Source organism: Taudactylus pleione, unplaced genomic scaffold (assembly GCF_031769625.1).
Source record: "Taudactylus pleione unplaced genomic scaffold, aTauple2 ptg000188l, whole genome shotgun sequence".
Taxonomy (NCBI): domain Eukaryota; kingdom Metazoa; phylum Chordata; class Amphibia; order Anura; family Myobatrachidae; genus Taudactylus; species Taudactylus pleione.
Genome location: NW_028284590.1, coordinates 5,029,176 through 5,101,264, shown reverse-complemented (window position 1 = coordinate 5,101,264; position 72,089 = coordinate 5,029,176). Strand labels below are relative to the sequence as shown.

At 44.1% G+C, this 72,089-nt stretch overlaps 1 long non-coding RNA gene across 1 annotated transcript; it reads left to right on the top strand.

Moving 5' to 3' along the window:
• The first annotated feature begins 46,166 nt into the window (after positions 1-46,166).
• On the top strand, positions 46,167-56,104 carry LOC148519594 (uncharacterized). Its single transcript, XR_015878921.1, has 4 exons — positions 46,167-46,332; positions 49,406-49,441; positions 50,907-51,160; positions 55,936-56,104. It is a non-coding gene; the product is annotated as an uncharacterized LOC148519594 (long non-coding RNA).
• The last annotated feature ends 15,985 nt before the right edge of the window (positions 56,105-72,089 follow it).

Sequence of the window (72,089 nt, the reverse complement as noted above, 5' to 3'; positions counted from 1 at the left end):
CTCAAGTCAAGACATTACAAGGCACTGAATTTGAGGTGGAGAAGATCCTGGATTCCCGTCACAGATTCAACACCCTTCAATATCTCATCGATTGGAAGGGCTACGGCCCCGAGGAAAGGGCCTGGATCAGAGCCTTTGATGTACACGCTCTGCGACTAATCCAGAGTTTTCATAGGAGATTTCCAGATAAGCCTGATAGGTGTTCAGTGCCCACCCTTAAAGGAGGGGGTACTGTCAGGGCTCAGCCGGGGATCGGCTCCCGCTTACCCTGTCATCCTGGGTGGTCGGGGAGCTTGCGCGACGGCGGGGGAGAAGCTGCGTATTCTCCCCGCATTCAGTGGCTTCCTGGTGGGCTGGTGTCCGGCATCGCAACTCCGGACATGGGCGCCGCCATGACAGTCGGCCCATGTGACTGTATCCTTCTCCCTGATAGGTCCGTGATCAGCTGATGCTGTGCACCTGTCTAAGGGTTCCCCTGGGTATAAAACTGTTCCACAGGTTCCAGGAATTGCCTGAACAACGGTTGTCTCCTAGCGTGCTTTAGTGAGTTCCCGGTCCAGGTTCCTATTTACCTTACAGCAGCAGTGTTACCATCTTTACCTGTGTGCCTTAAACGTCTCTGGTGAATACCCATGCAGCAGCGTTACCATCTTTACCTGTGTGCCTTAAACATCTCTGGTGAATACCCGTGTGGCAGCGTTACCACCTTTACCTGTGTGCCTTAAATGTCTCTGGTGAATACCCGTGCAGCAGCTTTACCATCTTTACCTGTGTGCTTTAAACATCTCTGGTGAATACCCGTGCGGCAGCATTACCACCTTTACCTGTGTGCCGTAAACGTCTCTGGTGAATACCCGTGCAGCAGCGTTACCATCTTTACCTGTGTGCCTTTACGTCTCTGGTGAATACCCGTGCAGCAGTGTTATCCTCTCCACCTGTGTGCCTTCTATCTCTGGTGAATTCTCAAGTAAACGTGAGTCGCTCCCCACTTGTAATCCTAATTATTGATCCTCGTGTCAAGGTGTATTACCGTACAGTGTTTTAAGGAATTGCTTTGTGCCTAAGCAGGCATAACCTATCTGGGCCACGGGTGTAGTGTCTCTATCCCTGCAGGGCTTGGGTACCTGGTCAAAGGACCGCGACCTGCTCACGGGGTGCAGCTAAGCCCAAATCCCAATTGGGGGGGTCACTGGCGAACACCATCCTGTGGGTTAGACTCCGCACCTTTGCCCAGGTCTAGCCAACACTCTAGACCTGTGGATGAGGAGAACTTATATCCAGGCCCCTCGTCTCCGCTTCCTTCCCCAACTTAGGCCCACCACGTCCTCTCCTCCAGTCTCAGACGTGACAGTTCTCAGCGGTATGCCCCTTTTAGTGAAACCAGAGATACAACAGAATAGCCTACCTCTGAATGAGCTGGCATTTGTTAGATGCTGCTGCTGTTGCTGTTTGCACTGTTGGAGGTAATACACTTACCCAGTGGGCTGTTACAGTCATGTAAACTTTAGTTTGCGCTGTCCTACATGTCCACATATCTGTTGTTAAGTGGACAGTAGGTACAACGGCATTTCAGAGGACATTAATAAGGTTTGTTTTAATGTTCTTGTACAGATTGGGAATTGCTATTCTAGAGAAGTGTAATCTAGAAGGGACATGGTAGCGGGGACACAGGACCTCCATTTACTGTCATTAACCCTTCTGCTCCACGGGAGGTTTCTGTCCTCCCTGATGCTCGCCACTGCATTAATGGCGGATACTGGATGCACATCTAATACCAGCATAGCTGTTATGCTGTCAGTAATCCGCTGTGCAACTGGGTGTCTGCTGTCATACTAGTTCCCCATTGCAAAGGATTGTTTGACAGTCAATTGTTTTGTTAAACTACTAAAAGTAGTCTTCTGGGACTTCCGGCTCCGCCCCCGTGAGAGATGGCTGCAGTCTGAAACAGCTCCCTTACAGCTGCAGCTTTTACACTGCTCCCAGAGCTCCTGAGGGTCTAAAAAGTTGGGACTTTGCCACCGCTATTCTAAGGAACATTTTGGCTGTGCATGAAGAAGTATTTTACACCTCTCATGCCCCCTAAACAGCAGCGCCAGAAGCAAGAAAAGGTGAGGGGTGAATCAAAGATGGCCACAACTCACACACAGTCACCACACCCAGCCAACTCTGCCTCTCCCTCTTCCTCACAGACTGCTTCTAAGGGCCTGGAAACCCCTCCTCATGCTTTAGCCACTTATGCTGACATAGTTCAAGCTATTAAAGCAACCATGGCTCCTCTGATGCAGGAACAAGCTGAGTCTTTTAAGCAAGCACTCCAGGAAGCTAATCACAATATACTGCAGCTTACACAGAGGGTGCAATCTAATGAAACTAAGGTGGGGGAGGTTTTCCATGATGTTTTTCTACTGAAGCAACAACATGATGCCTTACAGAAAGAACATTATCAAATTCTTAACAAACTCGATGATTTAGAAACCGCTCAAGGAGAAACAATTTGCGCATAGTCGGCCTCCCAGAGTCACTTAAAGGTGACGTACTTACTCGTTCTCTCACCACCTCTCTGTTGGATATGCTTGATATACGGGACTCCTGCGACATTGTGATAGAACATGCTCACCGTATCGGACCACTGCGAGACAACCCGGAGGTTCGCCCTCGAGTGACCATCTTTCGCTGTCTGAATTTTCTCCACCGTGAGGCAATATGGCAAGCTTCCAGAAAGCATCGCACGCATACATGGTATGGTCGCAAGATCTTCATATTCCAGGACTATTCGGCAGAGGTCACGAGAGCCCGCAATACTTTTAATCTGGTGTGTGATAACCTGGTTAAGGATAACCGCCGCTTTGCCCTGCTGTTCCCGGCTCGTCTACGTATATTTACTGGGGACTCCTCCGTGGACTTTTCTTCTGCAGAGGACGCTGCTGCATTTCTTCGTAAGGAGACTGAAACGGCTGCTGACGATTCTTGTTCCCATATGGACTCTCAGGGCTGACATATAGGTTCTATAAGTTTCATTATCCTCTACCTTTTTTTATTTTCTATTATTGCGGAGGTTTAGATCTCTCTATATAGATTGTTCCCGATTTTTTTGATCTATGTATGTGATTATTTTTTGCTGTTTATTGATGTTTCAATTACTTGAATTATTTATGCCTTATAATTTGTTGTGTTATATTATTGTCGCTGGCGGTGGCAACTGTCCTGACAATATGTTTGCACATTGTTCCACCCACATTGTTTATGTTGATGGCTGGTCTATGTTTATGCATATGGGTGGACTGCTCAGATTTAGCTGCAGCTTACTGGAGCCTTATTCACTGCTCTCCTATTTGTGTTTACTGATATATTCCATATATATACCGGGAAGTCCTGATTTCTGGCCTGATGGCGGGCAAGGTTGCAAGGACTCATGTTCCTTGCCCTGGTTTGTTTTATTTTTTATTTTTTTTCTCCATGAATGTTTTTTTTTCTCTATTTTTTTTCTCATTATTACTTTGTACCCCATTTCCCTATCCCAGCAGCGTCGCAGAGTCTCTAGAGCTTTTATTATTTCCAAGTGGTTATCTTATCAGCAATATGTCATGTTTCATAACCTGTAGCTGTATGAACCTTGGGTACATATTTATATATTTTCATGTATTATTTTCATTGTCCCTGGTCTTTTTCTATGCTTAAAATTGCATTATGACTAATCTCAAATTTTGTTCCTGGAATGTGGGGGGCATTAATTCCCCCATAAAACGTAAACGTCTATTGGCATATATTTGTAAATTGCATATTGATGTGGTAATGTTACAAGAAACTCATTTACTGTCTCCTGAAATTTGAAAACTTAACACCATGGGATTTTCTGTATTAGCCTCGGCCTCTTATAACTCTAAGAAACGTGGTGTGGTTACCCTGATTAGGAAACAATTGGCCCCACAAATTCACTTCTCCTACTCACACCCATCGGGGAGATATACAATCACTGACGTTAGTATAGCAGGTGAAAGGTTTGGAATATGTAATTTGTACGCTCCCAATCAGTACTCCAGATGTTTTTTTCAGGTTCTATTGGGTCAATTATCCCCTTATATGGACTCCTCACTTGTTTTTAGTGGAGACTTTAACATGGTTTTCTCCCCTTACATGGATAGACAACAGCCTCCTTCCAGACACCGTGCTGCCCCGTCCCTAGGCCTCCGTTCCCTGGCATCGAAATTACGCCTGATAGACGTGTGGCGAGTACTCCACCCTACCGATAGAGAATTCACTTGTTTATCCGCTGCCCACGCCATACTGTCCCGTATAGACTACACATTACTTTCAGACTCTTTGCTTTCCAGAGTGGATGATGCAGGTATAGAGCCCATCGGATTATCCGATCATGCACTGATTTGGTTCACGCTGACTCCTTTGGTAGATACGGGATCCTATAAACCTTGGAGATTTCCATCTTACCTAGCCAACTCAGTTACATTTCGTAATATGCTGGAAGCAAAATGGTGTGAATATGCAACGAATAATGCCGAACATATAGATAACCCGGCTTTATACTGGAAAACTGCCAAATCTGTTCTTAGGGGATAAATAATCACCTACATGTCTAAATATAGGAAAGATTATTCCAAATTGTACTTAAAGGCCCAGGCAGAACTGACCGAATCATTCAGAGTATTCAAACTTGATTCTAACCCCACCTCTCGTGAGGCTTACACACAGGCTAGGGCGCACTTCAGTGGGGTTCTGGATCAGGCTGCTGCTCGCCAGACCTTTCGGAATCGCTGCCACTTTTATAAACATGGCAATAAGTCAGCTGTCTAATCTGCTGCATACCCATTCCACCCCCTCTTCTATTACCTCACTCAGGACACCCTCTGGATCATGCTCAGAAGCAGGACTTCTGGGATAAACTGGTCTTGCCGACCCTCTCTACTGAGCAAGCAGAATCCCTTACTGTTCCCATCAGCCAGGATGAGGTTTCCAATGGTATTAAGGGTTTAAAGGCACTTAAAGCTCCCGGCCCAGATGGATACTCAGGGGAATTCTTTAAAATCCTTTCCTCCCATGTATGCTCTCCTTTGGTATCATTTTATAATGCTATTCTTTCTGAAGCCTCTATACCTTTACATTTTAACTCTGCTATACTTAGGGTTCTGCCAAAGCCCATTAGAGATGTCACACTGCCTGCTTCCTATAGGCCTATATCCTTGTGGACTATAAACTATTCATGAAAATTATCTCTAATAGGATGAAACTTTTATTACCTGATGCTATTGGTTCAGATCAGACTGGATTTATCTGGGGTCGCCACTCCACTGTAAATATTCGCAAAGTGGTTTCTGTGCTGCAGTCGACTGTGGTCTTGTCTTGCCCACAAGTTATTATTTCCATGGATGTGGAGAAAGCATTTGACTTAGTCACCTGGGATCACCTGTACTATACTTTGATGAAATTTGGTTTTCCTCCTAAATTTATTTCCTTATTGAAAGCTTTAAACACTGCCCCTTCCACCCAGGTATCCAGCAATGGCTTCCTATCTGCTCCCTTCTATGTACAAAGAGGCACTCATCAGGGTTGTCCTATGTCTCCCCTTTTATTTGCGATAGCCCTGGAACCCTTGGCTGTAGAGCTACGTCAGTCACATAGCTTTACAGGCATACGTATTGGTTCGGCTGAGCTTAAATTGTCAATATTTGCAGACGACATGCTCCTGTTTCTTTCCAACCCCGTTTCGTCTATACCAAGTATTATTTCTCTGTTAGCCCAGTTTGGATCATTTGCAGGGTATAAAATCAATTTACACAAATCAGAATTGATGCCTCTTGTGAATATCACAGCAGCGGATTTGAGGGATCCTGCCTATCAACATTTTTGTGTTACAGCCTCCCATTTCAAATACTTAGGTATTAATATTCCTGTGGTTACCTCCTCCCTATATCATCTTAATTATACGCCTATTATTGCCCAACTGACTAAATTGCTGGATGCCTGGAAGATGCTTCCCCTGTCCCTACTTGGTAGAATCGCTTTACTTAAAAGTGTAGCTTTTCCTAACTTATCTTACTCTATACAAATGCTCCCGATTAGCATATCACTAGCAGACATAAAAACCTGCACCAAGCTGTTTATCAAATTTCTGTGGAGAGATGGCAGACCCCGATTGGCAGTGAACAAGTTACTACTTCCTAGGTCTCATGGAGGGCTGGGGCTCCCAGATATTCTCACATTTACTAGGGCGGTGCATTTTAGGTATATTGGTGATTGGTTGTTGAACAGGGAAACGTATACCCATGCGCCTACTGAGGTAGCTATGTTTTCACCTTACTCAGCTGCTGCTTTGTTGCATACACCTAGAAAATCTATCCCAACTCACATATTTCATAATGTCTTATTTCATGATACCTATTTGGCCTGGAGAGCTATTTGCACCAAACTATCTAGACCAGGCTTGTCCAACCTGCGGCCCGCGGGCCGCATGCGGCCCAGGTCGGCTCGTAATGCGGCCCGCATACCTCTCAAGTGTCCCGGATTCAGCGGGACATTCACGATATGTCCCGCTGTTCCGGGATTGCTCACTGTAGTCCCGGCGCCCCCAGACCACGCCCCCACGCTCTCCTTCATTCACTGTGCCGCCAGCGTAATCACCAGTGGCGGGCTGGGCCGGGGGGCAGGGTGCCATGTGCCCCCCGGGCCGCAGCGTCATGCGGGCCGCGGGCCGGTGCAGTCTGTGTCACTGTGACACAGACTGCACCGCGTGTGTAGCACTGACCGGACGGAGTCCGGTCAGCGCTACACAGCACAAACACACAGCCGCCGGAGCCGGCAGCTTTGTGTTTGCTGTAATCAGCAGCCGCTGAGAGTCTGTCAGACTCTCAGCGGCTGCCGCTGCTCCCACTGCGGGAGCCATCTTCCGGCTCCCGCAGTGGGTAATGGGAGAGCCGTCGTCATGACGACGTCTCTCCCATAATGCAAAGTGGCCAGAGGAGCCGGTGGAAGCGTCGGGACCAGGAGTGGGAGTTTCAGGTAAGTGTTTTTTTTTTTTTTTTTAATGAAGTCTCTCTCTACTAGGGGGGGGATTACTATGGGGGCACTACCAAGGGGGGGGATTACTATGGGGGCACTACCAAGGGGGGGATTACTATGGGGGCACTACCAAGGGGGGGATTACTGTGGGGGCACTACCAAGGGGGGGGTTACTGTGAGGGCACTACCAAGGGGGGGGATTACTATGGGGGCACTACCAAGGGGGGGGTTACTATGGGAGCACTACCAAGGGGGGGATTACTATGGGGGAACTACCAAGGGGGGATTACTATGGGGGCACTACCAAGGGGGGGTTTACTATGGGGGCACTACCAAGGGGGGGATTACTATGGGGGCACTACCAAGGGGGGGGATTACTATGGGGGCACTACCAAGGGGGGGATTACTATGGGGGCACTACCAGGGGGGATTACTATGGGGGCACTACCAGGGGGGGGATTACTATTGGGGCACTACCAGGGGGGGGATTTCTATGGTGGCACTACTAGGGGGGATTACTACTGGGGCCACTACCAGGGGGGTGGATTACTATGGGGGCACTACAAGGGGGGGACTACTACTACTGGGGGCACTACAAGGGGGGGGCTACTACTACGTTACTGTTATTTTATTTTATGTGCGTCCCAAACCAAGTTTTCATCTTCTAATGTGGCCCAGGGAAGGTGAAAGGTTGGACACCCCAGATCTAGACCCTATACCACCTCAAAGTATATCCCTTTTACTGGTAACCCTATGTTCCCAGCAGGACTAGATAACTCTGGCTTTTGCCAGTGGAAACAGAAGGGTACTGCCTTAATTAAAGACATTTTCTACCCAGGTGGGGTTATTCTCCCTTTCTCTACCCTCCATACTGATGCCCATATTCCACACAGACAATTCTATATGTACCTTCAAGCCACTCATTATGCTCGTTCTCTTCAATTCCCGGTTCATTCCTCTAATTCGCCTGATCCTCTGCACAGTCTCCTATCCTTTCTTCTGCTACACCTCTATAAGACTAAGGGCTCTATTTATTAACATTATTTTTACTAAAATAAAGTGAAAAAGGGTGTTTTCACACCCTTTTCACATTATTTTAGTTTCACCTGTAGTTATTACAGGGCAATTGGAGTAGAATTAGTAAAATTCTACTCCAACCCCCAGTATCACTTATTTTTAGTAAAGCAGATCACATTTCCCATAATTGTAATGGGAAATGTGATCCGATCATAGTTACTAAAAATAAATTGTAACAAAATACCGGGGGAAGCCCTGTGATAATAACGCCACCTGGAGGTGGCGTTATCCAGGGTCTCCCCCGGTTACCGGCTCCCACTCTGCTCTAACGGGGAGAGCAGAGGCGGGAGCCGGTACCAGTAATCAGCTGTGTGGTCTAAGCAGACCGCAAGCTGATTGCTGTAAAAAAAAGAAAAAAAAAAAAGAAACAATTTTTTTTTACTTACCTGAATCCAGGGACCGGTGATCGGGCCTCCGGTGATGGCTCCTCTCCGGTCAGCTGGTCTCCCATAGTACACTGGGGCCCGGTCATCAGGTGATCGGGCCCCAGTGCAGTATGGGAGGTCACCTGATCGGGTAGCCCGGAGAAGATCACCGGAGGCCAGGAGGTACAGGTAAGTGTAATGAAGGGAGGGGGGTGGTCGTGGGGGGGAGGGGGGTCGCGGGGGTCCGTGATCGCGGGGGGTGGGGCTTAGCAGCAGGGGGCGGGGCTTAGCGTCGGTGGGGGGGTAGTAGCGGTGGTCGGTCGGCGCATGCGCGGGCTCTTAGTCGCGGTATTTTTTCTGAAAATACCACGACTACAGTGCGGATGGGATCCGCAGGGACAGAGCTTTATCACAAGCTCTGTTCCTGCAAGGGATTTATAGTAAATCCCTGTGATATTGCCTGAATTCGCAATGCGAATTCACTCGGTAATAACACACTACAATCCGCATTCAATGGGCTCTATTTATTAACATTATTTTTACTAAAATAAAGTGAAAAAGGGTGTTTTCACACCCTTTTCACATTATTTTAGTTTCACCTGTAGTTATTACAGGGCAATTGGAGTAGAATTAGTAAAATTCTACTCCAACCCCCAGTATCACTTATTTTTAGTAAAGCAGATCGCATTTCCCATAATTGTAATGGGAAATGTGATCTGTGTGCAAGTTACTAAAAATAAATTGTAAAAAAATACCGGGGGAAGCCCTGTGATAATAACGCCACCTGGAGGTGGCGTTATCCAGGGTCTCCTCCGGTTACCGGCTCCCACTCTGCTCTAACGGGGAGAGCAGAGCCGGGAGCCGGTACCAGTAATCAGCTATGTGGTCTAATCAGACCGCAAGCTGATTGCTGTAAAAAAAAGAAAAAAAAAATTAAATATTTTTTTTTTACTTACCTGAATCCAGGGACCGGTGATCGGGCCTCCGGTGATGGCTCCTCTCCGGTCAGCTGGTCTCCCACAGTGCACTGGGGCCCGGTCATCAGGTGATCGGGCCCCAGTGCAGTATGGGAGATCACCTGATCGGGAAGCCCGGAGAAGACCACCGGAGGCCAGGATGATGCAGGTAAGTGTAATGAAGGGAGGGGGGGTCGCGGGGGTCCGCGATCGCGGGGGGCAAGGCTTAGCGCCGGGGGGCGGGGCTTAGCGTCGGTGGGGGGGTAGTAGCGGTGGTCGGTCAGCGCATGCGCGGGCTCTTAGTTGCGGTATTTTTTCCGAAAATACCGCGACTAGAGTGCGGATGGGATCCGCAGGGACAGAGCTTTATCGCAAGCTCTGTCCCTGCAAGGGATTTATAGTAAATCCCTGTGATATTGCCTGAATTCGCAATGCGAATTCAGTCGGTAATATCACACTACAATCTGCATTACCAATGCGGATTGTAGTAAATAGAGCCCAAGGTATGGAAACATACATTTTTATCATGGAGCAGAGACCTGGCTACTGTCACTTGCATACTTACGATGCTACTCTTAAATTTTTGCGCTATTCCTGGCTACAAGAGGTTCATATCAAAACTATTAATAGAGCATATATCTCGCAGGCTCGCAGGAGCTTTATGGTGCAAGGGGAGACGGGTGATTGCTTAAAGTGCAGGCGCCTGAATGCTACGTTTTTGCATAATTTCTGGACATGCCCTAAGATCGCAAAGCTCTGGGGTAAGGTAATGATCTTTATTAACTCTATTTTTCACCTAAAACTTTTTAGTGATCCGTTGGCCTTATTATGTGCTAATTTCACAAACTGGGTTTTGGGCCCTGATAAATCTCGCATAGTCCCATTACTGACTGTCATTGTCACCGTAGCTAAAAAAGTCATTTTATGCGCTTGGACCTCCCCTTCCCCTCCCTTTTTGGGAACGGTTAAGTCTATTATGCTCCAGACCCTATATTATGATAGACAAGCAGTTTTCCCTGCGCTGGAAGGAGGGGTTACATCCTTTTATAAAAAATGGGGCGCATATATTGAATCACTCGACTCCCCTACAGAAGCTCAGATTTTGAAGGTGTTTGAGACTACCTCATCGTATTTACTAAGACAGTTATCTTGAATGAAAAGGAAATTCTTATGTATTTCTATTTACTTTTGATCAATTGTAAACCTGGATGTTCCTATATATAGTATGTATGCTCAGGGGGCATGCTCTGTACATCACCCTGATATTGACCACGTATTCTCTCTTCATTGATTCTACTGCAATGCTGCCTTTCTTTCTTCCTCCACCTCCCCCCCTCCTCCTTTTTCCTAATATTTGTATTTTTTGCTGTTATTTTTGTGTTGTTTTACTTTTCTTTGGATATTATATTGTTCATGGGCTATTTTTGTACTGTTATACAATTATTATTCAAACTGGGACTATATTTCTACTTCCCTAATGTATGTTTAGCGTCTGAATCCACACACCAGTTTGCTTTTCCCATGTTACCTTTGTATAACTATTGCACATTGTTATTTACTGTTATTGATATCTGCCGGTAACATTTTCTATTTTTTCTGTCACTTGATTTTTGAAAATCCAAAATAAACAGATCTTTAAAAGAAAAAGAAGTCTTCTTCCTGGTCCCCTTCTGGGGCGAAGATCCACTCACAGCAGCAGCAACAGGTGTAGCACTCAAGAATAATTCTGAGGAATCACGGATAGGAGAGGAGTCATTCTTATGAAATTGGATGCAGGACTACTTCCGAGCACGAATGAGGATGTTGATGATGATGCAAGTGTTGGTGGTGGAGATTGCAGGTGCTTGGATCTGACAGAGAAGAGGGAGCAGCTAGGTGACACTGGACTGATTGTTAATTTTTTTTAACAAAAGTTTCTGAATTTGAAAAACACTTTTCAATTTGATGAATGCGCTACAAGTGACGTAACAGGGAGGAGGTTCCTAGATGGTTAAGGTCCTTACCTCTACTCACTCTTGCTTGGCAAATGTTACAGATGGCTTGACAACTGTTGTCTGGATTTGGGTGGAAATTATTCCACACTGAGAAGTGGATTTTTTTGTCTTTTGCCCAGGCATGACAACAATGGGCTTTTTCCTACCATGGGCAACAACTGTTGCCTGATTTACACAAACATCCTTATCAACATCAACATCCTCATCATCCTTGTTAGCGCCAACTACAGAAATATACGCCTCATTCTCCTGGTGCAATTCCACAGAAGCATCCTCGATTTCTACATCAGCATGTTGACTTGTGCTGCTCATCCCCACATTTGCAGAGTGCACACAAATGGTGGAAGGAGGATCCTCTTCAAGTACAGTAGAAAGGTCAGTCTCACACATGGCAACCGCGGACACACTTGGACTCTCCTCGGGGATCTGTGACTTTTCTGAGCACACAGTTGGTTCATGTGTCTTAGCAATTTTGTGTACAGCACTCACGTCAATTTGTACCAATTTTAAATATTACACTGCTGTATCAATGACCTACAGTGTCATAAGATATTTTATGAATAAGAAAAGAATAACACATTGCGTTTTCCACTTACAGTATGACAATATTTTTTTAATCAATACACTGCGTTCCACTAACAGTGTAACAATATTTTTTACGAATACACTGCATTTCCACTAACAGTGTGACAATATTTTTTACGAATACACTGCGTTTCCACTAACAGTGTGATAATATTTTTTACGAATACACTGCGTTTCCACTAACAGTTGGACAATATTTTTTACGAATAGACTGCATTTTCCACTAACAGTGTGACAATATTTTTTACGAATACACTGCGTTTTCCACTTACAGTGTGACAATATTTTTTACGAATACACTGTGTTTCCACTAACAGTGTGACAATATTTTTTACGAATACACTGCATTTTCCACTTACAGTGTGACAATAGTTTTTACGAATACACTGCATTTTCCACTTACAGTGTGACAATATTTTTTACGAATACACTGCGTTTTCTACTTACAGTGTGACAATATTTTTTACGAATACACTGCGTTTCCACTAACAGTGTGAAAATACTTTTTGCGAATACACTGCAGTTTCCACTAACAGTGTGACAATATTTTTTACGAATACACTGCATTTTCCACTTACAGTGTGACAATGGGAGTCATTCAGACCAACTCGCGAGCGGCAGTATGCTCGCAAGTGGGTCGATGGTCCCCACTGCGCATGCGCACAACGGAGGGAGCTCCGTCGTGCGCATGCGCGAGACCCGGCGAGCGAAGGACTTTCCATCGCTCCGGGTCTCGCACCAAAGGGGGCGTGCTTTCGATGTTGATTGACAGCACGCCCCCTTTGGTGGGCGTGCCGGGGGCGTGCCTGCCAGACAGAGGCGTTCCCATGGGAACGCCTACCGTCTGAAGCCGGCCCCACTGACATCACTAGTGATGTCAGTGGGAGTGATTTTGGCTCTGATAGAGCCAAAATCACTCCAGGGCTTGTGGTTGAGAAACCCGACCACAGGGTTTCACTCGCAAGTCCGATGGTCGCGATGGTCAAGACCATCGCGACCATCTTGTTGCACGCTCGTATATGCTGTGGGTGGTGACCCACAGCTATACGAGCGTCCAGGAGGACGCTCCATATTAATGGAGGAGGGCCCTGATTCAGAGCGAGCGCTCTGGTCAGAGCGTCCGGCTCTGAATCAGGGCCAATATTTTTTACGAATACACTGCGTTTCCACTAACAGTGTGACAATATTTTTACAAATACACTGCGTTTCCACTAACAGTGTGACAATATTTTTTATGAATACAATGCGTTTTCCACTTACAGCTTGACAATATTTTTTACGAATACACTGTTTCCACTAACAGTGTGAAAATATTTTTTACGAATACACTGCGTTTCCACTAACAGTGTGACAATATTTTTTACGAATACACTGCTTTTTTCTACTTACAGTGTGACAAAAATTTTTACGAATACACTGCGTTTCCACTAACAGTGTGACAATATTTTTTACAAATACACTGCGTTTCCACTAACAGTGTGACAATATTTTTTACAAATACACTGCGTTTCCACTAACAGCGTGACAATATTTTTTACGAATACACTGCGTTTTCCACTTACAGTGTGACAATATTTTTTATGAATACACTGCGTTTCCACTAACAGTGTGAAAATATTTATTATACACTGCGCTACAATTTACAGTGTCACAAACAATACGTGTATGAATGTTACACTGCGGTCTGACAGGCAGAGTCACAGTAACAAATAATAATAATAATATAGTACACTGGGGTACAGCACAAAATATATATATATATTTTTTTATTAATTATATTGTTATTAGCTTTCATTTTTTCAACACTGGGCATACTTGGATGGACAGAGCACCCCTGGTTGGACACAGCAGCCCCTGCCCCTGGATGGAAACAGAAACCCCTGGATGGACACAGCAGCCCCTGCCCTGGGTGGACACAGCAGCCCCTGGATGGACACAGCAGTCCCTACCCTAGATGGACGCAATAACCCCTGGATGGACACAGCAGCCCTTGCCCTGGACAGTCAGATACAGCAGCTCATGGATGGACACAGCACATCCGTTCACTACACTCTCCACAGCCAGAGTGACATGGCGCCTTTGACCGGGTACCTTTTATAGTATTCCAAAACCCGCGAGAATCTGACAGCGTGAGGATGATGTTTTGCCTATATTTGATATGGATTATTCTTAAACACTGCATATGGGGCTATGGGTTATGTGTTGTGCACATAGAGATGTTATTCATGGAACTGAGCTGTATGGAGTGGGATTTGGACTTTTCCATGTAGAGCATTGTCGGAATATACACACCAACATATTATATATGAGTCAAAAATTATCCTCACCCTGATTGTAGAATTTATTTTAATCAACTTTCAGAAAAGACAACATAATCTCCATGCTTTTCAATACACTTTGTCCATCCGTCAACAAGTTTTCGTATACACTTATTAAAAAATGTTTTAGGTTAATCTGCGACCCACGAATGCACTGCCGTCTTTACCTCTTCATCTGACGTGAATCTCCATCCTCTTAGAGCTTCTTTCAGGGGTCCAAACAGGTAATAGTCCGATGGGGCAAGATCAGAACCTATAGGGAGGATGCTTTAACACCTCAAAACAAAGTTTTTGGAGAGTGTCGACAGTATGAACAGCGGTGTGCAGACATGCTCCTTCTTCATGGCTGACACTTGTGCGACCTTCTTGGAACTTCTCTATCCATTCATACTCACTTCTTCGCGACAAACCCCTTTCTCCATACTGTGCACAAAGTCTACGATAAATATCAGCACCAGACACACCCTCAGACCACAAAAACCAATCACTGCACGCTGCTCTTCTTTCGTGCAAATCACAAGTGGGGCAACCATTTTTTCTTGCACTGCAGCCATAAATGAACTGACGCAACACGTTCACACCTGCACAGCAGTGACTGGGGAGACAGCGACTTAATACGGAAAGCGTTGATAAGACAGTGCAGCCAAAATAATTTTTTATATAACTGGAGTGCAGATAGTTTTTGACCCATCTTTGTATATAATGACACAAAACACAAACAAGGGCGCCACCTAGTGCTATAGCATAATAATACATCTCTGCATAAAACCCCCAAATATTGGGCCCATACCAAAAGTGCATAAATAATTTGGCTTATCGGATATCTCATATGAATCCTAAAAAAAAAAGGCAGAACACGGTTATCACTGCTTCGTCATATTTATGGAGAGGGATATCACTGATTTCTGCCCTGGCTGTGGCATTACCCCCCAGCTAGAAAGGGTCCGGTGATAGTTCTTTTTTCCCCCTGTATTTCCAGAACCAGGACTGGCTCAGAGTCTAGTGCTGGTTGTGCTGGATACGGGGGACCCCTACATCATTTGTCCCCCATATTTTGGCAACCAGGACTGGTTCTGAAAAGCCCGGTGCTGGTTGTGCTTAATACGGGGGCCCCCTACATTATTTGTCCCCTGTATTCAGCACAAACAGTACTGGTCTCCAAAGCCTGGTGCTGGTTGTATTTTTTTTGGGGGGAAGGGGCCACTCCATTTTTTTTTTACACAGCTTTTTTTTTTAAAACACAGAAGCACAGATGGGTCTCACTGATCCTGTCCCTGCTTCTGTGTTTGTTTATTTATACACAGGTATCACGGATTTTCCTGATCCAAGCCTGCATCTGTCTGCTGCTACCTCCCGGTGGGTCCTGCAGCCGGCACCACCAACGCCCAAACCACCACAGCTAATACCCGCTACCTTCCCTGGGTCCCGGCCACAGCTAACTCCCGCTTCCTTCCCCCGAGTCCACCGTCACTACCGCCCACACTGGCCAGCCATCTTTGTGCACTCTATTGAAGCCACAGTGAGTACACCTGCTGAAGGCACAACTGAGGCTGCACAACAAGTTGAAGCTTCCTATCTGTATAATGGTGCATTTGTGAGGTAATGATTTAAAAACTGTAACTTTCTAATTTATCTGAACCCCAAAAGCACCTACACTGGGATAATATTGTAGCTACCTAATAAAACAAACCCCAAGTCTAAATTCGCCCTGTACCCAGACTCATGCCATCCCAAAAATTCCCCATAGAGAACAGTAGAAATGTGGTCCTAACTGATAGTGTCAGAAAAAACTGACAGTTGGAACTTCAGATCACTCCCATATATATATATAAAATGTATATATATATATATATATATATAAATACACACACATATACATATATATACATATACACACTGTATATATATATATATATATATATATATATATGTACTGTATGTATATATATATATATATATATATATATACACACCACATACAGCATATAGCATTTAGAAAAGAAGGCACTCAAAAGGTCCTTTAAAATAACACTTATCTTATGGAAAATACATTTTGACCCAGTACAGTGAGCCACAGTGAATGAGATGTTTAGGAACTGACTTCCTGCTGAATAATAGCCCTGGATAAATGTTTTTGCACCAAGATTTATAGTACCAATTTTTTTAAAGACAAAACCAGGCCTCTGTTCAAGGAAAGTAGTCTGCTGCTGTAGTTTTGCTGCTTCTATTACGGACTGATGCAGGCAAGCGCTAAAATGTAGAATTCTGACCTGATCCATTGTATGAATATAGCAGAAAAACAGGCACAGAGTAGACTTTGATTCCTAAAAGGCCCCTATATGCAGGGCCGTCTCTTCCATTGGGCTTTTTGGGCAATTGCCCAAGGGTCCGAAGCTCCAAGGGGCCCGCCTGCCCCCTGCACAGTGCAGCCGCAGCCAGTTGGTTAATGGTTTTTTTTCAAAGCAGTGTATTCCGACCTGCCCCGCCCCCCCCCTCCCTCCCTCCTGTGGAGGGCGCAGGCAGCCATAGCCCGACAGTGAGGGCCCGGCACCTGGGGATGCGATGGGTTGTGCTGTTGTCAGCTTGTGCACATGACTGCACAATGCAGCAGTGCTCTGGATAGACAGTAGGGGTGTGGGCGGAGCTAGAGCACCGCGGCCAACGGTATCCGGGTGGGATGACAGACAGTTGTTGCCGTGTGAAGAAGTGACTGCCAGGTCAGCCCAGAGGAGGGAGAGGAGAAAGTGAACGGGCAGCTACACAAAGCCTGCAAGGTGGCACTAGGTAAGAGCACTGGGGGGTGGGTGCAGAGTGTGTGTGTGTGTGACTGGTGTGTGTGACCAGGGCCGGCGCAACCCACTCAGCAAAGCCTGCAAATCAGGGAGGCGCCAGGCTGGAGAGGCGCTCTCCCTGCAGCTGCTGCTCAGTCAGTTTTTGCTGCTGCTGTTGCCCCTGTCACACTGTATGACAGGACGCGCGGCAGCAGCAGCAGCCTGCTGTAAAAATCGGCTCCTCACACAGTCCCACCCTCTGCTGCTTGCAGGCTGGACACTGGTTACTTCCTCAGGAAGTCTTCCTGAGTCCTATGAATGGCTGCCTGCTCAGTATGGATGCCCCAGGGATCCCTCCCCTCTCTGTCTGAGTCCCCGAGTCTCCTCCCCTCCTATCCACTACCCTGAACATACACTCTTCTATTAAATCTCTTGTGACTGTCCCTAAGGATCTGTCCTCTCACCGCGAGTCTCCGCCCCCTCCTGTCTGTCACTACTCTGACTCTATTCCACTCTACTCACCTCCTGTCCCTAGCCAAGACCCCGCCTCTCACACCGAGGCCCCGCCCTCTCTTCTATATCCAGTGTGACTATTCTAATCTATTCCCTCCTGGCTAAGATCCCGCCCCTCACCCGAGACCCCGCCCACTCATATACCCTGTCTGATTTGTTCCTCCTGTCCCTTTCCAAGACCCCGCCCCCTTGCCCAGAGTCTCCGCCCCTTTCCCAGTCTATTCTGTCTCTGATCTTCATGTAACCTGGAGCTCCGCAGGGAGACGCTTCCTCTTTCTGGACAGGTAAGTGCTAATGGAGGGGCAACATTTTTTAAATGGTATAATGCAATGAGATGGGGTGTATTTGTTTTTTACTTGGGTGGGTTAACACTATCTGTGCTGGGGATGGTGTATTAATGTGTGTGCATGGGTATTATTGTGTGTGTGTGAGGGGTGTATTCAAAGCTGGGAGAGAGGGCACAAATTTATAGTTTGCAGGGGGGCGCCGAACACACTAGCACCGGCCCTGTGTGTGACAATGGGTGACTGCTGTGTGTGTGTCTGTATGTGTGTGTGACAAGTCTGATACACTATGCTATTATTGCTATACACATGCATAGTAGCCATATCTATCCAATTTTTCATTTACATTAAATGCAGATTACTGTAATTGTTTTCATTGCTCAGATCACAGTCTGGTAGCAGTAAGGGAGTGGTGGCATGCTGACATTTGCTGCACGGTTTCAGTCTGGCTTATTATCACCTTATACTGGCCATGTGCCCTCCCCGTCTGCACCTTAGTAGAAGTGGGGTGGGGCAGCAGCATGCATTTGTTCCAGGCAGCACAGCTGCGTGCTACACATCTGGCAGCACCGCGTCATTCCCTGGCTTGCAAGGGGCGGCCCATTTGGTTGGAAGGAGACGTGACAACACAACATCACATTGTAGTGCGGGCAGGATAGATGCCGCTGTGGGGGAGAAGGGGAGCCACAGCGGCGGCCATATTCCTGCTCAGTGTGCCTATTTCCTCAGTTTACAAAAAAAAAAGCAGCTTAGAGGAGGCCGTGAAAAAATGCTATGCGCATGTGTGCCGCATCTATTCACTAGAGAGGGGGACTGTGGGCATGCATCCAGTGTGACAAAATGGGGTGTGGTCCGAGGGTACGGCTAGGGGCCCCAGTGCATTGCTTTGCCCAGGGCCCACACTGCTGTTAAGACAGCCCTACCTATATGTAGTTTTGACATTACCACCAGACCAAGACAAAACTCCCAAGAAATGCCAGCTTCCATTATAGAAGGTAGGAGGCAGGAGAATGCCACGCTAATTAAATTGTATAGGGCCGGGATTGCAATTGATAACTCAGATGTAATTAACATGCTACAATGCATACAAACGACTAATTAACATACTACTATTTAGAAATTCAACACAGCTGCTTACAATCTGTTTTGGCAGTGTCTCTGACATTGAAGCAATTTTATGTTATTTTTTTTTTTTTGATAAATTCTTTATTTGTAAAAGAAAAATATTTAGTTGTCACATATAACAAATTTTACAGTGAAGAGTACAAAGTAGACATATATTAAACTGGGTACAGTAAACAGAATACAATTAAATCACAGATAATGGTCCAGAACTGGAAAACAGTGTCTGCCAAATATATCATGGCAGAAGGACAGAGCCCTCTAATAGGTCCTGTCTAGTCTCTAAATGTTTTCGAACCGTTCGATGGGGCCACCTCAGCAACCTCCAAAACCAGATGGAGTTGGTTTCTGGAGCCCCACTGCTTCCTATGGAAAGGATGTCAAGGGTTTCGAACAGGGATTCAGTCGGATCCCTCCGCCGCTACCCACTAATGCCCGCGATCACGCATGCGCGGTTGGCGGGCTCGGGAATGGTAAGTATCACTACTACTAAAGTAGCTGTGTTAGGGATCGCTGGGACAGCTGCTTTTTGGAGCAGTTGTCCCCACCCAGGAGCAACACTGAGTTGCTCGGTTGGTTAAATATCCACCACCACAACTCGCTTGTAGTTGGATACTCCCTATGATAAATAGGCCCCTTTTTGGGCTACATATTAATGCTGTTTAACATACTGTATCTTATGTACAGTGCAGTCTTGGCTTTCTCTGTCAGAGGCTGACAAACCTGTTATTATATTATAACCACAGGTGTCTCAGAGAAAGGGAATGTCTTGGCGTTTTTGTGGAGCAAGTAACAGCTGATTAAAAATGACTTGGAATGTCAATTACGTTCTCCATTCTGTGCTCATCCTCTATCATTTGTATCCATCTTTCCTGCCCTGTGCTCCTGCTGCTATAAAAGTAGTTGAGTTCTATCCGAGTGATCATAACACAGTCTACAACCTCAGGTGTCAGTTTCAGGTATGTAAAGAACATTCATTATTTCTGCAAACTTCTACATGTTAATGGTGTTTTCCATTTTAAATAATTCTTTTTACGAAATATATTCTCTTCCCAATGTTAGTACATTGGGAGAGATTCCTGCTCTGGTATTCACACCATTCCCTCTATTCTATATGGTCCATGAACTCAATGAAGAGGGTTAGGCTATATGTGAGTCCTGGTATTATGCTAAATACAGAATCATGGAGCTCCACCATCTATTGTTTGAAGCAGATTAAGTAGAGGGGTAAAATTAAAGTGAAGATCCAAATTCATGCAAATTGTTATTTAGACCCGATATCTATTCTAAACTTGTCCTGTCCATATCTGGGAATATTCCCATGTTTTTTTCAAGGGTGAACAAATACTGCTCTCATCTATTCAGTGCATGTATACACTCAGGAAATGCACAATAAAGATTACCTTACGTTATAGATGTGACTGCCAATAGACATGAAGCAAATAAGAATTAGTGGGCATGGAAGTCAACCAGTTGATGTAGTTTGGGATGTAGTTTGGATGGACCTCAGCGCAGCATTATGGTCTGAAGTGTGGTCTAATTTTTCTTCATTTTACAAATGGGAATGTTGGGAGTTATCATTAAGTATAATTATAGCACCATGTGCATAGCCACGTCCAGAGACATAGAGGTCCAGGCTTTGGGTGGCAGGGGTGCAGCGGCTAAGGTGAGCCTATCTACCAACACGGGAGGTGAGCTGATCAGGACAGGGGGCTTGCCACGGCAAGGAGTTGAAAAGTGTTAGTGTGCCCTTCAACTCTTCCCGTCAGTCTTCCTACCAATCTTTCACTGCCGCACACATTGAATGAACATACCTACCAACTACCTGGTGCTTGGACATTTCAGTCCTTATCATGGCAGAAGGACAGAGCCCTCTAATAGGTCCTGTCCAGCTGAAATCGGGATGCTTGGGAGGTATGAAGCAAAGAAGGGATGGAAGTAGGGAGGAAGCATGATTCAACATAGAATTAAAAAATGTCCTAGGGTGGCAGCAATGCAATTCTTGTCCCCGATCCTAAATAAAGCAAGCTGGCTCATACAAGCACAAAACGCGCCAAGTCCTTTTACCGCTGCCAGACAGAACCCTAAGGACTCAGAGCACATTTCTTGTTAAATTGCGGCAATAGGATATATTTTATTGATACGATAAGTGATGATAGAAAATCTTTTTAATTGCCCTTTATTCAAAAATGAACCACCTACTGTAGTATGATCCACCAATGGGCACACATACATTCCAGGCACATATTAATACAAGCTACTTTACATGAAGTAATGCCATATATAGGCGTGTTCTACTGTAAAAGGCTATTATGGATTCCATAATGGAAAACTGTGGAAATGCATCACGTTATACAAGGTGATGGGTCCTGTTTTCTTAAAGCATTCAGGAGGATGTAATAGCATTGGTCAAGTGCAACTTACAGTACATTACAAACCTACATTTACTGTAATTTGAATTGCTTTGGGGGAATACGTTTAATATTACATTAGTGAATTAGATACTTCCAGACGTCAGTTAATTCTATAAAGAGCTACATGATAGACATCAAACAGTATGTGTGGAAATTTGGAATATCCTTCCCAGAAATTGGCTGGTTAGAGGCGTTGATTTAGATAAATAACATCATTGTACGACTGTCTATGCCTATTCTTCATGAAATGGTCTTTTTATTGAGCAATATGACCCAGCTGTGTATGGGACAGTGATAAGATTGGCTCTATTAAGGGATGAAAAGCTCTAAAGAATATATGTCAGTATATTATTTTCCTATATAATGTATTGTAGACATCTCTAAATTATTCTAACTGTATATTTATCTTAGGTAAATAAATGGATGTATTATGATTAATTTTAGATTTTTGTTTCATTTTAAGGCCATTCCATCATGTCGAACTACGGTAAGTAATCCCGCAAGACCTATAGTATTACAGAACTGGTGATATCATATTCTTGGAGCTGACTTGTTCCATTCTTCTAACACTTGTATAATGTGACTCTTCCTCAAATAGGACACAAATGTCATAGACTTGGATTTCACATTCAGCACATAAACATTTTGTAACATACATTGTATATTGTTTTTTAAATGGCAAAATGTACAAAACAGTCTCTGTGACCAAAATAATCCCAAGATAGTCATACATTATTTTACATAATATTTTGATACCAAAAGCACTAATTTGTAACAGTACATCATCACAGGATCAGTGCATTAATGTAGTTTTAAGAGTCTATATATGGATTTCAACATTTCGAAAATATGCAACAAGGGTGTGAAGGCTCATTGGCAACTGGTGAGCAGCTATGAATATAAATGCATACATATTATATATATAAAATATATATCCGAACAGATTGCAACAAAATGGTGGAAAGAAATTCCCTGTGCAGTCTCCCTAATAAGCTCAATTAGCTCAGGATTATAGCAGTATAGTGAGACAGAGGAGATGAATAGCCCACTCTCCTCTCAGATACCACCATGCCTAGCTTAGTTGGGAGACCACACAGCAGTAGGGATTGGGGAATATATAGCAGCATGAAGGCATAGAGGGGAAGAAAGTGTACCTGCATAGACAGAGTATAATAGTTTTACAAATAAGGGAGCTGAACGTGTATTCTAAATTAGATAAATGTATGCAGTGAGAAGGATTATGGAAGCCAGTGAGATTGTTGTGGTGATCGAATGGGAAGATTGTGGGCACTGAGTGGGATGTGGGAGCCACATAACTGCTCAAACCTCAGGTGCATAGATTGCATGTGTGTATTCCAATGAGCACACAATTCTGTGAATTAGCAACTCCAACATTTTGTGAGTGACAGCAATCTCATTCTGTGAGAGTGCTGAATCTGCAGTTAACTTCAGGGTGTGATGGCATACCATATTTGTATTGCGCAAGCAGGGGTGTATCTACCCATTGGCCAGGATGGCACTAACCAGGGGTGCCAACCAAAGGGGGGCGCCGTCTGGCAGTGCCACCAGCAGCCAAGGGGTAGACTAGTCCCCTGTGAGAGCGGTCTGCCCTACACAGTTTACAAACACACAGCCACCAATGGGGTGCAACCCCCTTTCTCAAGCCATCACCAACAGCATAACCAATTGAATTACAATCAACCAGACATTACCAGATATAATGCATTGAGTTAGAACAGGCGCATCCTTTGAATAACATTTATGTATGTACTCTACAGTATATGCTTTTGTAATCATTGGGCTCGATCCAATTAGTTGTGAAGGGGGTGAATTGGCGTTGCAATGGAATGGAAACGCCTAAAACGGAACAGAAATTCGCCTCCCTCGCAGCCCGATCTCACCCTGGACTCGCACATTTTTACTTGCAGCCACATGGGCTCAAACCATTTAAGTGCAAATTACTCACACTGGCGAGTAAAGAGGGGTATCCACTTAGCGATTTAACCAAGTGATTGCACGATAACGACGTCGTTATCATGCAATCGCTTGCAAATCGCGCATGCATCGGGCATGCTTCGGGCATGTTTTGGTCGGAAGCGACCAGTGATGCGCGTGCCTGCTGGTCGCTTCCGACATCCGACATGATCCTGTCAGGTTTAGCATGTGCGGGGATGAGGAATGTGCCTGGACTGAATGAGTGAACGTTCAGTCTAGGCACATCACTAGATATACAAACGAGAGCACGATTACAATGTCGTAATCGTGTTCTCGTTTGTATATCTATTAGTGGATACCCGCCTTTAGTTTCAGCCCCGATCCTCTCCAGACAGGACTATATTGATAAATACTGTAGCCCCGAATAAAACATTCCTGATACTCTATTCAGCTCTAAGGATTTTTTTTATAATTTTTTTATTGCGGCATCATAGATCAATGTAATAGTCATAATTACATAGTATCATTGCCATCTTCAAAAAGATACAGATATTAATAACATACAGTATACTAGTTGCCTAATTGTGCAGCTATAAGAAATTTTAATTCTTGATGCCCTCATTGCCATCTTGAGAGCTGTGCCATACACCTCCTCCCCCACTGTGGTATTTAACTCAATTCCCCTGCATACCTCCTTAAATATGTCTGCTACTGTATGAGCATAGGAGTGTGCCAGATTGATGTTCAGCTTATTTAAGCAGTATTACTATGCATCACAGTGGGCATGCGTGAACTAGCTATTGCGATCGGGAGAGGCAACGCAGACCTCTCGCAGAGTGATTGACAGAAGACACTGTTTGTGGGTGGTGATGGTCAGGGAAACGCAACCATGCCAGTTCGTTCGCACGCCGTTGCAGGGGTGTGCATAAATTAGCTAATGCAATGCCATATGCAGTGTGAGGTCTCATAGCGTGCGTGGTTGTTAGCAATTTCTGAGTAAGGTCGGGGCACGTGCAAGTGTGCATGAGGCTGCGATGGTATTCTATTGTACCAATGGTTTCGCTATTCTGCTAAACATTTCGGATGTGTGTAAGGTAAAGTGGGCGTCCTTATGTTGTGCTAGGTTTGCATTGCGATCACAATAGAGTAGCTTGCAATTAAGCAGCATGCATACGCAATATTGCTATCCGTAGTGAATCTGGGCCTTTGAGTATTGTAACTGGAATATATAATCATTTTCTACAACACAAACCCACATTCGCTGTAGGGAAGAGGTGGGCTGAGGCATAGGTGGCATAATAATAATAAGCAGTTACCTAGGTCTCTGTGGCTCAGTGTGCCCTCTCTCGGAGTGATCCCCTGCGAGACTCATTACTACTCACATTGCCCCATGTACTGTAACATAGGGGCACCTTTATCCTAGCATACCTCCCAACTGTCCCGCATTCAGTGGGACAGTCTCGTTTTTCTGGGACTGTCCCACTTGCGGGCTGCAGTGTCCCGTGGTGGGGGGGGGGGGGTGGGGGGGGGGAACACACAATCTCTGCACCATTCACAGTGTGGGGGGAGCTTGGGAACAGCCCAGCATCTCGGAGAGTGCTGGGCACACCCCCACACTGACGTGAAAGAGGGTGCCTTGAGCTTCCACCCCCATTTCGGACTCGCGAGATGTCCTGCATCATGAAACAGTTGGGAGGTATGCCCTAGGGTTCATTTGTCAGCAGCCAACTAAATTACCAATTCGTCTTCTGGACAGTCCCCACACAAACAAGGGGAGGACATACAAACTTCACACAGATAAGGCCCTGTGCCAGAACTGGACCCATAACCCCAGAGCTTATCCACTTTGATTTCATAATTATAGTTATCCAGGAATATAGTTAATTGCTCTTTATTAACTGTCAAACTGACCAGCAAACAACTAGAGATGTGCGGGACTGGATTTCTGAAATCCAAACACAGCCAAATATAGGGGTTCTGAGTAGAACTGGTTCAAGGTTCGTATTCGCTTGTGTGACCTGGTTCGAACCGAGTCCCGGATCGGATCTGTTGCCTGTTCCGAACTTGGATTTAAAGAACGAACTTGGGTTTTGGATTCGGACATTTTATTTATTGATTTTTGATTGATCTTTATCCGAATATAAAATCAAACCCCTTGAGGATGGTTTTACAAAACCAAAACACGAGGATGAATCCAGATCCAAAACCAAAACCAAAACACAGTGGTCCGATGTGGTCCACATCTTTACAAATAAACCCTGTGTGACCAGCTTGAACTCTACTTGCGACCAGTGACGGACTGGGGCATGAAGGGCCCACCGGGGGAATGCAGTGATAGGCCCAAACTTACGGGTGTGGCCAGCCTCCAGAGGGGGTCTGGGCCCCTTTAAATATATACATATATATAGTAAATACTGCTAGTGAATGCATGATAATGTACCAGATTAATAACAGCAATGCATTGTAGAAAATACACAATAGTCCTGTCCAGTATAATTCAAGTGCACAGTCTGGAACCTGACCCTTAAAGAAGGGGGTGGGCCCTCAGGCACTGGGACCCACCGGGGGTTTCCCCTGTACCCCTGTGGGCCAGTCCGACCCTGCTTGCGACTCATCTATGAGTGTCTATCTCAGAGCTACGACTTGTGCTTACAGCTACCAAACCAGATGCCGTCCAGACAGAGAGCCTGCCTTACACCCAGTATCTCAGCATGATCAAGTCCCAGATCTCTTGTGCGAAGGACATACACAACGCCCTGCTGGAGTGTTCCAAAACCATCGTGGGTAAAACTCCAACCACACAGGGCGTCTTATGACCCCCATTTTCTCGTCAAAACACTTATTTAAAAACCGTAGCAGGCAGAATACTGTGATTCCGACCCTACCGACAGTGGCATTTGGCAATGGTTCATCATCAAGGTGTAACTGGAAACACATTTGGCCGCCTCTTCCCATGTGGTCACTGCCTTCTGGCCCGTCTGCACTGCTGTGTATCTTCCAGCTCATTGACTTTATTGTTTAGTAAATAGGCCACTGAGCATTATCTGCATTGTGAGCAGAGGTCAGTGTGACATCCTCTCTCCTCCTTTCTGAGCATCTGTGGTAGAGACCACCACCTCCCTCTGTACATGTGCCAGCTTATTTTCTTGTCTGGGACTATCTACAAAGAAATTGTTTCATTCTCTCCATGTGTGTGACGTAAGGTGAAATCCGTGACCAGGTTGTATTGTACCTGGCAGTCATTTACCTGACCTCCTGTGTTTAATGATCAGTTATATCTATCCTTATACTATCTCTCTCCTCCATGTGCTTCATCCTCATGATCTGTGTACTGTACAACCGTGTGTGCGTGCGTGACGGTACATCCCGCGGTTCGAACCCTCTAATCCATAGTGTTCTTTAGAGAATAACGAAGCATCCCTATCAATATACGTATGTAAAATGTCATTAAAAAATAAATATATTATAACTATTATGTCTGTGTGATCCTAGTATTGTTATCAACTGCCATAAATACCATCTAAACTCTGTCTATATTTTTCAGGCAATTACTATAACCCTCCTCGGCCAGGACATCCCCCTATTCGCCCCATTGTTATCTATCCTCAGCCAATACGCCCTGGTCCACCACACCATCATCCACACCCTCCTCCACCCCCTCCTCCACACCATCCTCCACACCACCCTCGCCCTTGGAATCAGCCTTGGAATCACCCACCACATTACCCAAACTGGTACAATCATCCACGTCCTCACAATGGACATTATTAGCAGGACAAGCATGGATGCAGCAAGGTGAATATGATTCCCTTCTCTAGTTACATATGTTGGATGATGGCATTTGTTTTTTTGCTGTATAACCTTTTGTTAAAGTTTAATTATCACACGTCTAACATCAACAGTACAGTCTAAAGGCCCCCATACATCAGAGACGGATCGCTGCAATCCCTGCGATCGGATCAGAAACGCCGATCCGACGGTCGGAAATGCCGACCAGTGACTTAGATGTTTCGCTATCTGTCGCAGGATCAGTGAAATTCTACATGTTAAATTTTACCGATCCACCGATCACGATCATCACTGACAAACATACACATCACTGCCTCACTGACAGACATACACATCACTGCCTCACTGACAGACATACACATCACTGTCTCACTAACAGACATACACTTCACTGTCTCACTGACAGACATACATATCACTGCCTCACTGACAGACATACTGTACACATCACTGCCTCACTGACAGACATACACATCACTGTCTCACTGACAGACATACATATCACTGCCTCACTGACAGACATACTGTACACATCATTGCCTCACTGACAGACATACTGTACACATCACTGCCTCACTGACAGACATACACATCAGTGTCTCACTAACAGACATACTGTACACATCACTGCCTCACTGACAGACATACTGTACACATCACTGCCTCACTGACAGACATACACATCACTGTCTCAATGACAGACATACACATCACTGCCTCACTGACAGACATACACATCACTGCCTCACTGACAGACATACACATCACTGTCTCACTAACAGACATACTGTACACATCACTGCCTCACTGACAGACATACACATCACTGTCTCACTAACAGACATACTGTACACATCACTGCCTCACTGACAGACATACTGTACACATCACTGCCTCACTGACAGACATACACATCACTGTCTCCATGACAGACATACACATCACTGCCTCACTGACAGACATACACATCACTGCCTCACTGACTTACATACATATCACTGCCTCACTGACAGACATACTGTACACATCACTGCCTCACTGACAGACATACTGTACACATCACTGCCTCATTGACAGACATACACATCACTGCCTCACTGACAGACATACTGTGCACATCACTGCCTCACTGACAGACATACATATCACTGCCTCACTGACAGACATACACATCACTGTCTCACTGACAGACATACACATCACTGTCTCACTGACAGACATACATATCACTGCCTCACTGACAGACATACTGTACACATCATTGCCTCACTGACAGACATACTGTACACATCACTGCCTCACTGACAGACATACTGTACACATCACTGCCTCACTGACATACATACATATCACTGCCTCACTGACAGACATACTGTACACATCATTGCCTTACTGAATTACAGACTTCTGACAGAAAAAATTCAAGAAATGTCCAAATGACTCAATGGACCTAGCATTAGCCCTCACCAAAGAAATTGAACTGGATTTACCTGAGCAGTCATTTCAGAATCCAGCACAGCCTACAGTGCAAAGACATGTCAGCCTTGGCCCTGAAGAAGCAATAAACACCTCCTGCCAGTACAGTTACCCTGCATCATCTCCACATAGGACTATTTTGTCACAACAGGGACCATTTTATAAGATAGATATACCACTCTTGGGTGTGTGGCCGCGCTCTGATATACTGTATGCACGCCTTGGTTGGCTGAAATTCTTGCCAATAACATTCTAAGCTGGCTCCTAGTTTAAAACATATTTGTTAAGGTCTGTGCATTCTATAGATGTTTAAGAGGTCTATACTGTATATAATGTTTGCTTGCAGTAACAATTCTTCCGAAAATAAGCAGTGAAGAACTTTCCCCATTTTGAAGCCTCTCAGCGAAAGATTTTCCTTCCTAGCTGCCCCCATTTACCAGTGAGTGAGAGGGATCCAAAGATACCTCCCCAGCTAATGGCTAATGGCTAACTCCATCTGAAGATGTTGTTAGCTAACATCACCACACCCTGAAAACCTTTGCTTTATGGAGCTTAAGTGGGCCAGACTGCAGTCCCCATTAAAAAAAAATTGGGTGATATAACCTGTCGTTTAATTTTCCCTAAGCCTGGCAAACTAGTTTAATAAATATACCCACTATAGGAGGTTACATTGTAAACTGTATTTTGGGATTAGCTGATTTTCATGTGTAAAGCACCTGGCAATTGAGCTGTTCAACACAGATGACACTCGAGCAGCTGAAATTGCAAAGGGCCCACTGGCCCAGCATTCACTGCATGGGCGGCACAGTTGGCATTACTGCCTCACAGCACTGAGGTCTTGAGTTCGATTTACCCACACAGCCCTAACTGTGTGGAGTTTGTATATTATCCCTGTGCTTGCGTGGGTTTCCTCCGGGTACTACGGTTTCCTCCCACACTCCAAAAATATACTGGTGGGTCAACTGGCTTCCAACAAAAATTAACCCTAGTGTGTAAGTGGTAGAGAATATAGACTGTAAGCTCCACTTACTGGGGACTGACGTGAATGACCAAATATTATCTGGAATATGTATGCACTATGTAAATAAATACTAATATTGTAATAACAATATTAATGAGCTCCACCATTATATAGCCTGGGTTTAGAACTGGTGCTGACACTGCAGATATGCACTTTCATGAGAATCACTGTTCGGTTTATCTAAATTCTGTACTAAACTCAAATTTTACTCTCTTCTACAGAGTGGCCATGGATTTAAACTGAGTCTCGACTATCAAAGGAAAAATTTTTCCAAATCCAAATGTCCTGTTTAGCACTGATATACATGTTTAATCACTTCCTTATTTACTGCTCAATTACTGCACTGTATAATATATCAAAAATAAAGTTTGTCAGACTAAGCACAATGATAATGTGTGTATTATTGTAATGCTATTCCTGTGCCACTTCTGCCTAGTCATTCAATTTTGTGGTTCTTTTTTTTTTTTTTGTATGATATTGACATGAGTGATTTGATTCAGTTTTCCAATAAGAGAAAAAGCAAAGCAGAAAATCTCCCCCTCAATTTCCCATCCCATATGTATCTTGGTTATTTACTTTTGAAGTATGTAATTTTTCTCATCTGCTCTCCTATTCATCATTATCTCCTTTTCAAAACATTTCTGGAGAGCAAACAATTATGACTGTCAGTAAAAGACTGAGACAATCAGCGTATCATGTGATGGTAGAAGGGGGGAGGGAAGGATGAAGAGGGTTTTACTGACATTTCTCAGAGAGGTGTTCCAAAGCCTCTCTGCTTAGTACATTAAGTGATGTGTGTCTGTGGTTGCCATGGTAGCCACATAACACTGTGGAAACTCTGCAGAGTTAAAACTCATTAATAGAAGTCTGGAGAAATATATAAAGGAAGAAAAATAATTACCAAGCTCCTTCTTATTGCCTTATTACCTCATGTTTTTTTAATAGGATTGACAAATTTATTTTATTTATGAAAGAGGGATATATAAAATGTAAATTGCTCAAAATGGAAAAAGACAAAAATCCAGAAGGCTTAATAATATTATTATTATTATTTTATTACATGGTAAATACCATTTTGTGCTGTCGTGCAGCATCACTTTCCGTGCCTTGTGGAGAACGGGACTGAGGCGCCGTGAACCCTGCGTGCGGCAAAGCCACACACGGGTTAAAAGGGGTGTGGCCAAAATACAATAGGCCATTCCCCTGAATGATGCTATTTGGGGGCATGCCCATATGGCACGCCTCCAGGGGCTGGCTGGCAACTTTTAGCCTGGGGGGCAAGTCCAGAGAACTGGCCCATAAAAAATTACCCATTCACACAATAAATATATATATATATATATATATATACATACACACACACATAGGGCCTGATTAAGCATCTGACACAATGGCGATTACGGACACAGATCAAGCAATTATTTGATATTTGATATACACTGCATGTGCACAGCAATCTTATTGCAATTACAGACACACAGAGGAATCCATTGCAAAATGAGTGACATGCTGTCAGCGTTTGAGGTCAGTGATGAAAAAACGCAGGCATTTGAGTGTGCATAAATTAGCTATTGCGATTACATATACGTAGCATGAGACTTGCAGTGTTTGCAGCTGGTCAGACTTGTAACGGCTGTGTGACTGGCCGATGTGCATCGATGGTACAGATATTTATGCAGAAGAGCGACATTGGATGGACATGAGAAAGCAGCAGTGGGCGTATTTAAGCCGGCTTAGCTCTAGCAGGTATTAGCATACTTTTGCAGCTGTGTTCTGTGCAAAATCGCAGTTGTGGTCCCATTAGCGTCCACTGCTGAATCAGGCCCAAAATTTTCAAAAAGCTGGCACTCCCATGCTTACATAAAGTAACTTGCGCCAGCCCTCCTTAATTACCGGTTCCTGGTCGGAACGGAATCCATCTGTAGTCTGATTTTTTAGGTGGATTAGGAGGGTGTCCGGGCCCTGACAGGTAGAGAGCAACAACATATTTGAGCCATAACATGAACCAATAAGATCTATAGCTGAGCAGTGCTGGGCTGGGCAGGTGTTATATTGTACTCTGAAAGCAGGGACTGAGGGACATACTGTTGTAAGACATTATATGGCTAATAAGGGATATGTGATTATATTAAAACAGTTATTGCAGAGAAAGGTGCTTTGTGTGGGCTTGTGCAATGGTCAGAGTGTAAACAAGGTGTCACAGGCACAGATCTCCCCCTCCATCAATCATCCTGTCCTGAGCACAAGATCGGCAGAACACACAATTGTCCCCTGTGCCTTATCAGCTTTCCTGTAACCTCTTCCCTGCCAGGCAGCACTGACTTGATGGCCGCCTCCTAAGTAGTAATAAAGCAGCATAACAATCCCTGCACAAAAACATCTAAACCCACTACTGACAAAGCTGACAACATTCTTCACTCGTGGGTGTTCCATGCTGGGCTCTGCCTCCAATCACCTGTCTAATATGATAAGCTATGTGCTCCTGTGTGCACATCCTACCTGTGGAAGTGTTGCATGCAGATGGGAGAGCTGCAGAATGTGCTACCCCGGGAACTCTGCTGCTGTTCCCTGTAATCTGCAGTGCAGGCAGCTTGCAATATGTAGCGCACAGGCTGTGCTGACATACAGGACACGCTATGCACTGCAGCACTATCCCTTCCTGGGAGGAGGGAGGAGCTCTATCAGGGGAGAGAGGGGAAGATCTGGCCCGGGGATTAACCCTGACACTGCTGCAATACAGTGTCAGTACAGTGCTGCTCTCACCTAACACAATGGCCCGGGGCAGGCAGCTATGACTTAAGGTGCGTACACACTGGGCGATTAAAGTGGACGACTGAACGATAACGATATCGTTATCGTTCAGTCATCCACTTTATCGTCCATTTTTAACACAAAAAAGATGAACGATGACGACGACGCGCGTTCCCGCGGGTCGTTCGTCATCCTCGTTCATCGGGCTGACATGCAGGCCAACCTGACGACCTCGTCAGGTTGCTGCATGTCAGGGAATGGGTGAGAGAGCCCGGCGCTGAACGATATCGCTAATGATATCGTTCAGCGGCTGTGCTCAATGTCATGAACGACATTGAGCACAGCCTGCCGGGGACACACTAGACGATATCGCTCAGGGAGCATATCGTCTAGTGTGTATGCACCTTTAAGGTGCATACACACTAGACGATATGCTCCCTGAGCGATATCGTCTAGTGTGCCTCTATCGGCCTCTAATAATAAATAGCTCCCTAATAACCCTTTATAAGCCTCCAATGCCGAGGGCACAGGTTCTAGGGGACGACACCATTGCTGCCCCATGCCACTTGCATTTGGTTTGCAGGGTGCCTAGAACTGTACTCTTGTCACAATGTGCCGGACACCAGCACACACTTACCCTAAATATGGGTCGCATCCGTAATCCGTCCGAGAGTTTGTGACAACTCTGCAGCCTAGAGAGTCATTGCAGAGCCGCCCGGAGCATCCTAAGCTTATCTTCTTGCTGGTCCTCTTGTTGTGAAGTCAAATGTTTGGGTGGTGGGAATGGCACAGGTGGCAAATGGATTTTGGCACCAAAAACAGACCCTATGCATTTCGTCCCCCACATGGGACTTCTTCAGGTATACAATCAAAATTGTTAAATGGTAAATTGGACAAATTACTCCATGGATTAAAATTGGCAAAATCCACTCACCATCAGTGAGGTTTCCTACCATAGAGCTCACACCCTTAGGGGTATGGGGTGTGAAGTTACATCTGCCCCATATAGACGGTGGGTATTGGTCAGCATTTTATTGGTTGTAAGCAAATTTTATTTACTGAAATATTATTTTTATCAAGAATAAACAAACTGGTACTTTATTAACAAGAGGCCATTCGGCCATGTTTCAGGTGATTTTTGGTGAGAGGGTCTAATTCCAGGAAATAACCCAGTATCTTCGGAATTCATTCAAGAAGAAACCACTCTTATTGCATGGACTAGTATCTGTCCAGTTACCCCTGAAAAGATCTTGTAACCTATGGAGCTCATTTGTGGCCAGGCAGCCATCTCAGAAGAGGAGTTGTGGTCATGTAGCGTCAGCAGCAGACTTGTGAATGGTCAGCGGCCTCTTGGGAAGACTTGTGGCCATTCAGTGGCCTCTGTGGTGGTCTTGCGGAAGGTCTCAGGAACGGAATTGCGCCCATGTAGCGTCCTCAAGAGAAGACTTCTGACCTGACAGTGGCCTTTTGTGTGGACTTGTGGCCATCCAGTGGCCTATGGAGCAGATCTGTGGCCAGGCAGCATCCTCAGAAGTTGAATTATGGCCTTGTACCATCCTTTAGAGCAGACTTTTGACCAGTTAGCAAACTCTCGGGCAGACTTGTGGCTGTCCAGTGGCATCCAGGGCAGTCTTGTAGCCATCCAACGGCCTCTATGAAGATCTTGTAGCAGTCCAGTGGCCCATGGAGCAGAATTGTGGCCAGGGAGCATCCTTAGAATTGAAATTGTGGCTGTGTAACATCCTCAAAAGCAGACTTATGACCAGTCAGCGGCCACTTGGGTGTACTTGTGGCCACTCAGCGCCCTCTGGAGATGGCCTGTGGCCAAGCAGCAGACACTGTAGATGTGTTTTGGCTGAGAATTGGCCAATGGAGATATCTTGTGGCTGGGCAGGGCTTCTGGAGTGGTCTTGTGGCATGGTAGTGACCTCTGGAGTGGAACTGTGGCCAGGCAGCAGTCTCTGGAGCATATTTGTGCTTGGGCGGACTATGACTCTGCAGTTATAATGGCACGCACATCTGAATTGGTAGTGGCAGCACTTTATATAGTGGATAAGCAAGCAGAAGATGGCAGTAATAAACTCTAGATCAGTGAATTGATATTTTACATATTCACTTTGTACAGGAAATCTAAATCCGGCCTTCATCTTCCCCTGAAGCCAGCAGAAGTAGATTCCTCTGTCATTAGATTCATTAGATCCAACTAGATATTCTGTTCTGTAAAGCCTTTCATCATATGTATCCCAAGCCACAGCTTGTACTGGCTTACGTTCTGGACATTCAGTAATCAGTTGGTACCTAGCGTAACTTGGGCAGCCAAGGAATATGATCTTTAAATTTCATCACATGACTTTCAAATTGTAGAGCTATCTTAGGATGCCTATTGGTATCTTTCTGCAGGGAGACATATAGCTCCTGTTCAGTATTACAGGTCTGTGATGAAAAAGATATTTTTTAAATCTTGCTGAAACAGCACCGATTCCACAAGGAGCAACATTTTTCTTGCTATCACTGGGCCTGATTCAGTATCGAACGCAATGACAACACAAATCACACACAATTGCGAATAAACACAAATCTGTGATGACATACAGTCAACATCCATTATACTCTCATGTTTATGCAATCGCAATTGCAACACAGAACGCACACACACCCATAAACGTTTCAGACTGGTAAAGTCCTTCATCAGAAGCGAGACTGAAGGACTTTACCAGTCTGAAACGCGTTAAGCGTGGCTCTATTTGTATGGATCCCCGTTCTGCTGCACTTGCCGCTCTGGTAGAATTTATCTGGTTTTTGGCTGGAGTATCCGGAACTCTGACCAGGCAGTGTCCACTCTGAAACATCTGAGGACTGCCAGAAATTCCGTCCAGATTGTTGCTGTGCTTGCATTCCCGGATTCTATTTGATATGCCTGTTTTTCATCCATGTTTGTAAGTGCAACTTGTATAATTAAATCCTTGTTCAAATTTTAAAGGTTTTTGCACTATGTTCTGTTTTTTTCTTATTGCCTACCTGCACCTGTATATTTGAGTATATGCAGTGGAATGGTGGCCACGCCTAAAGGTTATAAACTACTAAAAGGAGAGAAGTAATCCTGTGACTGTGATTGGTTATACAGACGAATAAATAAGTTCTTTCATTCAAAGACACCTTCCTCATTTGAAAAGAATATTATTCCTGGGTGAATATCCATTTTTTATTTCCCTGTTTTTTGTTTTTTTATTCATGTGGTATATAGAGAGCGCCTAACAATTTGGTGTTACTTTTCTTTATCTGTTTGCATCACTGTTTGGGTAATTTGTGGATGTTTGCCTGTTCACACTAATTGTGGCTGCAACTCTGTATTTTATTGCAATTTCGTCCAAATAATTTCTTGTTGTATACATATATATTAATAACGCCTCATTATAAATGTGCAGAGAAGACATAATACAAATAGAGAAATGCATATACTAACAAGTGATTGTGTAGCGTATTATACCTAGATGTAGAATTAGTGACAGATAGCATCTCAGGGGAGGTCTGAGTATAAACGGAGTTAAGTCATTTGGCCAGTATGCGGTCAAATTTAGATTCAGAGTTTCTAGCCAAATACAGTAAGTGTATTTCTCATGCGCAATTGTGGTGGAAACTAGGGACAACCAATCAGAATACTCCGGCCCCATGGATGCCATCCAGGAGCGGGCAATAAAGACCTTGGCCAGCATACAGACATTCATTACATACTGACGAATGTGTCTATCAAGTAAATGTTCATCTATAATTCCAAGCGTACATACAATGGGCTCTATTTATTAACATTATTTTTACTAAAATAAAGTGGAAAAGGGTGTTTTCACACCCTTTTCACATTATTTTAGTTTCACCTGTAGTTACTATAGGGCAATTAGTAAAATTCTACTCCAACCCCTAATTATCACTTATTTTTAGTAAAGCAGATCGCATTTCCCATAATTGTAATGGGAAATGTGATCCGACCATAGTTACGAAAAATAAATTGTAAAAAAATACAGGGGGAAGCCCTGTAATAATAACGCCACCTGGAGGTGGTGTTATCCAGGGTCTCCCCCGGTTACCGGGCTCCCACTCTGCTCTAACGGGGAGAGCAGAGCCGGGAGCCGGTACCAGTAATCAGCTATGTAGTCTAAACAGACCGCAAGCTGATTGCTGTAAAAAAAAAAAATGAAACATTTATTTTTAACTTACCTGAATCCAGGGACCGGTGATCGGGCCTCTGGTGATGGCTCCTCTCCGGTCAGCTGGTCTCCCACAGTGCACTGCTGCCCGGTCATCAGGTGATCTGGCCCCAGTGCAGTATGGGAGATCACCTGATCATCCTGATGAGGCCAGGAGGATGCAGGTAAGTGTAATGAAGGGAGGGGGGGGTCGCGGGGGTCCGCGATCACGGGGGGCGGGGCTTAGTGTCGGTGGGGGGTAGCAGCGACGGTGGGTCGGCGCATGCGCGGGCTCTTAGTCGCGGTATTTTTTCCAAAAATACCGCGACTAGAATGCGGATGGGATCCGCAGGGACAGAGCTTTATCGCAAGCTCTGTCCCTGCAAGGGATTTATAGTAAATCCCTGTGATATTGCCTGAATTTGCAATGCGAATTCACTCGGTAATATCACACTACAATCCGCATTCAATGTGCGGATTGTAGTAAATAGAGCCCAATAGGAGTAAGAACATCTCGCGGGACTCCTGTATAGTAGATTACTCTGAGTATTTTTTCCCAGAAGGACATAATCCGAGGGCATTGCCAAAGCAAATGCCAAAAGGTGGCCGAAGGGGCATTGCATTTAGGGCTATTTTAATCTGAACGCCCCCCAAACTTGAATAGGTGATCAGGGGTTAAACACGGTGTAACAGAAATAACTGAATTTGCTGGAAGCAAATTGAGGTGGTAGCTAGTCGTGGACATCCCAATGCATCATGCCATGATTCATCCTGTAGCACTCCTAAATTGACCTCCCATTTAGCTCTGAGAGCAGATCGTCATGGTGGTGGGCTTGCATTATAAATGAGTAGGCATAAGAAACAAAATGATGAGATCCGCTTATAGACGTACATTTTCCCATACCCGGACAGCTTGATTAAGTCAAGGTAACATATTATTAGACATATTACCAGGGCCGGATTAAGGTCTGTGGGGGCCCCTGGGCAACAAACTTGTGGGGGCCTCTATATACCACCGTTTCTTGTCACCCTAGGAACATTTATTTTTCCTTTTTATTCACCTTAATGTCCCCAGTAGTAAGGCCCCTCTTGCAATGCCCACTATAGTAGTAGTGCCCCTTATGCAATGTCCCCAGTAGAAGTGTCCCCTGTAATGGTCCCCCCTATGCAGTGCCCACTGTAGTATTTCACCCTATGCAGTGCCCCCTGTAGTAATGCCCCTTATATAATGCCCCCAGTAGTGGTCTTCCTATACAGTGCCCCCAGTACTGCCCCTTCTATTTTGCCCCCAGACCCATTAGTGGTCCCCCCTATGCAGTACCCCTTATATAGTGCCCCCAGTAGTAGTCCCCCCTACAGTGCCCCCAGTAGTAGTCCCCCCTATGCAGTGCCCCCAGTAGTAGTTCCCTCCTATACAGTGCCCCCAGTTGTAGTCCCCCCTATGCAGTGCCCCCAGTAGTAGTCCCTTCCTATACAGTGCCCCCAGTAGAAGTCCCCCCCATGCAGTGCCCTAGTAATAGTCCCCCCTTATGCATTGACCCTAGTAGCGCCCCCCCAGTGCCCCCCATGAAGCGGCCCCCCTATACAGTGACCCCTGTAATTGTCCCCCCCTATGCAGTGCCCCCAGTAATAGTCCCCCCCTATGCATTAACCCTAGTAGCACCACCCAGTGCCCCCATTAAGCAGCCACCACCCGATGCAGTGCCCCTTACACACACAGACACAAAAAAAAGATACAACTTACCTGAATCCCCACTCCCGATGCGACCGGCGGCTCTTCTCCTGCACTATGGGAGAGACGTCAGCGTCATGACGTCTCTTCCATCATCAAACCCTGTGGGGGGAGCCAGAAGGCAGAGTTCATGAGTGAGCTCCAGCCGGCTCCCTCCGTTGACGCAGCAGCCAATGAGAGTCTGTCTGACTCTCATCGGCTGCTGTAACATACACACAGCTGCCGAAGGCGGCTGTGTGTTTGTAACTGCGTAGTGTGGCCGCGCTCTCTGCGCGGTCTACACTACACTAAGCGGTGGGGACACTAGTGGCAGGTGCAGACAGCGCACCGCTGCTAGTGGGGGCCCCTCTGTGTGTGGGGGCCCAGGGACAACCGCCCCTGTCGCCCCCCCCCTTAATCCGGCCCTGCATATTACCACTAAGTAGTGCCTGTAGAGTAGTATGACCCAGGGTAGCTTGTGAATTCATAAGAGCAGGTAAGGCCTGAGGATCGGTATCATTGATCCAGTGCCACAAATGTGCCAATTGAGATGCAAAATAAATAATACAGAAGGAAATGGGGAAGTGCAAGGTCCCCTTGTGTACGAGGCCTAGTAAGCACATTTAGTTGAATGCGAGCAACATTCATTTATTTTTAACAATATACTTAGTTGTGTGCTATGTGTGAATATGTTAGATCTAAAAAGATAGATACTTGATACATACTTGCCAACTCTCCCTCATTGTCAGGGAGACTCCCTGAAATAGTAGCAATCTCCCTGTCTCCCTGAAGAGTCTAGCAATCTCCCTCATTTCATCCTTACCCCCATTATGAAGCTGTTAAATTAAAAAACAGAGATAAATACATTCAAATGGGATCATTAGTGTCATTTCCTTGCATTGGTTATTATAAGGCACAATGATCCCTATGAATTTCTGAAAAGTATTAGTGTGTTTTCATCAACAAACAGATCTTACTAACTGCTTTTGGGCTGGTTTACATTTGGATGTAAGTCAGGTTTAGGACACACCTCTCAGATTTATCAGTACACGCCCACTGTAACATGCGCTCATAGGTGCTGCTTTCACAATCTCCCTGAAATGCTTTTTCAAAAGTAGGCAAGTATGACTTGATATAACTACGTAATGTTTTTTTTTAAGTAAAGCATGTTTTAATTTAATTAAATACTAATTGTGTGTCTAATATGTGCTATATTTTTGATATGTGTATAGTTACTAGATCCTTACTTCTAAGCTTAGATCCTTACTTCTAAGCTGTACCTATAATAACGCACAACACATGATATATTAAATTTAACAATATTTATTTTTAACAAAAGTCCTGTAACTTTTTTTTAAAAATATTTTTAATAAAATATTCAAAATAAAACAAAATAAAACTTGTATTGTATTAAATTCAAAATGGTATGACAGCATATTTTATGTGGGTCATATGTTTATTAATTGTGAGCAATTGATCCACTACTTCATTCTGTCACTCTGGCCTCTGATATTCTGCATCTGAAAATAAAATAAAATAAAAAAATACAATGTGCTTGTCACTTTATGTACAAATGCAAACAATAACTTAAAATACAAACTTGAACACAAAATAAAGTTTTTTAAAGATTAGCATTAAAAAAAATCACACTTTAAATAAGTTTATCACTTGAGTTAATTAAGGGATCCATGGTTTACATTGTATAATAAGTCTTTAACACTAAATTGCTGTGTCTGACCCAGTATTTGAATGAAGGTTCCAAACCTGGGTAAGACCTGGGACATACTCCCTTCAGACTGCTGCGCCAACACGGGTAATTCCTGGGTGGATGCCCTTCACACTGCTCACGAGTGCATTGGAACTGTTCTGCCATCACTTTGAGGTTACATCATCTTCAACTGCCTGAAAAAGCAAAACCTCTCCATTCCTTAAACAGGACCCTGGTCGATCGACCCGGGTTACCAGCTTTCACGGCAGGGTAACACTTGTTATTCCCGTTTTAAATCCTGCTAACTACCCGTGTTGGATTGCCAGGTCACTCTGACACCTTTTACACCGAGCAGGAACCCGGGGTTTAGCTGTGGTGTAAAAGGGTTATAATTTTGCTGGACCCATTCTGAACTTAGGGCTAGATTCTGATTTGGCTTAGGAGTGAACAGGAGTGAAGGCCGGTACACACTAGATGATGTCTAGTGTGTACCGACCTAATTAGTAACGGGACCCGGCATCGGCAAGTGCATACACACATGCCAATGCCGGCAGCGATGAAGCGACGGAGGGGGGCATGCTACATTCGCGTCCGACTCACGATGTCACTAACGATGCGTGGGAGCGCGCATCGTCAGTGACATAGCGAGTACACCCTGGCCGATGTGCCCGATATGTCGCTCCGATCCCCGGATCGGGCGACATATCGCTTAGTGTGTACCCGGTTTATGATAGAGCTAGTAACTGTGTCTCTCGACCAAACATGTTACAATGTAAGGGCTGGAAATACATACATTGTTTTAGCATGTGGGGTAAATACTGACTTTATTATGTAGCTCACAAATGCTGGTCTGCTTTATTTTAAGAATGCAGATATCTGTTTGTCTGCATGCCTACCAAAAATAAAATGTAAAATCTGCCACACCTGCCGTTTAACGTGCTTTTACAAAGTCGTCAGAAGGGCCGATGGCCTCAGGGCCGGCCCGAGGAGTGCGGCTGCTACTGCACAGGGTGGAAATCACCTTGCCGACTCCGGAGGTGTCCCCGTCTTCTACTCCCCCACCGGAGTTCATGGTATAAGCACAGGGAGAGGGAAGGGATGGTGGCAGTGCTGCACCCGGCGTACATGATGGGCCGGTAATCCTTGCCATCCAGTTCGGATTTTTTTCCGCAAAAAATCGGGTCTCAGAGAGAGGCAAAACGTCATCTTTCATGGACAAACATCATCTTTCATGGACAAAAGTCCATGATAGATGATGTTTGTTCAGAAAGATTACGTTTTGCCTCTTTCAGAGACCCGATTTTTGTCAGGAAAAATCAGAACTTGACTGGAAAATCCAAACCAGACCGAGCCTACACATCTCTACTATTTAGCCTAAAACTAACCCTAACCCTAGTTGCAGTCTAACCCAACCCCTAATTGGAGTATTTTTAGGAACAGGAGAAGCAGAGAGGATCCAAATTCACAAACCCTGAGCACCCGTCCCCAGCCACACTTCCTGAAAGGAAACAATATTGTCAAATTATATGCTGACATTAAGTTTACATTTCAGCATACTTACCATTAAAATGTTTGTTTATTGGTTCTGTGAAAGAAAAATGTTAACACGACAAACAATATATTGTGTAACGGTACACCAAATGTGGCATCCTGGTTTTGTGCAATGTTTCACGCAAACTATTTCAACAGGCAGAGTAAAGCCTATTTTGACAAATATTTCAATTGTAATTTTTCTTTTTAAACAATTGCTGATATAGATTATTATTATTATTGCACTTATACTACATGAGATAACATTACTGTAATTTTGCAATAACAAAACACAAAGGAAACTCAAACACGCCTGTCTATTATTTGGGCGTGTTGGCCATCGGTTTGTGGTCAGTTTGCAAACTGATGTTTAGTAAATCTGCTATCTATATCTATCTATCTATCTATCTATCTATCTATCTATCTATCTATCTATCTATCTATCTATCTATCTATCTATCTAGCTGTCTGTCTATCTATCCATATGCACAAAAACACTAATATAGAATATGTGAGTTTGTTTCTATTAGGCCTATTTAGTAATGTAAATTTGCAGGATATCCCCCCAAAAAAACTTTTTTGGGTATATACAGCTATGCGTTAGTCACAGATAAGATAGTGATCTGTATAGTGCAATTAGCATGAGGCTCGGAGTCCTCCTGATGGAGGCGAAAGCTATCTGAAGTGGGTGGGGAGCCCTCCTGATACTCCTCATGGGGGGGAAGACCACCTGATGTGGGGGTTTTGAGGACTGAGTTTGAGTCAAGATACTGTAATACTGCTACTGTGGTGGAACTACAAATCATAAAATGCCCAGTCTACTGCAGACTGCTTCTCTTGCAGGGAAGTTGCTCCACCAAAGATCTACCCCCAGACTCAGTTGGCGGTGCCCCAGGCCCCCACCTCCCATGCCCTCATACCCACAGCTCCGTCTGGTGCATCCTTGTTGACATCCAGCTCCTGGAAGATCTGCAGCCACCCTTACACTAGGGCCCGCTGCACAGGTCAGCGGCTAAAGCTGCAACCAGGGTGGAGTGGGACAGGGAGTTGTGGGTGAGGGGTGGGGGGGTGCCAAACATGTCACACTGGCATGAGAAGCTGCTGAGAAGCAACATCAATGAGCAGGGACAGGCTATAGATAGATGGAAGCAGCATCTGATGGTCTGACACTAGCATATGGTTATGGTGGCTTCTCAGGTGCCGGGAAGAGGTGCCATGTATTGGGCGGCCGCGACGGTATACTCTGGGTACATAGTTACAGCCCTAAATGGGGTGAATATATTGTGGGCAATGAAGGAGGTGCCCCTTCATTGCTGGCACCCTGCGGCAGGCGCCTCTATTGCAATAGAGAAAGTGAAGCTAGACATACGAGGAGGAGACATCAACAAGATACTCCAAAAAAGGGAAGTGAGGATGAGCTTCCTAATGAGTAGCCGAACACCGTATGGCCTAAATGAACATATAAGCTACCCAATCTACCTCTAACACATACCTCCTAATATCAATGCCAGTTACCCAATACATAGTTACTTTCCAATTACAAGAAATAAAGATTTTACCTTTGTGTTGTCTGGATTTTGGGTTCATAAACAGTGGATCGACCTTGGGTCTTGTAACATGAATCACCTGTAAAAGAAATAAATGAGGTATAGGAGAAGGTTGTGTAACAAGTTTGCCCGGGTAAGTAGTAGTCGTTCCCCCACTCTTGGCACCCCTGGGCGTTCTTGCTGAAATTACTCGTACCTCTCCTACATGCTCCTATGCTGATGTGGACACAGTACTTTATAAGTAACAGGGAATACCTGACAAAGCTAGTATTATAGAAGTAGAGATCTTATTAATCTTTACACATCTATGTGTGTGTTTGTGTTTTTACGGTGGTTACTGTACATTGATTTGACAAGCATTTGTTTGCCACAAAATTATTTTGCGTTATTGCAGATATATAAAACATTTGTCTTATCATATCGAATACAACCAGCTTGAATCAGTATACTTACAGAGTCAAACCGAGTCCCAGTTCAGAATCACTTTGGGGTTCCTAGGACGGCCAAGTCTTGACTCGGGTCTTCTTGCAAATTGGAACTCTGAGCGGGATCAGAGCCGGATTTAGACCTCATTGGGCCCTAGGCAAGATACCAGTTTGGGGCCCCCCTCCCTCAAACAATCCATAGCAATATATATATATATATATATATATATTTATATATATAAGAAATATCTGTGAATTTCTCAGATGAAGGCACTCACTTAAAAATTATTGATTTTATTGAGACATGGAGCTCTGAGCTCCATGTGTGCGCTGTGCAGGTTGCTGTTGATGCTGCCACTATGAAGGATAAGATCTATAAACTTGTGATTTGAAAGACACTAGTCTTGAAAAAGGTCATAAATTGGACCGAAACGTCGACACAACCAAATATGGTGTCTGACTTTAACGTCTAAAAGTTTTTTGAAGAAAAATGTCTCAATAAAATCAATAATTTTTAAGTGAGTGCCTTCATCTGAGAAATTCACAGATATTTCTTATATTTTGGAACCCAAGGGTTTGGAGAGCACCCTGAACATATAACTTTTTAAGGTGTGAGTGCAGTATATTGGACTATATATATATATATATATATATATATATATATAAAATCTAGTGACATTGTGAAACTGTGCATATATCCAGTAGGTGTCACCTACTGTATAGATGCAGAGTTTTTACAATGTCACTAGCTGAGAATATATATCTATATGCTCACTCCCAGGGAGAAATACAAAAAGTCAATTAGAGCGGCACTCGTTGGTCTTATTCAATCATAATAAATAAGACACGCAGTCTATGATGCTGCAACGTTTCGAGGTTTAATCCTCGTACTTACTGCCTGAGGACGAGGATTAAACCTCGAAAGGTTGCATCATTATGGACTGCATGTCTTTATTTATTATGATTGAAGAAGACCAACGAGTGCCGCTCTAATTGACTTTTTATATATATAAATATATATATATATATATTCCCATTGAGATACATTTTTTATTCATATGCACTATATATATATACTGTATATAGATAGTGATAGAGTTAGTGGCCTTGATGGGTACAGCACTGCTGCATTGAGATACACATTTTGATATAGTATGAACATATATATCTATATATCTATAGATATATATAGAGATACATATCTATAGAGATGGATATCTATAGAGATAGATAGATAGATAGATAGATAGATAGATAGATAGATAGATAGATAGATAGATAGATAACTATACAGATATAGAGATAGAGAAATAGATAGATATAGAGATATAGATAGATATAGAGATAGATAGATATAGAGATATAGAGATATAGATAGATAGATAGATAGATAGATAGATAGATATGAAATAGATATAGAGATATAGATAGATATCTATAGAGATATAGATAGATATAGAGACAGATAGATAGATAGATAGATAGATAGATAGATAGATAGATAGATAGATATAGAGATATATATAGAGATAGATATAGAGATATAACATAGTGATAGAGTAATTTGAAGCTCATCAGGTCCCTACCTGGCCTTGATGGGTGCAGCACTGCTGCTGCTGCTTGTGGGCGGCGTTGGGCCTGGAAGGCTTGCTGGCAGAGTGGCTGCTGGGGCGGGAAGCGGGGCTAGTTGGATGATGGAATGGAGGACAGGGTGGTGGACCACAGACTCTGGGAGCACTGTCCTTCCTCCAAGCGCACACGGCCGCGTACACAGACTCTCAGAGAGAACTCTGTGCGGGGCTCTCTGGGAGTGGAGGTGGGACCGCGTGACGCAATGATGTGACGCGGTACTCGCGCAGTGCTCCTCTGGGAGCACTGTGATTGGTGATCTCTTTGGGCAAAGGGGCCCGTCCACAGGCCCCTTGGGTCCCGCCGGGCCCTAGGCGAGCGCCTAGGATGCCTAGCGGGAAATCCGGCCCTGAGCGGGATGCATCAAGGGGACAAATGCGGTCAAACCCGAAAATGCGGGTTTGACCGCATTTCCAATATGCACCAAGCACGGAGCACTCCGGGGCTTGGTTGCGGTGGGTAATGCCATCTTAAAGAGAGAGCGGTCCTTTGCGGAGATCATCATGCATACCAATGCCAGCATACATGCGATGACCGGCGGAATGCATCCTGCCCTCTGATCTATAAACCAGACCTTGCATGTTTTGGATTGCATTTAAGTCCCTCCCTCGTGATTACAGGTGCTGCGTGGTGGTCAAAATTGACTGGAAATTACGGGAAATTAATATTATTGATGTTAATAATACTATAGGAAGAAAAACATGTCCACGTTACATGATTTTAGCGTTTCTGATCAATTTTTAAAGAAATCCAAAACCGGAACCAAACCAAAACACTTGAGGGTGGTTTTGGCAAAAGCAAAATACCCGGGTCCACAGTTATCGTACATCTACTTGGGGAAAAGACAAAGTTTTTAAACATTTTACTGATCTTAGTTTTGAGTAGCTGTATCTGTTATTGTGTTACGTGTTATATATACGCAAGAGAAACCAGTTTTGCAAGAAATAAAACAGCGATGTGGTAACAAAGGTCGGGAAATGTATTTATTTTGTTACTGGTCTTGTGACACTGGTGACTCAGTGGTAGGGAGAGGAAGCTGAAATCTTTGGAAGCTGGCTGCTCTCTCAGAGAGATGTAGTTTCCAGCCTGAGCGTCACTGCCTGTGACAATATACTGTAGTTACCTGTCCCCTCCCTGTATTACACTCCCTATCTGATTTGGGTATAAAATTCTAGAGTTCTTAAGCAAAGTATTCTCATCACCAAGACTGCAGTACCTGGTAAGTGTGATATCTGGGAGCAGGTCACAGTCCCCGTATGCTATATGCTCTCTATGCTACCTGCTTAAAGCTGTATAGACTAGATTAGTTTCAGTGTCATCTTGCGTTTAAAATGCGGGGACGCACAGCTTTGTTATTATTACTGGTTTTATAAGGAGAAACCTGTACAACGTGTGGAATTGTTGCTCCTCCCCTACTACAGTATATTATTAACTCATTGCCTGTTATTACTCCTCTAAGGTTCTTAATATCTCACAGATTTTATATTGTTGTCAGTCTGATTTAACAGAACAGGTATATGGTTGTTTATAAGTACGTAGAAATGATTTTCTCTTTTTGTAGCTACTCTATGAGAGGTAAAGACACCTATCAAATCAGTTTCATGAATTATTTTATATATTAGTTTGTGGAACATGTGGAATTGCCCAGAATTTGCTACATACATTCAAATAGCAACAAATCGACTCACGCCACGAGTAAATGTACACATACGTGACAACAGATAGTAGTAGCTGAGTAGTATGGTGACAGCAGATAGTAGACTCAGAGTAGTACGGTGACAGCAGATAGCAGTAGCAGAGTAGTATGGTGACAGCAGGTAGTAGTAGCAGAGTAGTATGGTGACAGCAGATAGTAGCAGCAGAGTAGTATGGTGACAGCAGATAGTACCAGAGTAGTATGGTGATAGCAGGTAGTAGTAGCAGAGTAGTATGATGATGGTAGATAGTCGTAGCTGAGTAGTATGTTGACAGCAGATAGTAGCAGCAGAGAAGTATGGTGACAGCAGATAGCAGTAGCAGAGTAGTATGGTGACAGCAGGTAGTAGTAGCAGAGTAGTATGGTGACAGCAGATAGTAGTAGCAGAGCAGTATAATGACAGCAGATAGTAGCAGAGTAGTACGGTGACAGCAGATAATAGTAGCAGAGTAGAACGATGACAGCAAATAGCAGTAGCAGAGTAGTATGGTGACAGCAGGTAGCAGAGTAGTATGATGACAGCAGATGGTAGTAGCAGAGTAGTATGGTGACAGCAGATAGTAGAGTAGTATGATGACAGCAGATAGTAGTAGCAGAGTAGTATGGTGACAGCAGGGTAGCAGAGTAGTATGATGACAGCAGATAGTAGTAGCAGAGTAGTATGGTGACAGCAGGTAGTAGTAGCAGAGTAGTATAATTACAACAGGTAGTAGTAGCAGAGTAGTATGGTGACAGCAGGTAGCAGTAGCAGAGTAGTATGGTGACAGCAGGTAGCAGTAGCAGAGTAGTATGGTGACAGCAGGTAGTAGTAGCAGAGTAGTATGGTGAGAGCAGGTAGTAGTAGCAGAGTAGTATGATTACAACAGGTAGTAGTAGCAGAGTAGTATGGTGACAGCAGGTAGTAGTAGCAGAGTAGTATGATTACAACAGGTAGTAGTAGCAGAGTAGTATGGTGACAGCAGGTAGCAGTAGCAGAGTAGTATGGTGGCAGCAGGTAGTAGTAGCAGAGTAATATGGTGACAGCAGGGTAGTAGAGTAGTATGATGACAGCAGATAGTAATAGCAGAGTAGTATGTTGACAGCAGGGTAGCAGAGTAGTATGGTGACAGCAGATAGTAGTAGCAGAGTAGTATGGTGACAGCAGGGTCGTATGGTGACAGCAGATAATAGTAGCAGAGTAGTATGGTGACAGCAGGGTAGCAGAGTAGTATGATGACATCAGATAGTAGCAGCAGAGTAGTATGGTGACAGCAGAGTAGCAGAGTAGTATGGTGACAGCAGATAGTAGTAGCAGAGCAGTATGGTGACGGCAGGTATCAGAGTAGTATGATGACAGATAGTAGTAGCAGAGTAGTATGGTGACAGCAGGTAGTAGTAGCTGAGTAGTATGATTACAACAGGTAGTAGTAGCAGAGTAGTATGGTGACAGCAGGTAGCAGTAGCAGAGTAGTATGGTGACAGCAAGTAGTAGTAGCAGAGCAGTATGGTGAGAGCAGGTAGTAGTAGCAGAGTAGTATGATTACAACAGGTAGTAGTAGCAGAGTAGTATGGTGACAGCAGGTAGCAGTATCAGAGTAGTATGATGACAGCAGGTAGTAGTAGCAGAGTAGTATGGTGACAGCAGATAGCAGTAGCAGAATAGTATGGTGACAGCAGGTAGTAGTAGCAGAGTAGTATGGTGACAGCAGACAGTAGTAGCAGAGTAGTACGGTGACAGCAGATAGTAGTAGCAGAGCAGTATAATGACAGCAGATAGTAGCAGAGTAGTACGGCGACAGCAGATAATAGTAGCAGAGTAGTACGATGACAGCAAATAGCAGTAGCAGAGTAGTATGGTGACAACAGGTAGTAGAGTAGTATGATGACAGCAGATGGTAGTAGCAGAGTAGTATGGTGACAGCAGATAGTAGAGTAGTATGATGACAGCAGATAGTAGTAGCAGAGTAGTATGGTGACAGCAGGTAGTAGTAGCAGAGTAGTATGGTGACAGCAGGGTAGCAGAGTAGTATGATGACAGCAGATAGTAGCAGCAGAGTAGTATGGTGACAGCAGAGTAGCAGAGTAGTATGGTGACAGCAGATAGTAGTAGCAGAGTAGTATGGTGACAGCAGGTAGTAGAGTAGTATGATGACAGCAGATAGTAGTAGCAGAGTAGTATGGTGGCAGCAGGTAGTAGTAGCAGAGTAATATGGTGACAGCAGGGTAGCAGAGTAGTATGATGACAGCAGATAGTAGTAGCAGAGTAGTATGTTGACAGCAGGGTAGCAGAGTAGTATGGTGACAGCAGATAGTAGTAGCAGAGTAGTATGGTGACAGCAGGGTAGTATGGTGACAGCAGATAATAGTAGCAGAGTAGTATGGTGACAGCAGGTAGTAGTAGCAGAGTATTATGGTGACAGCAGGTAGTAGTAGCAGAGTAGTATGGTGACAGCAGATAGCAGTAGCAGAGTAGCATGGTGACAGCAGTTAGTAGTAGCAGAGTAGTATGGTGACAGCAGTTGTTATTCACTAAGAAATATTATAATCTGTATAGTAAAGTAAAATACACACACATTGATTTCCTGATATTAATTTGAGATTTGTCTTTATTTTCAAGATCCCAAATCCCAAAATATGTGGACCCCAAACCAAGGTAAGTGATCTACGATACCAGGTATCCGCTGAAATAACCTCAAATCTAAATGAATTACAAAATGATTTAACCACTTTCTTACTAATTCCTCATTCAGGGGCTATTCATCATTGGGGGCATATGGCAACCGATGATTAAGTAATCATCTCGCTGCGAGGGATACTTAAGTTTCCAACTCGCAGCAGGGGAAACCTTACCCCAGAGCAAATCATCATTGCTCCGGTGTGGGGACAGCTACTCCAAAAAGCAGCTGTCCCTGCGGATAGTAGCGCAGCTGGAGAAGTAGCTGCGTTACTTACCTCTCCCCCGTCGGCGCAGCTATACATACGCGACCCAAGGTAGTGAGAAAGCATCGGGGGGAACCGCTCGGATCCCTCTTAGCATCCCCAGAACTCCTTTCGGACCCCTGATGATGAATAGCCCGGTAACCTAAATATGCTGAAGCTAGTGTTTCCGCATGGTTACCAGGTCATTTATCGTTGAATGAATAGGCCTCTCAGACTTTTCCTGAGCCTCCAATCTGTGAAGTTATCCCCTTTTGTGTCTTAACCATTGATTATCTTCATTGAAGTACTCTCATGCAAACAGAGCAGCCAATGTAATCTTTGAATGAGGCCTTGCCACATTGCGTTTTTGGAAGTCAGTGCCAATATCCGCCTGTACTCTGGCCGTATTTATGTGACCGCACCGCCCCCATCCTTATGGGTGTGAAAGTGTCCGCCATCACTATCAGTGCGGACTTGCACCAGCCCTATCCTTAGTGCAAGAGATCCTTCTGAAATCAACTGGATCTCTGGAAAACGCTCACGCATCTGAGTATCCCGCAGTTCCGTCTACACGCCTACGGCACACTTATCCTAGGTGTGAATGCCCAGCTGCTGCCCAGTTACGCCAAGTAGAGATATACTGAAATGTGTTTGACTCAAAATCGCTGTAGTTGCTCAAAGTAGCGTATGCAGCCTCTGACACATGCACAGTACCTAAACAGCACAAAATCCGTCCGCGTGCTTGCGTGCAGGGGCGTTTTAAGAGAGGAGGGGGCCCGTGTGCACTTCTCATGCGGGGGCCCCCTCCTCACACCCTGGTGTCTGGCAGCTGACTGACGCGGCTGGCCAGCCACCGGAGCATTAGTAGACTCCAGGCACTAGAGTGTGCCCAGAGTCTACTGCGCATACGCAGAACGCCGGAAAAATGGCTACGGTGGCCATTTTTCCGGTGTTCTGAGCAGCAGTGACACCCGACATGGGACCTCGGACAGGTAAGTTTCAAAAAAATTTGGGTGCAGTGTGTGCGGTGTGGGGCCTCCCTGGACCCGGGGGCCCGTGTGCCCCGCATACACTGCACCCGTTATAGATACGCCACTGCTTGCGTGCAACTATGAATCAGGCCCATTGTCCCATACTGGTATTTGTTCTGCAGCCCTTATAGCACATTAGTAAATTACCCTTACTGTGTTTTGTTAAAGGGATAACGATCGTCCAGCCAGGCTGTGCACCACCACCTCCACAAGTGTACTACCCCGCACAATGCCCGCCAGGTTATTGGCCTAATGGTCCATACTACGGACATCATGGACACCATGAACACCATGGACACCATGGACATCATGGACACCATGGCCACCATGGACATCATGGCCACCATGGACCTTTTGGCCACCATGGACCTTTTGGTCACCATGGACATCACCATCATCATGGACACCACTAGCACAAAAAGGTGTGTATACTATGTAACATTCTGCTTTCTATCACCCGGATCAAAGCATTTCATAATAATATTAAGGGGTCTATTTACTAAGCCTTGAATGGAGATAAAGTGAACAGAGGTAACGTACCAACCAATCAGCCCCTGTCATATTTCAAACACAGCCTGTAACATGGCAGTTAGGAGCTAATTGGATGGTACTTTAGCTTTGTTCACTTTATTTCCATCCAAAGCTTAGTAAATAGACCTCAGTGACACTTAAGATACAATGAAGTTAGCACAACTTAATGTAGCCACTAATAAGGATGCCTAATGATCTTATAGTAGATCTGATTTTATTTTAGAAAGCCAGACTTTTTCATGTATTCTGAAATCGCTATAGTGTCACACAAGTGTGCATGGGAAAATATGGCTTCACTAGAGATTTAGCTACAGTATGAGCTTGTTGTTCGTCATGTGACCACAGAAGGAATCTAAATGTAACCCAATACATGATATAAAGGAGGTTCCTTTCTGCTAATTGTCATTTCCCTATAGCCAATGGCCTTGACTAATGCTGGGTACACACCTAACAGATATATCTGCACATGATGGTTGTTCATACACACTGAACAACCATCATCTGTCATCTGTCCCGAGGGCGTGTCGCCACCCCCTCCCCGCGGCCTCTGCTGCAAGTGTACGGGCGGTCGGCTGACCACCTGTACACACAGCACGATGCCCGACTATATCTGCAGATACTGTATATTGGGCATTGGCTGTGCGGCACAGCCGAAGCAATATGTCTGTGAATGACGTCGTTCACAGACATATCATTGGTACACACTGGCCGACGCACACATGATATATTGGCCTCTTTACAAAAATAAAAAATCCCCAGTATTTGCAGCGTCCAGAGAGAGATGCCGTTGTGCCCCTCATCTGGGGGCAGGTCCAGGGGGACACGATCAGTGCGGCCGCTCTTCCCCCTCCTATCAGGTGCAGGCAGAGGAGAGTGCTGCGTTCTCAGCGGCAGCAGAATCCCTGTATACTGACAGGACTAAGGGGGGGGAGGAGGAGAGCGCTGGACCAGGGCCCCCAGCAGGCTTCTCCAGCAAGGCTAGTTCCATGGGGAGCTGCATAGCGTAAAATATGCACATTGGTTCTGTGCATACCTACTGGTGCTTACAGACTATGGGCCTGATTCAGAGATGGACCCAATGGCGATGTTTACGTAGATGAGAGATTATCGCTGGTCTGCACATATGTCTGAGTCACCCCGAACATACGTCTGAGTCACCCTGCACATACGTCTGAGTCACCCTGCACATACGTCTGAGTCACCCTGCACATACGTCTGAGTCACACTGCACATCTGTCTGAGTCACACTGCAACACTGCACATGTGTCTGAGTCACACTGCACATACGTCTGAGTCACACTGCACATGTCTGAGTCACACTGCACATATGTCTGAGTCACACTGCACATACGTCTGAGTCACACTGTACATTTGTCTGAGTCACACTACACATACGTCTGAGTCACACTGTACACATGTCTGAGTCACACTGTACATATGTCTGAGTCACACTGTACATACGTCTGAGTCACACTGCACATATGTCTGAGTCACACTGCGCATATGTCTGAGTCACCCTGCGCATACGTCTGAGTCACACTGCGCATACGTCTGAGTCACACTGCACATATGTCTGAGTCACACTGCACATGTGTCTGAGTCACTGCACATATGTCTGAGTCACACTGCACATACGTCTGAGTCACACTGTACACATGTCTGAGTCACACTGTACATATGTCTGAGTCACACTGTACATATGTCTGAGTCACACTGCACATACGTCTGAGTCACACTGTACATATGTCTGAGTCACACTGCACATACGTCTGAGTCACACTGTACACATGTCTGAGTCACACTGCACATGTGTCTGAGTCACACTGTACACATGTCTGAGTCACACTGTACATATGTCTGAGTCACACTGCACATGTGTCTGAGTCAAACTGCACATATGTCTGAGTCACCCCGAACATACGTCTGAGTCACCCTGCACATACGTCTGAGTCACCCTGCACATACGTCTGAGTCACCCTGCACATACGTCTGAGTCACACTGCACATCTGTCTGAGTCACACTGCAACACTGCACATGTGTCTGAGTCACACTGCACATACGTCTGAGTCACACTGCACATGTCTGAGTCACACTGCACATATGTCTGAGTCACACTGCACATACGTCTGAGTCACACTGTACATTTGTCTGAGTCACACTACACATACGTCTGAGTCACACTGTACACATGTCTGAGTCACACTGTACATATGTCTGAGTCACACTGTACATACGTCTGAGTCACACTGCACATATGTCTGAGTCACACTGCGCATATGTCTGAGTCACCCTGCGCATACGTCTGAGTCACACTGCGCATACGTCTGAGTCACACTGCACATATGTCTGAGTCACACTGCACATGTGTCTGAGTCACACTGCACATATGTCTGAGTCACACTGCACATACGTCTGAGTCACACTGTACACATGTCTGAGTCACACTGTACATATGTCTGAGTCACACTGCACATACGTCTGAGTCACACTGTACATATGTCTGAGTCACACTGCACATACGTCTGAGTCACACTGTACACATGTCTGAGTCACACTGCACATGTGTCTGAGTCACACTGTACACATGTCTGAGTCACACTGTACATATGTCTGAGTCACACTGCACATGTGTCTGAGTCAAACTGCACATATGTCTGAGTCACAGTGCACATACGTCTGAGTCACACACATACTGTATGTATGAGTCACACTGCACATATGTCTGAGTCACACTGCACATGTGTCTGAGTCACACTGTACACATGTCTGAGTCACACTACACATATGTCTGAGTCACACTGCACATGTGTCTGAGTCACACTGTACACATGTCTGAGTCACACTACACATATGTCTGAGTCACACTGCACATGTGTCTGAGTCACACTGTACACATGTCTGAGTCACACTACACATATGTCTGAGTCACACTGTACACATGTCTGAGTCACACTGTATATATGTCTGAGTCACACTGCACATACGTCTGAGTCACACTGCACATACGTCTGAGTCACACTGCACATATGTCTGAGTCACACTGCACATGTGTCTGAGTCACACTACACATATGTCTGAGTCACACTGCACATGTGTCTGAGTCACACTGTACACATGTCTGAGTCACACTACACATATGTATGAGTCACACTGCACATATGTATGAGTCACACTGCACATATGTCTGAGTCACACTGCACATACGTCTGAGTCACACTGTACACATGTCTGAGTCACACTGTACATATGTCTGAGTCACACTGCACATGTGTCTGAGTCACAATGCATATACGTCTGAGTCACACTGCACATATGTCTGAGTCACACTGTACATATGTCTGAGTCACACTGTACATATGTCTGAGTCACACTGCACATACGTCTGAGTCACACTGTACACATGTCTGAGTCACACTGTACATATGTCTGAGTCACACTGCACATGTGTCTGAGTCAAACTGCACATATGTCTGAGTCACAGTGCACATACGTCTGAGTCACACACATACTGTATGTATGAGTCACACTGCACAAATGTCTGAGTCACACTGCACATGTGTCTGAGTCACACTGTACACATGTCTGAGTCACACTACACATATGTCTGAGTCACACTGCACATGTGTCTGAGTCACACTGTACACATGTCTGAGTCACACTACACATATGTCTGAGTCACACTGCACATGTGTCTGAGTCACACTGTACACATGTCTGAGTCACACTACACATATGTCTGAGTCACACTGTACACATGTCTGAGTCACACTGTACATATGTCTGAGTCACACTGCACATATGTCTGAGTCACACTGCACATATGTCTGAGTCACACTGCACATACGTCTGAGTCACACACATATGTCTGAGTCACACTGCACATATGTCTGAGTCACACTGTATATGTCTGAGTCACACTGTACATATGTCTGAGTAACACTGCACATCAGTCCCTACATTCACTATAGCATAGACAAATATACACACTAGGTTTTTTTTGGTCAGAACCCAATTAGCCTACAGATGTGACCTCATACACCTCTCCTTGTTGCGCCATGTGGCTCCACCATGGGCAGCGATTCCGTGACTTTCATACTTTTCCTGAATTTAGAATCTTATTTGCTTTGTAGCAGAATACAATGTAGCTTATAGTGTCCTAGGCACTGAGCATTAGCATTTTGTTGCAGGGTTATTGGTATAAAGTCGCAGACTGAGCACAGTGCTGCGAGGCGCGATGGATGGCGATGCTCACTTGTATTGGCCCTTGGCCTTTTTAGTCTAGTTAGTCTCACACAGCAGATGCATGTAAGCCAGCGCCAATATCCAGGGGCTATCTGGCACAATTTGAGGATGGGTGTATGTGGCACATCTGTACCATTATGTTTCTGAATTGTGAACAGAAAGTAGAGCACTCAAAGGAAATCCGAGGAAATACCGGGAGAACATACAAACTCCACACGTATAGTGCTCTGGTTGAAATGTAACCCATGACCTTATTGCTGTAAAGCATGCTAATACCTTTGCTTATATTGGTATTATGTGCTTCCATATCCATGGTTGTATTATTAATGTTCCGTTACGTTTTTCAGCTGTAAATATTTGGCAATTGATTTGATTTGTGAATATCTAAAGAATAGCACTAACTGGTGTTTATTCTCATTGCAGGACGAGTGTGGACTGAGCAGCTGAAATGTCTGTCACTGAAAAGTGTATACGCTATTTGCTTGTGTGATTCTCACACACTGACCCAAATATGGGTGACCTTAACCATAAGTCTATTCATCCATTTCTGAATGTACATTATTATATTGTTTAATAAAACTGATTAGACCAACCTCTTAGTGTGCCCTGCCTGTCTGTTTATTGCACTTTTGTGTGTGTGAAGCTTTTTATCACTGTACCTTGCTTTCGGTGCCACTAGAATGCTCTTTTCTGCCAAACCCTATACTTTTTAGGGGATTTATTTTGCAGAGAAGTATATTTGCAGAGAGACTCGCCAGTGGTAAATACAACAATGTGCAGTGCCATGGCATTCCCGTCCTCTCAAATTCAAAACCATCTCCAGCTCTGCTTTGGCATTATGAGCATGTATTTCCTAGGGTGGCCAATCTCGGGCCATATTTGCAATCCTGGGATTCAGGATTGAAAAACGCTCAATCCCAGGATACCCGGGATTGCATTGGTGGGCCCAAAAAAATATTATTAATGCCCCCTGCCCAGCCCCCACAGTGAGTTACCCTCCTCTCTTGTGGGGCGGGCGGCGGGCTGGAGAATATCGGTGGCGCGGCTGGCATCAGGCTGCGTGACCTCTGACATCACATCATGCTGCACACAGCCACGCAGCTGCACAGCCAGGGGCAGGAGGAGTTGGGCAGCGTCTGAGCCATCTTCTGAAGGTGCTCGGCGCTGCCCGACATTAAAAAAAAAAAGCATTGGCTGGCTAATCCTGGGATTCAATCCTGGACAATTTTTGGCCAAAATTCCGGGATCCTGCCGGTCCCGGGATTTGCCACACTAGTAGTTGGCCTAGGGCTGGGGTCTCCATGGGGGTCTCAAAAACATGTCTCAAAGGGATTACCAGCCCACCCCTTAGAAGTGCTGGTGCCCCACTTGATTGCTCTTGGCTGTGGGGGCCATGGTAATTATTACCTTAACTACCCAACGGCGCCAGTATAATGGGCCTGACAAAGCAATAGTAGCGAAACGCGCATCTGCTTTTTCCTGCTGCTTCCCAAAACCTGTGTTATAAATTGCTTTAAAATGAGTGTAATACTTTAGCTAGTGTCAACCAGAAAGTTAGGGTTAGGGTTAGTTTTTTTTTTTAGGTCACGTGTATTTTATTGATTTTTCAATAAAGAAGTATACATAGAAACAACATATAAAAGAACATGACATATGTATTGTTATGCTGCAGTATACACGTACTTATAGATATACATACATACACAGACACACACATATATGTATAGATAGATAGATAGATAGATAGATAGATAGATAGATAGATACAGCGACCTGTGTGTTAATTGAATAAAGGGCGAATATATTAACATTCATTCAGGGAGCTTCATTCTCTTGCAACATTAACTTTTTCTCCTGAATTAAGATAAGCATTTTCTAATGATATCGTCTGCTAAATTATTATATTATTATTTTTTTTGCTATCTTTTACATACTGGTTGTTCCAGAGCCAAGCAATTTTAGTAGCAGCTATTGTTTTATTATTTATTGTTTGTACTTTTGTTTTACCACTATTAAATTGTGTACCCTCCTTTTACATTATTTATGATTACTACTATATGTTGGCATTTGCACTTTAATATATTAGCACTTTATTCAATTAACACACAAGTCGCTGTACCCTTTCTATCTATATCCTTTTGTTTTAGTATACTACCCATACTTTTATTTGTACTTAGCTCACGCCCTCACTGATAGGGAATTGTGGTTTATTCGGGGAGTTATTTTCTGTTGTTTCTTTTCAATTCATTGGATTTATTGATTGGCGCTGATACTTACACTGTTTCACTATATATATATATATATATATATATATATATATATATATATAAACGTCCAAACTGGCCCGGCACTCCAACCACCAACGTGTATTGCTCCGGTGCCCTCCAGGGCAAATGACCCAAAATGTATAGATCCAAAAAACGGAGGCACTCAGCGAGACTGAACTCAGCGTAGATAAAAATCCTTTAATCCTACGTTTCGGGATTCACTCCCGTCGTCAGGGACAAACAGCAATATTAAAAACCACATCGCACCCCCTTATATACCCCCAATACAACATACATTGGTTAAAAAATCAGAACACACCTGTAAAGCGGCAGGCCAACAGGTCCCAATGAAGAGAAACACATCACATTGCGCACCGTGTGACGTCACTCACCCGCATCTTACCCACGTGCGAGACTGTCGAGCGTTGCATAGCAACCAACAACAAATCCACGCAAACGGGGAAGAACTACGGAGAGCTATACACGCTTTATATTTTACAAATAAATCATGCTCTGCTATAAACCAAGCACAACATGTTCAGGTGCTGTACGATTAAACAGTCAAGAACAGTAAAAAACATATTGAAGATAGTCCCCATAATTACGTTGTTTCATAATATAACAATATACAAAAGGAAGGTAATTTTACTACATAAACACAATGACCCTATTGTAAATAATGAATTTAAATCTTATACTTATGCAGAAAATGTGTACAAGATATGTATCATCAAGGAATAAGATGCCCAACCGACACATTTTGAAACCACAATTAAATGTATTACCCCCTGATGCTATACAGCATCTAGATCATTAATTCCCAAACAATTAAGATCATTATATTAAATGCATTATGTTGGAAACAGATATAACCAATTAGTGAATACGCAAGCTCATAACTCAAAAGAACCTTATAGAAAACACCTCAAACCCAAGTTCTCATTGAGACCTCTAGGTGCGAGTGTCCCCAATCGAAAGATCCACTTAGACTCCCTCTGCAGCAATTTCCTGCCTCTATCACCACCACAACAAGATATAGGCACATGATCGATCAGGATGGCTCTCAAACAAGCCACTCCATGCTTAGCCTGTGCGAAATGTCTGGCAACCGGCTGGTCACTAGAGCCTGAATCCAGTGCCTGTCTAATGGCACTCCTATGCAGTGCCATCCTCTCTTTAAACTTCCTTTCCGTCTTGCCCACGTAGTTTAACCCACATGGGCAAGACAGAAGGTATATCACATAAGTTGTTGTACAGGTCAAAGCATATAGGATCTTAAATTTCTTCCCGGTGTGAGGGTGGGAGAATGTCTCCCCTACAGACAGGGATCTACAAGTAACACAACCAAGACACCGAAAACATCCCAGTTTATGACTCAAAAAATGAACAGGGACAGCAGTAAAATTTCAAAAGCAATGGATGAACAGATTAACAAATTTGTGATGAGAGGATATAATATAACCACATTGATGGAACAAAAACGACAAGTTATGCAACTAAAATGTGAGGACTTATTAAAACCTAAAATTAGAGCCATAAATCAAGTGATACCATGGAGCAGTGACTACACTACGGCGAGTCCAATTATCAAGAGAGCAACTAAGGCTCTTTGGCCGATTGTGGCCACTGATAAGGATCTACCAGTGTTCAAGAATTGTAGACCCTTGGCGGCGTTTAGACGGGGTCGCAATTTACATGGTCTATTAGTCCATACAGACATCACTGGTAGAAAATATCCCAGTAGCTCCTAATTTATGTGTTAAACCTCCTGGTTGCTATAAGTGCACTAATTGTGTTACATGTAAATATTTGATTAACAGCAATATCTTTAAGCATCCTCACGGAGAAAAGATTTATAAAATCAATCATGTATTGACATGTACTTCCTCTTTTGTGGTATACATTATCATGTGCCCATGTGGCCTATATTATATAGGACAAACCATACGCAAATTTCAAGAAAGAATGGCATTGCACCGTTCATCTATTAAACTGGCACTGGCAGGTAGAGACTCAGATCAGCCGGTGGCTCGTCACTTCAAAGACCTTGGCCATCCTTTGTCGACGCTTCAGTATCTGACTATCGATCATGTGAAAGAGACACCTAGAGGCGGGGACCGCTCTAGGGTGTTATTAAATAGAGAAGCGCAATGGATTCTGAGACTGGATACTATCCGACCTAATGGCCTGAACGACAAGATTAACTGGAATATTTTGTAACTTATTCTGATATGTAGCATGGTAATTCGGGATTGAGCCAGACAAATTGTCTAGTTCATGATAATTGGTGTTACTTAACTTATGTGTTTTGTATGTTATGTATTTTTGTATGTTTGAATTTGGTTATGTTATTTTTAACCATTCCACAGTGTGTGTAGTCCTCAGATGGGTCCCGTGATGGAGATGGTGCTCGGGATTGTGGCCTGACAGGACGGACGGTGAGAGCGATCCTCGTTCCTGATTTGACGGAGTTTGACTGTACCAGGAAGTCAACCTGGTCAGCACTCACCGGTCGCCAGGCAACGGTGGAACGCAGGAGCCGGAAGTAGGTCAAACGTCACTTCCGGGCGCCGGGGCTCTCGGGCTCACTGTGCGACGGGGGAGACCCAGTGGCGTGGTACTTAAGGTGGTAAGTGATGTCTATATTTGTCTGCTTTGTTATTATGCTGTGGGCTTGAAAAAGAGGGTCAAACCTTGAAACGTCGCCTTTATGGAATACAACTTTACTTTTTGCAGAATCTCTGAGTGCCGTCTATCTTTTTGGTGGATGTTGTTGATACATATAGGACGGGCACCAGAGTCGAGTATACACTACTAGTGAGTGCCGACATAACGTGGAATATATATATATATATATATACATATATATATATGCAAAACAGGAATTACTGCAATAGCGGTTAAATGTATCGGCCCCTGTAGACTTGGGAGGTGTACAGTAGTTCAGTCAGAGAACGCTGCAATGAATAAATGGTAAAATACTCTGTAAATTCACAAGGCTCTGGATGATAATTTATAAAATGACAGAGAATATAGAGCTTTTTTTATTACAATGAATCAGATCAATACCTTAGATGTCAACTCGTCATAGAGAGTGAATGTGAGTGAGTGTATTATTTATTTATTTATTAATCGTTACTTATATAGTCCCAGCATATTCTGTTGCGCTTTACAATTGGAACAAAAAAGTAATAGTATAGTAATAAAACAAGACTGGGTAATACTGTACTAATAACAGACAAAGAGGCAACAGGGCAAGCTTACAATCTATAAGGAAATAGACATTGATACACAAAGATATATGCTACATATTGCTACATATTGTATATTGGTCCAGCCAGATTATAGGGGTTCTTGGTGGGCTGTATGATCCACTCACACAGCCTGGACTTAGTGGGAGGTGTGAGTGTATTAAGAGAACATATGTAAAGGTATGTGTGTATCAGGGCAGTACCTACAGGTGTTCAAGCAGACCCGTCGCATTTGGCACAGGGCCCTGTGGATGGCACCATCGCTGCATCTGGCTAGCAGGCTCCTGCATCTAGCTAGCAGGCTGCTTGGAATGGCAGCCTGCTGCCAGAATTGCAGCTGCAGTGCCACTCAGAGCGTCCACTGGATGCTCCAGACATGGACACCACAGCCTATACAGCCCCCTGGAGCATCCTGAGCATGCTCCGGCCACTGCTGTTCTTTCGGGTGCTGGTGGCCCCGCACCCCTCTGCATGACGTCATGCACTCAGGAGGTGTGAACGGCACAGGGCGCCATAACACCCAGTCACTGCGTCGGTGTTGACTGTGTAAAGGGGGGGTAATTAGTAGTATAGCTTACTGGTGTTACGTGAGTGGTTCTGGAATTTGATAAGCTGCCGGAAGAGGTGAGCAGGGAATGCTTGAAGGTTTAGAGACTAGAGAAAAGTCTTCTTGTGGGAGGGCTTTCCCCAGAGTGGGTGCAGCCCAAATACAGTCCTGTAACTGTGAATGGGAGCAGATAATGAGTGTAGACAAGAGACACAGATCTTGTGCAGAGCGGAGAGGTTGAGCTGGGATATACTGTATTTTAAGTAGGGGTGAGCGGATTCGGTTCTACTCGGTTCCGTTCGGATTTAAAAACCGAATCTTATTGGCTATCAGCTGTCACAAGTTTTGGATAGCCAATAAGATTCGGTTTTTAAAACCGAACGGAACCGAGTAGAACCGAACCCGCTCACACCTAATTTTACGACAAGCAGAGATGCATGTTGGTGTAGTTTGGTTAATAGCTTTATGTGTAATTATTTTACATTGAATTCAGTAAAAATACAGGTAACCAATGTAACAACTCACAGAGTGGAGCAACAAAAGATGAATGTTTTTTTTTGAGGAAGTTCAGTCTAGCCGCACATTCAAAATAGATTGTAGTGGTGCAGTGGCGTCCCTCCCTGCGGTGTCACGTGGTGCGGGGAGGGATGCTGTGTCAATGAAAGGGGGCACGGCCTAGTTGGCAGGGCGGGACCATGTGGGAAAGGGGTGGGGCCTCACGGCTCAAACCCTCGTGGTTACTGTATAATTAAGTGCAGGCAGTGGGGAAGGGGGGTGCCGGAGGTGCTGCCTGTTTGCAGTGCTGGCTCCCTCACATTGCCAGGAGCCGAGTGCTGAACTTAATTATACAGTGCAGCACCTGGCTCCTGTCACCGAGGGGGGAGTCTGCTCCTTGGTGTCACCCTTCGGCGGGTGACACCAGGATGCGGCCCACATCCCACGCACCCCCCTTGTGACACCACTGTAGTGGTGAAAGCCTGATTAATGCACAGGTTCACAAACTCAGTCCTCAGGACCCCAAACAGTTCATGTTTTCCAGGTCTCCTCACAGAGTCACAATGAAAATAATTAACTCCACCTGTGAATCTTTTAAAATGTGTCAGTGAGTAATGACTACACCTGTGCTCCTGCTGGGTGACCTGGAAAACATGACCTGTGTGGGGTCCTGAAAACTGAGTTTGAGAACCACTGGATGAGTGGAAGGTCAGTAAGGAGACTATTGCAATATTCCTTCTGGAGATAGTGAGTGCATGAATTTGAGTTTTTGCAGTATCTTGTGAAAGATATTGGTGTATTCTGGATCTATTTCATGTATGTCACATGATTTCGAAACAGATTAAATGTGGGGGACAAAGGGCAGTTCAGCGTCAAGGATGACACCTAGGTCACGAGCTTGAGGGGTAGGGTTGATTGTTGTTTTGTTAACAGAAATAGAAATGTCAGGTAGGTAACTACTATTAGTCAGTGGGAATATTATTCATTCTGTTTTGGAAAGATTAAGGGCCTGATTCAGAGATTTAATGATGTTTAATGATCTGTGCATGTGCAGGAACCGCACTGCATATGTTCACATGTGGTCCCACAACGTCGGTCGCAGTGCCCAAAAAGCTGCAGCATGACTGATAAGCTGCTGGCGTTTGGGGGCGGCAACAGAGACCGTTACAGAAAACAGGGGTGTGTCGGTCCAATATTCTGGGCGTGCCGAAGCGAGTGACTGTGTCCTCGGATGCAGCATAACTTGCCCCAGCAGCGTGATTTTGTCGGACAGAGCCTGTCAATATATAATTCCGACTAAATTCTATCATGACAATTATGGTAAAAAATGGAATATTAATTAATATAATTAAATATAATTAATAACTATATCAACTGCAACTCTGCTGGAGTTGTCTATCTTCTGAAATGTCCGTGTGACAAACAATATGTCGGGAAAATGATTAGACCCTTAAAAACTAGAATACTTGAACATGCTATCAGTATTAAATAGCCAAAAGTGACAAACTCAAATTCAAAACCCTCGCCCCTGTGGCTAATAATTTTTTACAAGTTCATGAAGAGAATCCAAGGGGTCTTCGAGCTTTTGGCATGAAACAAATCCAACTTGGTGTGACGGGTGGAGACTTGGATAGAGAACTGCTGAAATTTGAGACCAAGATAATTTTTCTAATGCAAGGTTTACATCCGAATGGCCTCAATGAATATAACAGTTTTCTACCATTTTTGTAATAATCGGATTAGCAGCAAAATCTCTATTGCATAAATAGAGAAAAATACTTACTGTAATACATCAATTGAGCGAGATTTATCTCCCAATTTTCTGAATTATGAAATTAAACCATCTACACCCTCCTAAAACTTTAAATCTCTACTGCATAAATAGAAAAAAATACTTACTGTAATACATCAATTGAGCGTGATCTATCTCCCAATTTTCTGAATCATGAAATTAAACCATCTACACCCTCCTAAACCTTTAAATCAGGAAGTTGCCCACCTATATCTATTGTACTATCAAGTCCTCACCAGTATAAATGAACATGTCACTATTTACTAATTTATTCAGTTAGTATCTGTACAGATGCATATATATACATCTATATCCCTATCAAGACATTAACTATCTTAGAAGGTTAACAAATGGATTTTGTATATAAAGGGATGTGGTATAATTCATTGTTCCAGTCAGTTTAAATTTGTGTATATTTACATAATTCTATTTATACACTATTTTTAACAAGTGAATCAAATCAACATAGTTCACTTTGTAATGTCATAACACATTACATTTAAAACCAATAATGCAATTCTTATAACACAGTATTCTTTTAAACATTTATTTGTTATATAATGATTTCAGATAGACAAGTCATCACTAATCTATTTTTATTATTTCAATTCAAAACTAATCACACGATCTTCACTATATAGTATCCTTCTAAAACATTTACTTGTTATGTAATGAGTTCAGATGGGCACTTTTCACTCATTTTTTTATATAATTTTTTATCACAGTTTTATTTAATATTTCTCATTATAATATTAAAGAATATCACCACATATTGGAGGCTTTTTTAACCTCCATCGTACACTATGGCCCTGATTCAGACCCACTCGCGAGCGGCTGTCCGCTCGCAAGTGGGTTGATGGTCTGCACTGCGCATGCGCACGACGGAGGGAGCTCCGTCGTGCGCATGCAAGAGACGCGACGAGCGAAGGACTTTCCTTCGCTCGCAGTGTCTGATCAAAGGGGGCGTGCTGTCGATGTTGATTGACAGCACGCCTCCTTTGGTGGGCGTGCCAGGGGCGTGCCTGCCAGACGGAGGCATTGTCAGAAGCCGGCCCCACTGACATCACTAGTGATGTCAGTGGGAGTGATTTTGGCTCTGATAGAGCCAAAATCACTCCTGACCTTGCGGTTGAGAAACTCAACCGCAGGCTTCTGCTCGCAGTGGCGATGGTCGCGATGGTCAAGACCATCGCGACCATCATCCTGCACGCTCGTATATGCTGTGGGTGGTGACCCACAGCTATACGAGTGTCCAGGAGGACGCTCCATATTTATGGAGGTGGGCCCTGATTCAGAGCGAGCGCTCTGGTCAGAGCGTCCGGCTCTGAATCAGGCCCTATGTCCACTTCTCACTTTACTTACCACATAACTACATAATTTCACAGACTCTTTTTTCACATATATCTTTTCTGCACAAATTTGTTTTATTTTATAATGATTTATTATCAGTTAAATTTTCACAATGAGTTGTTATATAACACAAATATTTTCTAGGTGAATAATGACTAGTTTATTATAACACAAATGTTACCATCATTTATCTAAAATAGATACTTCAATATCCACATATTTAATTTTCTATTTTTATATATATATATATATATATATATATATATATTATGATATAGATAGTGATCATAGCGCTACACCAAACAGATATATAGTCCCAGAGTATCGTCTCTGTATTACAACTCCACTTTATGACACTACTCCCAATTCAAAAGGCGGCTGCTCGAGGTTTCCCCGTTGTGGCCTTTGTTGTGCAGTCCTCAAAGATTCTTAAAAATATAAAAAAGATGGAAACAAGCGCCTCATAGTGTAATAACGTTTTTATGGAAGTTGGTATAATGCAACACATATATATTACGCGTACCATGTTGCCCTTAAATACAGGCCTATATTGTGTGGTCTTTTTCGGGATGTCGCTTCTGCTCCCCCAAAAAACGGATCAATATACGTAAATACACAGTGTCTCACCGAACCCAGTATGTATAGGGAGAGAGAAAGAACACTCTCATAGTGTAACAGTAAACACAACTTTTATTACACACACATGAGCACACATATATAGAAACAATTACATTTAAAAAAAAATCCGTTTTTGGGGGACCAGAAGCGACATCCCGAAAAAGACCACACAATATAGGCCTGTATTTAAGGGCAACACGGAACACGTAATATATATGTGTGTTGCGTGATACCAACTTCCATAAAAACGTTATTACACTATGAGGTGCTTGTTTCCATCTTTTATATATATATATATATATGCTTGTAGTCATAATGAAGATCTTTCTGCTAAGACATGATTTTTTATAGTACATATTAGGAGTATCCAATATCATCCAAATCATTTATATAACCTATGGCTATGCATTATAAACAATACATTCAATGAATAGGATAGGCATTATTTTCTCCTCTGTGGTATTTACCATCTTTAATTAGTATTTGACAGGTCTCCATAAAGTTAGGGCTAGAATAGAGGGCTGCAGGGGACCTGTGATGTCACACCCACGTGGCCTGCAATGACAGGGTGAGGGGCAAGGATGAGACTGGGGGGCCAAAAGTGTCCCCTAGCCGGCTCGCTGTGCTTGCCATGCTTTGGGCACGGTGGCTTGCTACGCTCGCCACAAATATTTGTTCCCCCTTTATGCCCACGTGGATGGTAACACAGGAGCGGTCCAGCCCTCCTGCAGTGGTCACGTGGTTGGTACGTCACAAAGGTCCTTTCTCCATATAGGATCTAGCAGCAAACGTCTCAATAATATGGACCAATCTTCTCTATCTATTTAGATGTATTAATGTGATTGGCTGGATCCGTTACATGTGACAGGACTACCAGATGGAGATTGGTCACAGGATTGAGACTCTTCTATTGGCTAGTCAAACCAAGTGACTATGAGGGAGCGTTAGGATATGCTCCTTGGTATCAATATCAATCTGCTCCACGGCAAACTCAGGTTGCCTTGATAAACTCATACAGTGAAACGTACGTCGGCGGCAGGAGTAGGCTAAGGATGGACATCGGAAGCCCATCATCATATGATGGCAGTGCTTCCACCATTGAATCTTTTGATGCAATGGTAACTAACCATCGCATCAAAAACATTCAATGGTAAAAACTATTCATATGAATAGTAAAGGTGCGGGGTTGGAGGAGGGGCTTGGACACGAAGCAACTACAAAAAAAAACCCAGGTAAGGCAGGCAGAGCTGACTGAGGACAAGGAGAATGAGAAACACTGTCACTGCCACGTTGCTGCTGTGGGCACTTAAAGCAACAAGAAACTGAAGTCTAAAAACATTATTAAATATACTTATAACACAAAGAAAAGGAACCTCTTACAGCACCAGCAGAGAAATCACTCTCCATCTCTGCTGGTGTAAACGGTATCTGTCACTCTGTGTGTCTGTGAGTGACTGCTGCTGCAGGACCAGGGCTGCACACTGATTGGCTCTCACTGTCTCAGAGAGCCAATCAGAGCTAGCAGAGAGGGGAGGGAGGGCCAGGTCTCAGGCTGTGAGAGATAGCCTCTAATGATCCCAGCAGCATGAGCCAGAAAGATTATCAGAGGCAGAGACACAGCACACAGCAGCCATGGGAGGAATAGCTTTTAGTATTTAAAGAAAAGAAGCCACCATCGAAACACCATTGAATGATTACCATTCGATGGCAGCAAACATCGGAATGCTGCCATCGAATGGTAAAAACACTAACATCGAAAGAAAAACATTGATGGTCGGGAAACATCAACCATCGATGTCCATCCCTAGAGTAGTCTCACTTCTCTGACATGTGTCTCTCTAATATGTATATATAAAAACCAAAATGATCTACCTTTCTCCACAAATATAGTAGCACTAGTGAGATTGAATAGTATAGGATCCATATACTGCAATAACAGGTTATATGAATGTCAGATACACAAGCAGGCACATTAATTTTGACTTGATGTTGTGCACGGCACCTAGATAAGCCTGTGAACATTTGATTCAGTATTTAGAGACCCTTGTGGACGTCAATACACTTACAAGGTGCAACTATTTGATAATCTGTAAAAATATATAAGCTATACAATCAGCAAATGCATCAAGCTCACTTGCGATTTAAATGCTGCTTCCTATACTGATGTGCATAATAATTTTGATTCGATGCTATGCACAGTATTGAAATAAACCTGTGGGCATTGAAATACTCATAAAGGGCAAGAACATACAGTCTATAGCAACCACAATAAATATAGATTGCAGACAGACCAGTATCATATCTATATGGGCATAAATATAATAAGCCTACAGTATATACGTAATCACTAGCGCTATTCAGAATATTACATTAGTGATCCTTGAGCTGACGTAATGCTCATGACTTAGAGATTTATGAGGACACTCAGGGGTCTATTTACTAAGCAGTGTTAGGAGACAGAGTGAAAAGTGATAAGAAAGTGATAAGGTGCCAGCCAATCAGCTCCCAACCGTCATCTCACAGGCTGTGTTTGAAAAATGACAGTTGGGAGCTGATTGGCTGGCACCTTATCACTTTCTTATCACTTTTCACTCTGTCTCCTAACACTGCTTAGTAAAAAGACCCCACAGTTTCAGTGATATCTCCTGCCTTCAGCCTTTAGTACACTGCAGGAACACTTAATTCATGCGAAAACAGCAATTCCGCTTGAGTTAAAGGGGTGATAAGTGCAGTGGCCATGTATTTTTAATTAAAACTTGCAGCCATTTTACATAAAAATTCACATAAAAAACTTACATAAAATAGAATAAATATTTACATTCCAATTTCTCAGAAACATAATCATAACAGAAAATGAAAGTTAACAATTTCCTTCTTGAGTTTAATTTACTCTTAGGGTGCATACACACCAGGACGATATTGGCACGATTTGGCGTATTGGCACGACAACGCGTGTATATCGCCTAGTGTGTTTGCACAATTACGCGCTCCCGCTGGTCGCATGCATTATCATGTGATTGGCTGTGCTGCACAGTCATTCACACGATATCACACTATCACACGATATCGCATGCGGCGCCATACATATTAATGAAGGACGGAACAAGTAATCATTCCGTCGTTCATTAAATTGTGCAGTGTGTACCTGCAATCATGCGATGTCCAGGGTGAAGGCAAATCACCCTGAACATCGGCACAATTGCCGGTCATTTAGGTGTGTACCCAGCCTTACCCAACTTCAAATTCAACATAAAACTTAACCCTCAACATAATCTATCTTTGCCCTTTACTTTAAACTATTTCCCCCGTCCCTGTCTCTCTTCCCTTTCTATTTCCACACACCTTCCATGCCTCCATACACTCACTCATCTCTCTCCCTCCACCACCATGCATTCCCCATACACTCCCATTCTCTCTCCCTCCACCACCATGCATTCCCCATACACTCCCATTCTCTCTCCCTCCACCACCATGCATTCCCCATACACTCCCATTCTCTCTCCCTCCACCACCATGCATTCCCCATACACTCCCATTCTCTCTCCCTCCACCACCATGCATTCCCCATACACTCCCATTCTCTCTCCTTCCACCACCATGCATTCCCCATACACTCCCATTATCTCTCCTTCCACCGCCATGCATTCCCCATACACTCCCATTCTCTCTCCCTCCACCACCATGCATTCCCCATACACTCCCATTCTCTCTCCCTCCACCACCATGCATTCCCCATACACTCCCATTCTCTCTCCCTCCACCACCATGCATTCCCCATACACTCCCATTCTCTCTCCTTCCACCACCATGCATTCCCCATACACTCCCATTCTCTCTCCTTCCACCACCATGCATTCCCCATACACTCCCATTCTCTCTCCTCCACCACCATGCATTCCCCATACACTCCCATTCTCTCTCCCTCCACCACCATGCATTCCCCATACACTCCCATTCGCACTCCCTCCACCACCATGCATTCCCCATACACTCCCATTCTCTCTCCCTCCACCACCATGCATTCCCCATACACTCACTCATTCTCTCTCCTCCACCACCATGCATTCCCCATACACTCCCATTCTCTCTCCCTCCACCACCATGCATTCCCCATACACTCCTATTCTCTCTCCCTCCACCACCATGCATTCCCCATACACTCCCATTCTCTCTCCCTCCACCACCATGCATTCCCCATACACTCCTATTCTCTCTCCCTCCACCACCATGCATTCCCCATACACTCCCATTCTCTCTCCCTCCACCACCATGCATTCCCCATACCCTCCCATTCTCTCTCCCTCCACCACCATGCATTCCCCATACACTCCCATTCTCTCTCCCTCCACCACCATGCATTCCCCATACACTCCTTTTATACCAAAGACAAAAGAATCCCACAATAAAGAGAAATGACTAGAGGATATTTATAGCCCTAATAATGAGTGCAAAGCCATTCTAAACCAAAAACTATCCAATTATCTACAAGAAAAATGTGAAAAGACAGTTAGGGGTAAATTTACTAAAGTGAGAGTTTTTAGAAGTGAGTTTTAGAAGAGATGTTGCCCATAACAACCAATCAGAATCTTGCTATTATCTTCTAGAAGGTGCTAGTTAATTGTTAAGTAGAATCTGATTGGTTGCTATGGGCAACATGTCTTCTAAAACTCACTTCTAAAAACTCTCACTTTAGTAAATTTACCCCTTAGACTTTAAAGGTTGAAAAGGAGGAAATAATCTACCACCCACTAAGGGGGTTTCAGCTGGCGCCATAATCGGGACCAGCTGACGGTGTCTAACCTCCCCCTCTCCAATTCCCTTATCAATCTCACCTCGTGCAGAATTAGACACACCACCTCTCTGCAGAGAAGGACTTTACCTCTCAATGATACCTGGCAATGATAGCCTAACTTTTAAGCTAACTATAAAAATAGTGCTCAACTCACAGCGTGGTGTGCAACAGACATTACATCTTGCCAGGGCACTGCTGGACATGAAACACGGATACACAAATTGAATATATCTTCTAAGTGATTTATATATTACATAAGAGTTTATTAAACTTTAATGTTTCCGCAGGTACATTCATGAATGTAACTGACAGATATGGACTGTTAATATAGCAGCGACATCTAGTGGTACTAGGTATATTTTTACTGTCACACTTACTGCTATTTAATTTGCAACATTGTTTGTACTCAGGGAACTGTTACTAAATTGATACTACAGTATCACAGGTAGTTCTCCTGATGTATAACTTCTCACTGTTGCATTTATCAGCCCACTATTTCTCCAGGATCACAATCTGAAGCAGATTCATAACAACATTGTAGATTTAGGACAATCAACTAATTAATTTATTGTCAAACAGATATTAATAGAAAAATTACGACACAAACATCATTTATTTAATCAAGTTTTATTTTTACAACATGCTGTAATTTTATATTTCACTTCAGGAGTGTACTTATATTTTTTAAAATTAAATGATTAAAGGTTATATTTTATATTTTCTATCAGTGCGCCAACAAAGAGGACATTTCCTTTTCTTCATTCTTGTTGTGACAGTGATTTTGTCGGACAACCTGAGTAACTGTTTCCAGAGTTTTGATTTATTACAAAGGCTCGATATATAATAAGAACCCACAGAAGTGTTCCAAAGTTCATCCAATAAACTCATCTGTATGCAGCAAAGTTTTTACTCACTACAGGGCCGACGGGGGATGTCGCTAACAATACCATGCAGCAGAATGCAGCATGTCACGTTGCTCTCCCCATCGGACCAAGCATCGGCAAGTGTGTATGTACTTGCCGCATGCCGGGTCCCGTTACCTGCAACATCGGTTGGGTACGCATTGTCTGATGTGTACCCAGCTTAACCCTAACCCCCCTCTGCAGCATAACCCTCCCCTCCCCCACAGCCTAACCTTAACCATTCCCCTAGTGCCTAACCCTAAACCTAACCCTCCCCCTAACCCTAATACTTACCATCGGTATGCCGCCGGTTGGGATTCTGGTACCGGGATTCTGACTGTTGTTAACTACATCCCTTCTAAATACCTAAGAGATCATGTTTTTTTAATTACCTATTACCTTGTGCAACATAAATACAGTATGTCAGTAACCTTCATTATCTTAACTAATTGCGAATGGAATAGAACCATCTAAACAATTTACCATACATGAATAAAATATTATGTTGGCTGATTTAACAATATACAGCTTGTGAAACCCAGCCTACATGGAATCATCTTGTT